At 41.2% G+C, this 61,537-nt stretch overlaps 1 protein-coding gene across 3 annotated transcripts; it reads right to left on the reverse strand.

Moving 5' to 3' along the window:
* Positions 1–852: 852 nt before the first annotated feature.
* TEAD4 (TEA domain transcription factor 4) lies at positions 853–59,750 on the reverse strand. Of its 3 annotated transcripts, XM_068700631.1 has the most exons (14): positions 59,406–59,443; positions 58,938–59,016; positions 50,254–50,308; positions 45,038–45,292; positions 25,262–25,326; positions 24,322–24,384; positions 20,397–20,531; positions 19,431–19,474; positions 18,214–18,269; positions 17,283–17,413; positions 15,840–16,013; positions 4,133–4,273; positions 2,966–3,118; positions 853–1,093 (listed from the first exon to the last, which is right to left on the reverse strand). In XM_068700631.1, exons 4-14 carry the CDS (start codon positions 45,042–45,044, stop codon positions 980–982), a joined length of 1,083 nt encoding a protein of 360 aa, XP_068556732.1. In that variant the 5' UTR covers positions 45,045–45,292; positions 50,254–50,308; positions 58,938–59,016; positions 59,406–59,443; the 3' UTR covers positions 853–979. The 3 variants fall into 3 exon arrangements, with proteins under 3 accessions (XP_068556732.1, XP_068556724.1, XP_068556741.1); XM_068700623.1 differs by lacking the exon at positions 50,254–50,308 and having other exon boundaries at positions 59,406–59,750; XM_068700640.1 differs by lacking the exons at positions 45,038–45,292; positions 50,254–50,308 and having other exon boundaries at positions 59,406–59,750.
* Positions 59,751–61,537: the final 1,787 nt, after the last annotated feature.

The following is a 61,537-nucleotide window of genomic DNA, read 5'->3' on the forward strand; positions in this document are numbered from 1 at the left end:
TTGCCTTTGAAACGTGGAAAGATAACCTCTTTTTACTATTCTCTCTCATATTTTTCCTGTGATTTGCTGGCCAAATGGCATTCTTGGTAATACTTGTGCACCTCACTGTCTGCAACCAACAGGTGTAACAAGTTGATCTTTGTAAACAATTATTTTACTTCTGCACAAGAAAAGAGCAGATTCTAGCTCCCTGAGCAGTGCTAACTGCATGGGGAAAACTGAAGCAAAATTATCAAGAGTTATTTTAGTCAGTCAAGACAGCAGACCTGACACATGGAGGAAATCAGCTGGGCAAGACAACATGGTTTAACACACGAAGTTTTCTAAGCACAACAGCATTTTAAAGGCCAGCTTTAAAGGCAAAAGAATGGTTGGTCTCTCATCATCATGCATAGAAGAGATAGAAACTATGTCTAGCCTCTAACAGAAGGAAGGCTGAATGAGCCTGTAACTGTTCATCTACTGAGGTGGACAGCTATCCAGGCAGATGTGTAGTTTTTATGTGAACTCTCAACACACATGCATGTTCCCATGCATGTCTAAATGAACATACATCTATGCAAATGCATGGTAAGCATGTCTGTGCATGTGTTGACCTACAAATGAATACATGTGTGCACACACTCAGACCCGGTGTAACATGCACACTGCTCTTTCTATGTGCTCAGTCACACCTACTGTGTGCTCTAAGGGCTGGTTCCAGTGTGAGGAATACATTCCAGAGGATGCTGTTTGGGTGAAACACTTAAGCCGTTATTTGTCTGCTTCTTTGACTCCAAGACTTTTCCCTATTTGCACAAACCTGGAGATACAAACTTATTTGACACTGCGAATCATAGAACTGCTCAGAGGTGCTTTTCTGAAAATACACAGTATCTGCAGTTTATTTTTCAGTTTGGTATGAGGGAACAAGGGATTTTCAAGCATGGGCTTTTTCCTCAGGCATGCATCCCATGGATGACTCAGGGCAGATAAGTCTCTAGTCCTTCACCAGCCGGTAGATGTGATGCTGGGCACCATGGTCACTAGCTGACACCTCAAAAACATATGCTATGCACAGCAAGGTCTCCTGTGTGTCCCTGTTTGTCACAACCTAGACAGAAAAGGAAGAAGACAGAAGCTGAGATGGCATCTGCTGTTTCTCTGCTTACATATTCCAACACATAGAGCAAAAAGTCATTAATAAGCAAAGAACAGAACCATAGGAATGATGCACAACTCAGCCACCACATGCCCTAATCTATGTGCACACACCCCCAAGGGAAGCACTTTTGCAGCAGCAGGGCTACAATGCAGTGAAGAGACAGGGAGGTGAGCAGAGTCTACAGAGGAGAATAGAAAGCTGTGACCAAGCAGCAACCACCCAAGTGGAAGCAGGTCCACTCTACTCCCCACCCCTGGTGTTACAGATTTCATCAGAGAAGGGATCTGCAGAAAAGTATTTTTGCTCTGTTTGTTGGGTTTAGAGAGGCCATCTCCTGTTGCACATCCACTCCTGCTCATGTGATGGTATACTACAGCCATGAACAATTCTTTCCCACCGTCTGATCCTGCTTGTCAGTGGTAGGCACAGACCATGAGAATTAGAGAGTATATCTCATTTTACAGGAGATATTAAGAGCAACCATTTTTCAGCTCCCCAGTCAGGGGTAGAAAATTCTCAGCATGCTGTTCAGGAAGCAGGACTGCAGGACTACAAAGGTAATATAAAAAAAGGCTGTGCTCGCACTCACATGAGATATGCCTCTCTGTGACAGGAGGTGAGAAAAGGACATGAGATTACTGAAAACATAAAGCTCCAGATGAAGTATAAATATATGACAATTTTGTTCACTAAATTTATAGCAAGCACTGGCCTAAATGTGGAATGACACATGCAGAAAGCAGTTACAGCATTTCTCAGTATAAATGACAGCATACATGCTTTCAATCTCTCTGTCCCTGCCCACTTCATGCCTTTGCTCATCTAAAAAAACCCTTAGCATTTATACTTATCTTTTCTTCCAGATGCTAAAGAGCTTAGCAGAAACATAAAAGAGTAAAGCCTCCTTTACCTCATACCCTCGGATGTATAACGATATTATTAACTTTGTTTTATAGCCAAGATACATGAGCCACAAATCAGAGCCACAGCACCTCCAGAGAATGGAATAAACACCACTTGATTTCCCTTCTTTGCAGCCTGTAGAATCTCTTCCACTTACCCAACTTCAGGTTTTCTGGGCAAAGATCTGAGACACATCTTGTAGAGGCGAGCACAGAACTCACAGTCCACTAGGATAATCCACCTTCTAGGATGACTTTGCCCTTTTCCCAAATTTAGGCTGCATCCGAGCCAGGAAAGACTCCTGGTATACTACAGGCACTAATGCAATCTAGTTACTGTAGCCTTGTAGTACTACACTACCTAGAGGTTGCAGTGATTCATGAATGTGTCATAGAGCTTCCCCTAACATGTCTCTTCCTTTACTTGCCTTAATATTCTTTCAGGGTTCAGGATGGTACTGAGAAAACAACTTTTTTTGTTTGTTCTTTTTTCCTACCAGGCCTGGGTGAAGAACTCTCCTCATGACAAAATTATATAGTCATTTAACAGTGTTCTTGCTTTATTAACTTGCAAAAAGTACCAGGGCACAGATAGGACCTCAATGTCCACCTAATAGTGGAATGAGTACTTTCTTCACTATGTCTTCGCATCCTTCTCCTTACTGTATGTCTCTGCCTCATCAATTCTCCCTTTATCTGTCTTTTATTTTCCCTGTTATGCAGGCCTCTCAAATTCTACTGCTTCTCTGCATGACCTACGATCTCTAGAGCTCCTGTCTTGAGGTGCAATACACATGAGAAACACTAACTACAATTAGATGCTGAGCTGTAAAAGGAATCTGCTTTGACTCACAACAGTGAACTCTTGCATGGGGCTTACATGTTTCCAAGCTCCAACGAAAACAGTTCAAAGTCCCACCTGTAAGATAGTAAAGTTCTCCAGCACACTGTTCATCATATACTTCTCAGGAAGGTGCTTGAGTTTATGAATGAAGTTTATCATGTATTCACAAAGAGGGGAACGGTGAATGCGATAGGAATAGTGTCCATTTTCATACCGTGCATACTCTGTCTGCAATGTAAAATAGAAAAGGGGCATATGTCACATCAATAACAATCACATAAAAGGACTCAGAACAGAAAAAAAAAAAAAACAATGACTTTTTCAAGGCTCCTCCTTTTGAGAGTTTCTGGACAGCCTTACACAGTGGGATTTTTTTGGTTTACATACACATCTTAGCTCCTGTATATTTCCTCTTCCATTGAACAGAAACTGATGCTTGTTTGTTTCATTTCATAGCAGACTCTTAGATGCCCTTTACATCCTTTCACCTCAAGAGCTTGATTTCCTTTCACATACACCATGAAACCTTTCCCTGACCTAAATAACCTATCATGAAAATCCATAACCAGACTCCAGGCATGTCTATCATATGACTGGAGATGAGTCTTGGGAAAGAACATAGCTTGAACTGACTGCTGACACCAGAACATCTGGTGTTCTGCACACGGCTGCTGCTTTGAGAAAGACAGCAGCAGGAAGCAGGTCAGAGCAGCTCTCTTAGCAGCTGAATGTGGTATCAGAAAACGTCTCTTCAACAGCAGTTATACACATAATTGTGCAGTTTCACTGTTGCTAGAGCTGTAAGTATGCAAGCACTGAGATAAGCCTCCAAAAATTGTAAGACTATAGTCTGCAAATGATTACAGTCTATTCACTAATTACCATAGTCTGTGATCTGTTTTCACCTTTCAGGACTACAAAACAGAAGTCCAGGTTTCCTAGTTTTTTTTGCTCCCCAGAAAATCCAGATAATCACCTGAAAGTCTTACATATTCACAAGTCTTCAGAAACTGAGATTTAAAGAAAAAGCATCAAGCAATATGAGGCCTTCCATAAAGTCCTGAAAATGCCATGGTGAAGGCTGGAACAATTTTGCACATCTCCAAAATAATAATCTATGGCATCCATCTCCCTGGTGGGAAGCATGGGATATATTTCACCTTTAGATATATGCAGCATGCAAATACTTGAAGTGACAGAACAGCAGCCAGAGGACCTTGCACACAAAGGTCTGCTCCCTACCTCCACTTTCTCCACCACCTGCTTTCCAAAGGAACACACTTTAGTGGAACAGGTAATGACCATGTTTTCCGGGCTCTCATATTGGCTGGAAACACCATAGAAAGATCTGGATTCATCTTCAATGTTGGTGTTCAAATCAGCCTGCCAAAAGTAAAAAAATAAAAACAAAGGAAAAATAGATGATTATCAAGTACCTGTTGTGTGTGTGGTTTTTTTTTACCATTACCTGAATGGATTTTGCTTAGCCAGGACTGTCCAAAGCTCCAAAGCAGATCAATGTGCATCAAGCAAGCAGGAGAAATCTGAAGAGTATACACTAAAATCCAGTTGGGAACTTCAAAAACTTCTTCAGAAAAACTTGGTAGGAATTTGTACATATTTGGGGAAAATATGAACATTAAAATTTGAACATCAAAAATGTATGGCATGGCCTCTTGCTTTAGCTGATATTTACCATAACAAGGCAGTGAGAGAACAACATGGAGGTACACAAAGCATCTGGAGAGCAGACAGGAGGGCATTGTAGAGTCAGAGCAATGCAACGGATAGGCTAGACTGGGCTGCTTCACTTAGAAGGAAAAATAAGGGTAGACTAACTGGAATAAAGTTCTTTCACTCTACAAATGCATGGAAAGAGATAGAGCAGGGAGAAGGAGTGTGTGAATACACACACACGCGCGCATGCTGTGCTCAGGTACAGTGATTTGAAGAATGTAATTAAATAGGATGCAACATAAAGAATGTAGGTGGTTCAAGGATCCAGCCCAGTTCCACCTGAATACAAACCCATCTTCATTAGTAGCCACAGTTTGGGAATGTGGGTGCCTAAGTTTGGCCAACTGAAGCCTCATGTTGGGACCTAGCTCATTAAAATCGTGGTTCTCTAAAGAGTCCACTGGGGGTCATTCAAACTACATTTAAGAAAAGAAGTGACATTCACTTACACTTTGAAAACACAAAGGGTGTGTGGGAATATCCAGTTCAGCTTCCTCCGTTTCAATACTAAGAGGGTAGATCTCTGTACTCTATAAGCCCAGGTGCTACCTTACTTCAGCAGAAAAGCAATGATCAGTCCCCATAGGCTGTTTCAGCCTAGTCTATTCTTCCTGCTGAACTGCGGGAAACAGGAAACTGTAGAAATTGTATTCCTGCTACAGTGGATACAGCATGAATAGGATTGTATTTGATGTGATTCTAGTGTGGTTTTCTTAGCTGATGTCAGTGATGATTGTTTTCACCTGAGAACTAGAGTAAGACTTAAGACAAGCAACACTAACATTGGAAATGGAGAATCTCCATTCTCCAGATGGAGAAAAGGACATTCGTAATGAATGTCCTTTTTCTATGCCATATACAATACCTGTCTCTTCTCTATTACGAGATAATACTGTTAACTTATTTCTCTGAAGTAGCAATTTCAAAAAAGATTTAAGTCAATCTACATCTGTGCTGCTGATAGAAAGTGCCAATCCAGCCTTCTCCCCATCTGCAGCAACACAAGCCTACTGCTGCCATTGTGCTACCATTAGCAATTGTACGAGTCTGTGATTAAGTCAAATGAGAAAACTAATCACAGCCAAAACAGTTTTTTTAATTTTGTTGTGGTTTTGGTAGGATAGTTTTCAGTCAGACAAGAAAGCTCATTTGGATCCTCACAAAGCTATACGGGCTGGAAGAGGCATGCATACATGAAAACTAAGGCTGCCTGTTTTGATAGCAACACACATTGGGAATCTGTACCTCAGTACCTCATGCCCTCTCATTCTTCTTGTACTGGCACAAACTTTTGTGTAGTTGTAGTACAAAAGTCATTGAGGAATTACTCAGCTAGCTCTTCATGGGATCGATCACTTCCTTGACTTGTTTCAATACCACTTGTGTATATTCAGACAATGTGTGTTGGGAGGATGGGCAGCAATGGGGAAAGCAGAAGGCACATCTGCTTCTACTAGTAAATGCTGGGTTTGAGCAACTATAGCGGGACCTAGAAACCTGCTAGAAGCCTTTTTGTTGCCACTCCTTTCAAGTTAAGTTTTGGCTCTGCACAATCAGGCTGAAACTTTCCTGTACTTCCACTCACCAGCAGCTCCCACCTCACAGAGGTATTGCCAGTAGTGATGACAAAGGCACTAACAGGAAGAGCAGTCGTAGTAATGTGCAGTATTTCTTTACAGCCCAATTCCCCTAGCTGTTAACTTGCCACCTCAGGCATATGAAGGATGAAGAGATGACAGCAAAAAAAAATAAAAAAAAAAATCTCCTCATTTATTTCAGAAAATCCAGTTCCATTTACCATTTAGCACAACACTGGGACATTGCTGCTACTCTGCATTTGTGCATGCATATTTCCACCTAGAGAAGAACTACCATCTCCGTTTGACAATGATATCACAGAAAATCCAAGCCAACAATCCAATAAAATCCAATTATCATGAATTTTTGTTAAAGTACAAACTCAGAAAGACAGATTTTGGACAGGTTTTTCATAAAGTACATTGAGCAGTGCATCTCCTGGAATATCTCATAGACAAGCAGCTGTAGCATCCAGATAATTCTAGCAGTACAAATATTCAGTCCAGGCAAGATGACAGGACAGGCTAATGTTCTAGAGTCAATGCTGGAAGCATTAGGGATGGATATACAGCTTTCAATCTGCTTGTTTTCTTAATTGAGAGCATAACAGCACAGTATTTAAATACATGATCACAAATCACCCTTCAAAATACAAGGTGTTGCCCACAGTTTCTACAAATATCCTTAATATTTGTGTCATTCACACCACAGACTATGATGAAAGAAAATCCATTTGTCAAAATGGTTTACTTTTTTTTTCTATAATTCCCTCTTCTCTCCAACCCCCTCTTTTAAGTAGAATGTCTCCCTCTGAAATAGTGACAAATCTTCAACCACTGTAAACCTGCTTAGCGCTATTTATAACACATCCACACCAGTTTGCACCAGCTATGCACTCAACCCTTTATGTTTTCCTAAACTCATCATCTCCTACATGCCACTATACCACGAACATCCTCTGGTTTATCAGGTGATAGCTGTACAAAGCCAGCAAATATTTTATGCAGTGTTACACTTCCACAGTCTGTCAAAACTTGAGCAGCATATGTAGACAAATCCAGGCCAACTTTTACCTGGTAGAACCAGTTTTAATAGGAGCAAGGCGCAAGCATTACAGGCTTGATCATAATTCAGGTTGCATAGTGAATTGTTAAGTTCACAAAGCAGTCACTGCCATCTAATTTTCCCCACTGTATTTATGCAGATACCTCATTTGCACTACCAATACACATGTATTAGAGAGAAGCAATGTTACTTTTTTCTGGCTTGGGTTTTTATTGAGTTACCACAATGCTAATTTATTGTAGCATCATAGAATGTACCTTCCCTCCCTCCTTCCTCCTCCCCCCCGCCCCCCCACCCTGTCAAGGCCAGGGATGCCACCTACGAGATCACTAGATCACCTTGTCTTGAACACCTACAGGAATGGAGCCTCCACAACCTCTCTGGAAAACCTGTTCCATTGCCTCACCACCCTCTGAGAGAAGTATTTCCTCCTAACCTCTAATCTAAATCACTCCTCTTTTAGTTTAAAACCACTCCCCCTTGTCCTATCATTATCTAAGCAAAAAGTTGCTCTCTATCTTTTTTATAAGCTTCCTTTGAATATTGAAAAGCTGCAGTAAGGTCATCCCAGAGCCTTCTCTTCTTCAGGCTGAACATCCCCAGCTCTCTTAGCCTTTCTTCATATGAAATGTGCTCCACCCCTCGGATCAACTTTGTGGCCCTTTTCCAGACTCATTCTAACAGGTCCACATCTTTCTTGTGCTGGGGGCCCCAGACCTGGATGCAGCACTTCAGGTAGGGCCTCACAAAGGCAGAGCAGAGGGGGACAATCACCTCCCTCCACCTGCTGGCCACACCTCTATTGATGCAGTCCAGGATGCAGTTGGTCTTCTGGGCTGCAAGTGCACACTGCCAGCTCGTCAGCTTTCCATCCACCAGCACCCCCAAGTCCTTCTCTGCAAGGCTGCTCTAAATGAGTTCTTCTACCAGTCTGTCCTCATGCCTGGGATTTCCCTGACCAAGGTGCAGCAACTTGCACTTAGACTTGTTGAACTTCATTAGATTTACATGGGCCCACTTCTCAAGTTTGTCCAGGTCCCTTTGGATGATATCCCTTCCTTCTGTTGTACTGACTGCACCACTCAGCTTGGTGTCATCTATGAACTTGCTGACGGTGCACTTAATACCACTGTCTATGTCATTGATAAAGATATTAAACAGGACTGGTCCCAGGATGAACCGCTGAGAGACACCACTTTTCACCAGCCTCCAACTGAACATAGAGCCATTGACCACCACTCTCTGGGTTTGGCATTCAGGCCAGATGTCAAGGCAGCTAACTGTATTGCTTATTTGGTTTATTTGACCTATACTCCAGCTGTCTGAATTAAGATTAATTCCTTTTCTTCTCAAAAGAGGAACCAGACTAGGAGTCCTTCACAATAGTGTTCAGCTATATCTCGGGCTGGGGGGGATAAACACAATGAAAAAAAAAACATACGTGAAATCTCATCAACTCTAGGGAACGAGAGCAGCAGCTGGCTGAGGACTTTGATTCATGTTTGTAGCAGAATGGAGCTGCAACACCTCAGACGGATACTGCTGGCAGCTCTGTGGAGGGACCTGGAGGTTAACAACAAGTTAACCATAAGCCAGCAGTGTGCCCTTGTGGCCAAGAAGGCCAATGGGATCCTAGCCTGCATCAAGAGGACTGTGGACAGCAGGTTGAGAAGGGTGACCCTCCCCCTCTGCTCAACACAGGTGAGGCCACACCTGAAGTTCTGCGTCCAGTTCTGGGCTCCCCAGTACAAGACGGACATGGAGCTACTGGAACAAGTCCAGCAGAGGGCTACTATGATCATGAAGGGACTGGAGCAACTCTCTTACAAGGACAGTAAGAGAGCTGTGCCTGTTTAGCCTATAGAAGAGAAGGCTGAGAAGGGATTTCATCAATGTGTATAAATACCTGTAGGGAGGGGTGTCAAGACAGTGGGAACAGACTCCTTTTGGCAGTGCCCAGTGACAGGATGAGAAGCAATAGGCACAAACTGAAACCCAGGAAGTTCTATCTGCATATGAGGAAAAACATCTTTACTGTGAGGGTGAGGGAGCAGTGGAACAAGTTGCCCATGGACGCTGTGGAGTCTCCTTCTCTGGAGATATTCAAAACTCACCTGGATGCAATCCTGTGCAATGTGTTCTAAGTGACCCTCCTTGGCAGGGATGTTGGACTAGATGATCTCCAGAGGACCCTTCCAACCTCAATTATTCTGTGATTCTATATGTAAATATAAGGCCAAAGAATCACAGCAGCTCAGGAGTCGAATCCCAATACACTAGTTTTCCCTCCTACAGGGATTATTACTTCCAAAGGGAGATGACAATTGAGGGGAAAAAAAAACAATGACATGTGCCATAGCCAATCTAACCTCAAGTATCAAGTGGACAGTCAGGTTGATATCCCTAATCCCTAATGAATCCCTAATGGATGCAGTTACACTTCCCATGATTGCACAAGGGCAAAATCTTGCTTCATATAATAGAATCTCTAATGACCAAAAAAAATATTGCTTTTAACTTATCATCTGAAAATGATACAGACTCCATGCCTAGATTCTTATGAGCTCCTCATCAACATGAATCAAAACCATATTGTCACTTTGGGGAAAGGATTCTTCCTTTCTCTTCACTTCCAGTGTTTCTTCCTCTAAACAAAAGTTAGTGCCAAATCACACCTCTTCCTGTGCCTGCTCACATTTCTCTCTGCCCAGAATGTACCAAGTATGAAACCAAGCAGAGGAAGGTCTGTCCAGTACATTCCATGCCTCAAAGATACAAGGCAATAATATTAATTATAACTTAGAGTGAATTAATTTCCCCATCAATTCATCAAGTGGGGAGGCCAGTCCTCACTTTATAGTCTGGGAATGCATGGACTTCTTGAAGACATAACACTAAATGTGATTCAGACTTGGAGGCTAGAACCTAGGTCTCCGAGCTCCTTAGTGGCAAATACACTAGCATATCCAACAAATCATGAGATAACTCTTGAATACATTCCTTACTCCATCCTAGGCAGCCAAAGGAAAGACAGTCGGGATTTAAGAAAGACCCCACCCAATGGGATGAGTTGCCTTGTCCCCCAGGCTCCTAGCAGCCACTGCTAGCAACATGGTGTCATTGCAGCAGGAGCAGAAGCAACATTTAAGCTGGTTGGGTGCTGTCAGCATTCAAACAGCTGTTCACATTTCTTCAAGGGCAAAGAAGAATAAATACAAGAGACATATTACAAGCTATATGTGATTGATGAGCCACTGACTGGACCGTACTACTTTATCTGAAAAAGTCAGGGCTCTTGCCTTCTGTCCAAGAAATTCCAGATGCAAAAAGGTGTGCACACTTTAGCCAGCTCATAGCAACAATCTGATGTGTCTGGAATGCATTCAGCTTACTGTGCAAGCTCAGCAGAGATGACATACTCGTCTTCAGCTTGCCTGTTGAATTCCAAATATGCTGAAATTACAGTCACTGAGGTGTCTGTGGAAATAGGTCTCAGAGATCTACAGATTGTGTTCAAGAGAGTTGATCTGCCTGTTTTGGTGCTAACATCTGAGATTTCCTCCTTTATGGAGAAGAAAGCAATTTTTTAAATGCAAAAAAAAAAATCTAGACAGAAGAAAATGGATTTATTTGGGGAAAGGCATAATAATCCTGAACAAGGCTAGTACTACTTTTTTTTTTTCTTTTAAAAAATCGTCTTGGTGGTCTGAGTTCTTAGCAGCTCTGCCGCAAACAGTTTAGATGAGCCTGTGTTTATTACTCAATAACTACAACCCCAGGAAAGAAACACTTACAGAAAAGTTGGCATTGTACAGTGTCCTAACAACACTAAGTTTTTTGTCTGATCTTTGGTGGGAGTGAGTTTCGTAACTGATTACTGAGAAAGGCCTCATTCCTGCTAGGATAAGGCTATGAATCAAAATTTCTCAGAAACTTTTCACAAAGGGAAATGTGACCTTTGAGAATCAGTCTTCAGCTTATCTGAGGTTTTGAAAAGCAGTAACTGGACAAGAGTCCAAGTTGTAGTAAATGTTGTGAGAAACCATAGCTTGACAATACCTTGCACACATGTCCCACGGTCAATGGAAAGGCATATGGTAAGCAATTCTTTAAGAATGTTTCAAAATGTGTGCCACTACCTCCAAGAAGGGTGCAAGATGGCAGTTCCAGAGATAGACAAAAATTGCAGAAGGTCTTGCCAACAATTAGGTTAGCTATGACTTAGCTAGCCACCAAGGATTGTGTAATTTTAACACCCAGCGGACAGATTGCCTCAGCAATTCAATGTGCTTTTTGCTGCCAACAATATCTGTTCTGTTGAACACTCTGGGGAATAACATTGGTGAAAAAAGTGTCATTGATTGACATAGAGACCCCTTACATAAGCTAGCAGATGTTAGGAGGTGTTGCTGTTGGCTGCAGGTGAAATTAATGCACTGTCAGATCAGATCCATTCTCAAAAAAAAAAAAAAAAAAAAATCTTAAAAATCAGGATGGAAGGCATAAAGCATACAGGACAAGGTGACAAAGGGAATTTGCACTGCTGCTGTGCTGACTGGATTTGCCTGGGAGAGGAGAGAAGCCAAGTGCAGGACATGCACTCTAGCCCACCCCTCCAGTCCCTTCCACTAAAGTATAATTCATTTAATGGAAAGAAACCACACAGTGATTTGACTGATTCGAGTTGCCTATCACTGATGAGAAATTATTACATGTTTTCACCATTGACAGGAAAGGTCTCCTAAGCAATTCCCTTGATAATACCCCAATGCAGATGTCTGCTCTGGACAAAGTACTGCCTATCCCGAATTTCTTTCTTTCTTTGTTTCTTTCTTTTTTTTTTTCCTCATTTTCCTTCAATCTTTTAGTCATTTGCACAACTTCTGAAAGCTTTAAGATGCAAGTGCACCATTCTACTAATGTGCAAAGCCCTGAAAACTCCTCTTCCCCAAACTATTAATAACGATGAATTTAGGAGGAGTTCATGGGGAGAAACAAGTAACAGGTGGTAGAGATAATATTACACTGGAAAAGAGCAGAGCTGCCACTGCCTATGTGTTGGAAGGCAAATGTCTCACATTCATTGTTGTGTGCTAGAATGCACTTGGAGCACGGAGAAATGTCACTGAGATATCATACACAACCTGCCAATCCAAGTCAAAGAGTTAGTTCATTGTACCAGGCTTTCAAAGCCAAAATCAAGGAAGAATTGCGAACACTGCTTATCTTTCAAATTAGTAAACTTTTAACACTTAGCTATTATATAAATAATTTAAAGCACCACTGAATAAATGTGAACTCTATATCTCAGTTCTACTATCTCCTGTGAAATGTCAAGAAATCTCAGACCTAGTGTTCGGAGTTAGGCTTCCAGTGCACAACAGATCATTGAATATATTCACTTCATAGTGCAGTACTGGCAGTTTCCTGACTCAGGTTCTTCAGGTGTAAAACTGCATAAATACAAAAACAATTTATTCAGTGTCTTGATTTTTTTTTGTAAATCTTTGCCACCTGCAACCACCATTTCAGTTCAGAACCTCTGAAAAATACATACATTATCTGCATGTCTCAAAACATACCTTAATAAGTATTTAATTACCCATCCAATTTTAGATTATCAGTAAGTTGCTTTTGGATAAGACTTTTAACTTAACAAAACAAACAAATGAACAGAACTATGAATTCAATAGTATAGCAATTGCTTTATCCAGCACCTTTGGACATCAGTGTACTCATACAGCTTTTCAGAGCAATCAGAGAATAAAATCCAAAAAATACTCTATCATATACTGTTTACAGAGATATAAAGATGCAAAGATATATAAAAATCTCAGCTGAAATCTCATTTTTTTCTGAAAAACTTTTTTTTTAATTACATTGTCTTATCTATGAAAAGCGTTTGTTTAGGGAGGGTGAGGTGTGGCAAAAATGAACTTTTGAAAACAAGAACACTTTTTGCTCTTGCCCAGAGCCTGTAAAACCTTTGGTCAAGCCCACACTTCCATATTTGGAAATACGAACATAATGTCACAGCTGGTCTCTGTTGTGGGCTGAGTTGCACCATCTATTGCAATACATAAAACTCACAAATTCCCATTATAAATGTGGCACAGTGCATTACAGTCATGGCTCATGTGCTTTGATTAAGTATAAGACTGAACTACCACAACATATGAAGCACATCGGAAGACTGAATTCAAAGTTTTCCAGTAAAAAGCTTTGGATTAAAAAAAAAAAAAAAGATTAAAAAAAATAATAATTTCTTCTGTTATGCTACCTTAGAGATCCTAGCTGAAATCTTACAACAGGATTAACGTAAGTAAGCATACCTGTAAAGCACAATACAAATCATAAAAGTGCCCCAACCCTCTTTCATCCAGAATAATGGCAGCAGGAGTCATGCTTTCATCCCCTTACTACTCTGAGAAACAAATACAAGACAGAATTATTTACTCCTTAAAAACCCTATTTGATTTTATTCAATCAATGACTTTACTTGTAAGCTTACTTGTAAGCAACATCCTTCAGTGTTTCCACCAATAAAACCTGATATCAACTCCAGACAGGACTCAACAATGCAAAGGTACCAAAAAACAAGTGAGAAAGCCAAAATATTAAATCAGAAATATCACTGCTGTGAAGAGTACAAATGTAGACCCCCAGGGCATCATGTATAGTACCACGGACAGTAGAGGAAAGATTCTTCAAATCCTATGTCATATCTCTTTATGCAAACCAAGTTTCGATGAGTTGATACTCTCTGAACACCAGACACCCCATGTGGGCCCAGTGAGGGCCAACTCAATGACATTGCAACATGTAAGTCCTTAAAAGCCTGATTCAAATTGGTCTGACATGGTATGTATGCCACATTTACCCTTGTTATTAAAAAGAAGCAAAATTTCCAAAGCAAACCCCACAAGCACAAAAGTATGCTAACTGTTTAGATAAATAAAATCACAGTTGCACTAGATCACAAGTTCATTGTGATTTTTCTCCCCTTAAGTCAAGGAATTCAGAGTGTTTTATTCTGTCTAGTTAACATCTCCCTCTAAGCTCCTATTCTATGAGTCTATGATTCCCTGTTTTGTTTTGTTTTGTTCTTGGAAAACTTCCAAAGCACTTCCAAGTGATACCACAGAAGAGCCAATCCTCTTCACCTTGACACAAGCGCTAATATGTGATCCCTACAGAACAAAGCACCTAAGCTTTGTTGCTGCTCCTACTTCTGCAAGGACCTCTTCTTAGAAGCTATTCCCTCTTAGCTTTTCCTTTCTTTTGTCACATCAGACTTCTGTTTCCTTTCTCAGACAGTTCTTAGTAGGGCATTTACTACCCAGACATCTGTCAAAGGAGACCCTTTCCAGCAAGATGCTGCTGTCTCTCCCAAGTATCTGCCATCCACAGGGAAATAGGGCTGGTATTTTACATTTTATTTCAACTTTCTCAAGCAGGCTTTGTTGTATATTGACTGAGGCTAATCCCATTACCAATACAGCTCAGTAGTACACAATCTAGGGCAATAAAAATGATGTGTCTCCAAGGAAAAATACCAGACACTTGAACAGCAGACTCCTAGCCAGCATTCTCCAATTCAGTTCTGGAAAGGCCAGGCTTGGGACAGCTGGGAAGACACATCAAGGCACTTAAATTAACTCCTCTTTCTCCTGAAAGCAATAGTTAAGAGGCTTTGTAATTCCAGTTCGTTTGAAGAGTATGAGATATGGAAGATCATTTCTCATCATCTCACTTCTGACCTGGGGTTGAATCATAAGTGGTAAGTTCAAGGTGAAAAACTTCAAATCTCATTACACATTCCCTCAGCCATCTAGCTTGCAACTGCCCCAAGCTCATATTATTTTTAATTGTGTAATATCTGTAATAATATTGATCATCAAAACTATTTTATTTGTATCCTGAAGCACAATGGCACAGATTTTTGCAAATTTAAGCTAACTCATGAAAATTCTATCCATGCCAAATTGAGTACATAGTTTTTTGCCAGGCTGATTTCTGCCAGCTTACCATAAGTAAACTCAGTAGTATATTAACAACATAATCCAATTTCATAATATGTCCCTCTTGTCTTTTGTCTATCCTTGTGCCTGCAGTCAATACATATCTGTAAATCATTGGTACTTGGATAACACAAAATCCAGCTAATTAGATAGGAGAAGAGAAGGAAAAATGTTGCCTCTGACTGAGAATTTACTCAGCACTGAAAGAAGTGAATGCATATGCATACACAAAGAAGAATTTTCTCCGAATTCTTCTCTTATACATAAATAAAAAATTCAAAATAAATAAATAAATAAATTCTAATTACCAAACTCCACAGACACTAGTCAAGAAGAACTCTACAAATGACACTCTGAAAGATATGTCTTGCTCCAGGCTGGAATGAGGGCCTTGTGCAATCGAGGAAAGATCCCCAAAGACAGATGTGACTCTATTAAGTCTTCTGCACAGTGTAAATTTGTTGGAGCTACTAGTCTTCTAACAGCTATGAGCTTTAAAGTGAGAATTTCATAGCAAATGGGTACCCTACAAAGGGCCCTTCCCTTACCCAGAACTTGACAAGGAAGAAGGCATTAGCTGGCCCCCTTTCAAACAGCTCCTTCAGGCCCCCTTTTTTCTCAGGGAACTTGTCATAGATCTGTCGGATATCCACTGCCTCGAGATAGGGATCATTGTAGCTAGGACTTGATTGCCCAATGTGCACGAACAGGTGTTTGTTATACTGCAAGAAGAAGAAAAACACAGAATTAGGAAATTGTTCAGTACATTCTGAGCGTACATTTCTTCATGGGAGAAAAGCTGACACTTTAGCAAACTGGTAGAGTCCATCCCACCACAGAAAACCAAAAAGCTCACAAGATCATTTTAAAATATCCTCATGCTCAGAAAGCACGCAGTTCACTTATCAATCTATTCAGAGTGTATGAACAGTATACAGAAGGGGATGCTGCCTAAAACTGTATGAGTGATTACACAGAAAGCTCTGTACCCCCACATTACGCACTAAACCATCGCTCCAGAACTATGACAATAATTGTTCTGTCATCTTTATCCAGAAGTAACAGGCAAACACAGCCTGACTACTGGAATCACTGAAAATTTGACAGCACTTTCTAAAAAAGCAGAAAAATTAGCAGAAAGATATCAGCTAATATTAGCTCATGTTGTTATTTCTTTCTTATCAATGCATTCATGCTTCTTGCTTCTTCTGAAACATTGTGTATTGTTTTTTTTCCTATATTTTGTCCTAAACCATTACCTCATGCCACTGTTATATAGTATGAAATGACTTGAGATGCAGAATGCTACCTGTCACAAATCACTCAGTCAATAAACATCAAAGCTCCTTATCCTGTGAAGAACTGCCTAAATTCCTACAGCAAGATACCAGCCAAATACTACTATCTTTTCTGAACTGCAGTTATCCTGTCTCAGGGGCAGGAAGTGTTAACTGGTCCATCACCAACGTGTCTCAATACGCAATATCACAAGACTTCAGAGAGACAAGCAAGTCTTATTATTCCCATTTTACAGGTGGCAACACAGAAACACTCTGATTCACATTCATCCCAGTTGCCCCCAGATTTAAGTTCTCAGCACACCAGGGAGACTATGTAGCTCCATGTTATCTTAGCATCATCTGGTGTTGGATCTGTACTGCAAGTCTGAAAAAGATAGCTAGAATAGCCCTGCAGGGCCTGTTCCACCAGCTTATGATGTCAGTGCCTCGATATCTGGTATGTGAACAACCATGACCCTGTAAAGGGAGTCCAGAAGCACACGGCACAGAGCTGGCTATATTGCTATAAGCAATTCTGTCCTCTCAGAGAAAGATTTATTTTAACTGGGTTGTTTCCCGAAGACGTATCCTCAGTAGAGCAATGAAGCAACTATTTCCATGTACATACAGTAGTATAACACATCCACAATGAGCAGAAGCTGCCTGAATATCAAAAATAAATGAGGGGTGGAAGTCAGGTGTTTATCTTACTGTATCTTGATCTTGTTGCTGTTCCAAGAATGCAGAGAATTCTAACATCCAAAGTTTGGAGCTAGCAACCCTTCGTCCTTGCCAAGCTGGTACTGATGGTGAAGGGGAAAGACCAGCAGGAGACTCAAACCCTAAATACACAAGATTTATGTATCAAAATTTGGAAATAGACAAGTTGGTAATAACTTTCCAGAAAAGCACCTGTTGTCAAAGCTGATTAATTACATTTTCATCTAACTTCATCATGCAGAAATATCATTCACAATTCGCATGTTGTTTCTCAATCCACATGTACTCTAAATGGCTTTTCAGTCACCCTCTGCTAAGACAGTAATGTCAGGGTTGTCATGACTGTAAAAGACAATCTACCTGGTTTTGACACCAGAGAAAACATGTTCAGCAACTTTAACAGGACCTGGACTGGGCCCTAAATGAGCAGAGGAATAGGCTGTTTTAGTATCAGAGAATGAAGCAATACCATTAACATGATCATTAACTTCTCAAACTGAGGATGTTGAGAAGAAAAAGACATTTATTGTTCCATCTAATAAGTAATTGTAAAGGCAATCATGTTATGACAAAAAATATTGTTGTAGTATATGCATCATGGTGGAAGAGCAATAGAGATACATAAGCTTTCATTTTATGTTTAGCTATGAGGAAAAGAAACACCCAAACAACTAACCAAAATAGGATAAAATGCGTGTGTGTGTGTTTATTTAAATAAACCAAAATTAAAGTGCTTCAGCTCTCTCAATAAAAGGATGGAAAATGGTGATAAGGGGAAATCATATAAGATTAATTTTGGACTCACTAAAATTTTTCAGTAGGTAAAAAGACTTTAAAAAAATAACTGCATCATTTTTTTAAGTGTTAGCTATTTTTGAAGTTAGCAGAATTTCAAAGCAAGGAACTGCATTTTCTTACCTACCTGGTAGTGGCAGCGGAGGCTGTACAGCATATGGTTGTTGAGAAAAAGGTTTCACACTACAGATATACACAGAGAGATGGTTAAAAATAACAAGAAAATAACCCAAAAATAAATAAATAAAAAGGAAAAAAAAAAGGAAAAGACACTTGATCAACTGTTTACACAGATTAGATGATTAAATCAAACCCTTTTCATTTCTCCCAGAATGGCTTCTATTCTTCTACAAACCACTTTTTCCCATATTAATAGCCTATTGGTGTCTGTTACCAATAGCCTATTAGTATCTAATACTAGTAGTCTATCTATTCCTATCTGTTCCCTGTGCCTGTATGTTCCCTGATCTGCTCCACAAACAACAACAGCACCAGAAGAGAGCAAGAACACATAGCCAGGGTGAAGAACATAGACCATATCCCTTCCAGCCACTTGTCCTTTCTGTGGCTTAAATTGCTCACAGAAACATATCCTGTTAAGTTACGTGATAAAAAGTTTGTCTCCACACACTCAAAAGTAGCACAGAACAACGGCAGGCAGAACAACCTGAATTATGAATGATGGAACCTGGATGGTGACTGTAAGTCCAGTTCATGTGTGTGTGTTTATTTTTGTGGGAGGCAAACTAGGGAGATTGAAGACCCAGACCCAGCTACTGGATGGACTGTGCATCTAAACCCACCTACCAAAGCGATTCACTGTGTGTGTTTTTGCACATACATGTGTGTTTGTGTGTGTGAGTGAGGGGCCTGCAACAGCAAACGGAGTGGAGTTGCAGCCTCTGGGGTTCACATGCTTGGGTGCCAGCAAAAAGGGAGACAATGGATCCATGGATAGCTTCTGGATAGAGTGCACACACCCAACTACTGGATGGATCCATGTCATTTGTTTATTTCATACAAACACCTTTACCTTGATCAGCCAGAGATGGGTAAAGGATGAGGCTGTTGGTGCCGTTTGTATTTCTACAAATGCTCAGAGTCTGTCTGTGTTTTTTGTTTATGAAGACATAGGGTTTTATCTGTTTAAGACTCTCTTGTGACCCTCAGTTTGCCTTCAACTATGGACCTTAATTTAAGTCTCAGATCCACTGTTACGGAATCTGTCTGAGAACAAAGACCGCATTATCTTAGCATTTCATAAATCTTGAAATAGCTAATGGTGTTCCTCAAGGAGGATAAAGGAAGCACCTGCTTTAGACACTCAGATGAAGGAATACTCACTCTTGAGAAGATCCAGCTTGGCCTGGCAAAGGTCCTTGCCAAAACTGCAAAACAACAACATACAGACAATGGTCATCACTCTCAGGACAGAGTTAAAAAGCCAGACTTGCCACTGTCTAAAGAAAGAAACTGCAGGCTCACAGACTTAAAGATGTGACTTTGCTACATTCATTCACTTCTTGATTTACTCATTCTACTTTCTTGATTTAATACTTGTGGAGGTGCTCACTGGTCTTGGTTTTCTTTTTACATGTTCTGGTAGTGACATGCAAGAAACTGACCCAACAGTGTTTTTTAATGTGAAATGCTATGTACACATTCTTGTACTTCCATCTTCAGAGGGATTCCCCCTCTTGGATGGACCATTTTCTCCAGGAAAACTGCAGAAATATTTTGGCAGAAATCACTGCTCAGCAAATCTTACTAGGTCCAACACAAAGAATGTAGGATGCTGAGAGGCCTCCTCTCTTAAAGGTGTTATGTAAGGGCCATCAATTTGTGATCTAAACACTCAGAATGAGGTTGGGAATGATGGGCTTGAGAAAGGGTTAGGGTGGCCCAAATCGTTTTATCCAAGATCCTGGACTAAGAAAGGGGTACAGACACCTAAAAATATTTCAGGAAGGTGAATACCCAGAGGATCTCTGATTATTCTTTCACTTGTGTCATAAAATAAAATAAAATAAAATAAAATAAAATAAAATAAAATAAAATAAAATAAAATAAAATAAAATAAAATAAAATAAAATAAAATAAAATAAAATAAAAACACTGTTATTTTGCATCAGTGTGAGCAAAGAATCAGACTCAAACTTTTGAAGTCATATGACAGATTTACTCTACAAAGAAAATGCCTTTTGGCCCATTCTTTCCAGTGTTCTCAGAATATTCCTGAGCAGGTCCCAACACCCTTTTAAGTATTCAAGTGTCTTCAGTCCAACTCCTCCAAGACAATGATTCACTCACCCCAGAAACAGCAGGGTAGGCTGGTCGTGGGAGACCAGGCAAAGCCATTTTACTATGGAAGGCAGTTGCAGAGATAATCTGGGCAGATGACATTGTAGCCATACTCTGCATGGCTTTATCTTTAGCTGCCTGATCCTAAGGACAAGAGTAGAAAGAGAAAACAGAATGATTATAATGATAAACCTGTTGCCTGGCCTAATGCTGCATACACAGGATTATCACCAGCTTCTTTATAGGGAATAAGTATCCCTAAGAAACTGGGCATCAGATTTGCCAATAACTATCCTAAGAACTCTTCAAAGCTTGAGTCCCTTATCCATTACTGTATTTTCAATGTGACTAATCTTCCTTTCTGAAATATTGGGATCACTGTTTTAGACACTATTAAGCAATTGTACTTTCTGTCTGAAGGTTTTTAAGCCCCACAGTTGAAATGCTTTGTTACAGTAAATACAACCCTAATTTAAAAAAATAAAAATAATAATAAAAAAAAAGCAGCTAATTAGCTACTTGTTAACATGCTAACACAAAAGGAGTTTGTCTTCATCATTGCAAAAAGACTATCTCAGTTCAGGACTGCATTACTCCCAGGTAGAACTGAATGTTTTATTACCATTCTTGGGGAAACAGGAAATCTTAATAACCTCCCAGGGCACATACACAAGAACATTCTGTTTTGTATTTTAGCAGCATTGTGGAATTGTACACATCTTTACAGGCAATAACAGTACAACAAACAGGGGGTCTAATGTATGGTTAAAACTAAGGACATTCTTCATTTCTTCTACCAAGAAATAACTGGACAAGCAAAAGTACTTTGCCACATTCTTCCTACATCCCTCCAACAAGTAATCTTTGTTGTTTAGACACGCCACATTTATCTGTGGCATTATAATTATAATGGGAATGCCACAGATGAATTGATGGCTTGGAGAAGTTGCTGAAAGAGGTAAGCTCTTGTCCTCCTCAGGAATTCTCAAAACTACGAGATTTGTTAATTTTAGTAACTGCAGTAAGTTCTCACCCTTGGGTCTCCATTTTCTCTCCCCCTTCCTAGGGTTTTCTGAAGGTCATATCCCAGGGATACTGATGTGTGTAATGCAAAAACATTTGGAGGAAGTGTAACAAAAGCTCAAGAATAAATGATAACTTTTAAGTGAAATAATCTGAATGGGCACAACATTTTTTATGGTATCTATGACTCTTGTTAGTACCATTAAAATGTATGGAAGCATTTTAATTACTAAGAAAGTTCCTGAGTATCTCCAAAGTGAAGATTACATTTTTCAGAATGCAGTTTAAATGATGCCTTGGGTATTTTTTTAAGGATTACATGCAACATTATAAAGGTAAGAATTCCTTTTACTTTTATTGTTCCCATGACATTTTAAGTTGTCAGTGCAGAAAAGTGGCTTTTCTCTTCCTTTATTTTCTCTCTAGAAAAATCATATTTGTCAACCTGAGTTTTTTCAACTTGAGTTTATCCATGAGTTTATGGGGAGAAAGAATTAAAATTACTTATGGGTGTATTAAAATAAATAAATATTTTTTAAAGGAAAAAAAAAAAAGGAAAATTAAGAAGGGAAAAGATTTTCTCTCTCATAATCTCTTTTGTTTTCCTCTTTTGTTTAAATGCCTGTCTGACTACCGGAAAAATAGCATGTTTTTGCTAGAGACATCTCCTTTCTCTTTTGCTCTTTCAGCTAACAATTCTCTAATTATTTATATTTCTGTTTCCAGTTTAATAAAATAAAAAAAAAAAAAAGCATCAAAAACTTTTCCCAGACATTAGCAATTTTTGTCTTTTGTTTTTATATTTTCAAAACACACTGGAATAAATAATAATAAAAACAAAATGTCCCTCTTTTTTCCTTAGTATAGTATCAATTTGCCACCCAAGACAGAAAACTACTGCCTTCTGGTGACAGATTTTTCTTCAAGCTTTACCCTACTGCCCGCACCTCTATCTACTATAGGAACAGTGCACACTTAAGGAAGAGACCCCAGTTTGTGTGGGAGAAAGTAGTATTAGACTACATGCTCTGAAAAGTCGACACATAGCTGCTTGGATCTCTACTATATAAATATGAATACATATACATAGTGTGGAAAATGAACATTGATAGAAGAACATGCAGCTACCAGCAAGAACTTAGAGGAAGGGCAGTAACTTATGTGATTTCATTTCCTTGCTCTGTGAAAATGACTAGGGAAAGCAAAGAAGTAAATGAATTGATTCAGTGCTACTGACTCGCCTCTGCAGGCAGAAAGGAACAGTCTGGTAGTGGGGAATGGTTCACTGCAGGCAGCAGGGAGAGCTCACAGCATGGCCAGAAGTAGTGTAAAAGGAGAACAACCAATGGCTTCATGGAGCTCCCCAAGACACCTCCATTCCCTGAGAACAAAAACGGCCAGCTCTTGTGTACTAAGTAGAAACAAGCTCGGCTGACGGACTTTTCAATCATGCCAAATCCCAGAGCTGTGACAAGCAAGGAACAAAATCAAGGTCACAGATACAAGCAGCAGTATATCTTTTAACACCCCAGGCAGTTGTTGTTTCCTACTCGTTCTAACTTGCCTCTCAGGCCTCCACCTGAATTGACTGCTTAACAGCACCACAGGCTTCAAACTTTGGCAGCCCTACCTAGAAGCACTGAATTAGATAGTCGCAATTTACGGCTCCTTCTCTTTATCAGAGCAGCTGGAAACACAACAGGCAAATTACAGACACAACAGGAGTTTCTAAAATGGACCTGGGAATGGGGTGAGAGAGGTGCACAGTCACGACCATTAGAGGCAATCACTGCTCACACTGGAGATACATGCACTTCAGCACTGGTCAAGACTAGGTGCTAACATTTCATTCACAGAAAATCTACACCTTGTGTGGATCAGGAAGGAGCTACATAGCCAGCCAAGAGAAATAGCGTGACAGCTTTCCACCTAAGAGTCTGGGCTGGACTGAGATATCGAGACCCTCATCATCACCTCAAGCATGCCATAACAAGTCAGGAAGGCCTTCCTTCCCTCACCATCTGAATGATTTATAATAAGGACTGGACCTCACATCCTGCTCAGCAGGCCCTTTCTGGATGGGCTAGAATGGCCAGGCCCCATTCTAATGGGAGCACCCTCTTGTGCAATTGTCACCCATAAACATGACCTTCTTGATATTTCTGGCAATTCAGTCTGAGCCATTTCCCTGCTTCAGATGTGAGTGGAAATAAGCATCAAGAGGTATCAGTTCATTAACTTGATCTCAGAGCTCTTCCTACAGAAAGGAAAACACAGATTTACTCAGGCAAGTAGACAGAAGTCAACCATTTTCCTTATCAGCCCAGGCCTCTTCAAATTGGGTCTGAATTAATCAAAGGGCAAAGTCTCTTCAGCTAGTACCATTTTACATTTTCCCAGGTGGCTTTGTAACTTCCTTCCAAGTTCTGCTGACTCAGAATACTTTCCCAGGGACAACTCCATGTCAATACTGCTAGTAAAGATAGAACTAGTACAGCCCTAACTGTAAGGCTACCCATTCCCAAGGCCCACAAAACACTATGGAGTGATTACTGGTCAACATTTGTGACCATAACCCCCTCCTTCTCAGGTAAACACTCTTCCCATGCTCCCAAGTCCAAAGGACATTCAGACTTGAAGGACAGCAGCGTAAACCGGAGGTAGAAATCAGACACATCAAAATTAAAGTTATTGTTTCTTTATTCTTTAAATAGAATTGCCTCAGACGTCACAGAGCTCCAACAATACAAGTGTTTGCACAACATTTCCTGGGAAGTACCTTTTCCTCTCCAGCTTACCACAATCCAGTGCCTAATCTCAGCCTCTTCTGAGGCTATTCAAAGAGGGAACGGATGAGGGAATGGCTGACTCAGGGGGCTTGTATGATATGTTAAAAGGATACCCATAATACCTTGAGCTTGGCTTGGATCTCTCTGGCTTTCCTCCTTGCCAGGACCTGGATGTGACTAGATACCTGCATCGAAAGACAAAATCCATCTTCATTGAAGAAGAGTATTTGGTAGCTGCTTGCAGAAGTAAACAGTTTACTTTATGCACCATATGCAATAGGGAGTTATTTAGGTTTGTGGAGGAAGGGAGGGTTGAGGTAGTAATGAGATGCTTTTCTGAGCATAACTGTCATGAAGTAAGATGGGTTATCAACAAAGACAAGCCATATAAAGCCTTTTCCAATTCAAATGTCTTTATTAAACCAGAGACATCTTCTAAAACTGAACAACCCATCCATAAATCTGGGGATTAAGAGTTCTAATCTCTTTACTCCCAATCTTGGCCTCCTCTTGGAAGAAGGGAAACCCATGTTACATACCCTTGGCTACTATATAATGACTCTCAGAATCTGGGCTGAAACACATCATAGAATAGTTTAGGTTAGAAGGAACTTCTGGAGATCAACTATCAACCCTCTACCCAAAGGAGGTAGATGCTGCTCAGTGCTTTGTCCAGCATAGCCTGTACAATCATTCCTAAAACACAGAGGTGCCTTTTTCATCACATGTACCATGTGTTTTCAAAATCACCATTGCTGTCTATTTGTCTGACCTGAACAAAGAATCCTCCAATGATGTTCACTGAAATGAATGAATAAAATCCCACACTGTTTAACAGCAGGAAGAATTGTGGGTCACAATATGGATGGGAGGTGGGAGTGCTACAGTCCTATTATCAAATGCCTGAGCTGACTCTTCCCACCATTGTTACTAACTAGCTCAGCACAACCGTCTATTTCCACAAAAGCTAGAAACTAATAGCAAGCGCGTAGCAAGGAATTTGTTCTCATAAGCCTACAGTATGTGTAGCGGTCCAAAATAACCCCAAAACTTTACACCTACCTGTTTCCTTGTGCGTGTTTTCCCTGTTCTCAGCTTAATATAGCGGGCAATCAGCTCATTTCGGCCTGAAACAGAGAAATAATGCAAATAAAAGTTTAGAGAAACTGTTGTTTCGTTTTTTTCCCCCCTTTTTTTCTTTTTCTTTCTATAGAGATTGCCAGTGCAGTGATTTTAGAAAGGCAATGATTAGTTCACATAGTAGGAGTCTAAGCAGAACTTTGGGCTACTAATGCTATTTCTCAGCTTGCATCTGTATAGCTTCCCAATAAAAATACAGTTTATCGATAAAAAATAGAATCAAACACTTTGCTTAATAGTTTTCCTACCACAGTGTGTAAACTCCGTAGGCATGGATCAAGATAACCACTATGAACAGAAAACAAACAAACAAACAAAACCAACCAACTAACCAATCAAAAAAAAAAAATCCATTCACTCTCCATCATTCAGAAAGGCAAGAAGGAAGAACCAGGAAATACCTCAATACCTGGAAGTGATGGAGCACCTCATACTTCATTTCCAGACACACGAAGTAGTACACATTGATTTACAAACGGGAAATCATTCTTACCCAACACAGCTTCTGCAATGAGATGACTAACTTGGAGACTGCTACACATTGAGTACCTCAACTTTAGTATGGCATTTGAAACTGTCTCCCATAAACCCACATTGACAAGCTGAAGAAGCATGAGTTGTGTAAGCAGACAACAAGGTGGACTGAAAACTGGCTGAACAGCCAGACCCAGAGGATTTTGACCAATTGCACAAAGTTCAGTTAGAGGCAAGTCTGTAGTGGTGTACTAGGCCAATACAGTTCAGCACCTTTATTAATGACCTAGACAATGGGACGTAATGCACCACAGAAAGTTCACACAAAGATGGGAGGAGTTGCTGATAGACCAGATTGTCTGTACTGCTATTCAGAATGCGTTTGACAGGAGAAGGACCTTGACTGGAGAAATGGTCAAACAGTAATCTCATGGAGTCCAACAAAGGGAAATGCAGAGTTCTGCATAACTCTAAGCATCAGCATATGCTGGAAACTGACAATTTGGAAAGCTGCTTTGAAGGAAAGGACCTGGGCTGAAAACAAACTGAATGTGAAGCAGGAATGTGCCCCTACAGCTAAGAAGGGCAACAGCATCCCAGGCTGCATTAGGAAGAGCACTGCCAGCAGGTCAAGGGAGGTGATCCTTCCCCTCTTTTCAGTGCTGCTAAGGAGATATCTGGAGTACTGAGTCCAGTTTGAGGCTCTTCAGCACAAGAAAGATATGGACATACTGGATTAAGTCCTGCAAAGGTCCATCGATAAATAAATAAATAAATGAATAAATAAATAGAAGATTAATGGACTAAAACATCTTTCACACAAGACTGAGAGTGATGGACTTGTTCTCTGCCTAGAGAAGTCTCTTGGACAGTTTTACCAATGAATATAAACGCCTGATGTGAGTGAATGAAGAAGGGCCCACTCTCTTCTCAGTAGTGCACAGGACAAGAGACAACAATCACAAAATGAAACTCATGAAATTCCACCTGAACACAAGAAAAAAAAAAAGAAAAGAAAAAAAACACCAACAAAAAACACTTATTTACTGTGAGGGTGGTCAAATACTGGAACAGGTTGCCTGGAGAGGTTGTGTAGTATCCATCCTTGGAGATACTCAAAACCCAACTGGACACAGTCTTGGGCAATTTGCTGTAGCAAAAGAGGAATCTCTCAAGAGAACCCTTCCAACCTAAATGATTCTGTCATTCTGTGAAACTAAGACTAAGAAAATAAGCAACAATAGGTAAATATATGAAAATCCCATGGTTACATGGGATTTTGGAGTGTGAAATGATACAGTGAATTCTTTAGAGAAGACAGAGACAAGAAAGCTTAGTTTTGTGGAAGATTATGGGGAGCTCCGATAAACAGGAATGTGGGGCACTGTCTGAAAGAGGTGAAGAAATCCTTGTCTGAATATAGAACAAACAGTCATTGCAGGCTCAGACAGGCAGAATAGGTCCTTCAGGGCCAAGGGAATGAGCAGTGTAGGAAAATGAGAGGCCAGTACAGGGATACAAAGAAAAGACAGTCACAGTGATAAATGAGGAAAATGGTGTTTATTATCAGCAACATGAATTGCAAAACACAATGAAACATGAAGCTACAGAGTTACAAGTACAGAATTTGAAATTGCTTGGAATGACAGCATGAAACTGCACCAGAATGAGATCCAGGATTTAAAAATCAGGAAGAGAAACAGAAGCGATGAACTACTGACAACTTCAGGAGTGAACAGCAGAACAAGGTTTAGACTTGATTCACAGCTATCACCACAGCTGGACAGTGGACACCAAGATACAAGGCAGACTATGCAGTTCCATAAACAGGCTCACATGTATCAGCTCTTAACAAATATCCTTATTTTATTGTCTTTTTATTGTCTTTTTTTTTTTTTTTTTTTTTTTTTTTGGAGCAGGAGTGTGACGGAGGAATAAAAAGCAGAAACAGAAAAGCAGTAGCTACACATCTGAACTCTAGGCTGATTCAAGGCAGGAAACATGACAAAAAGAGCAGGCTTTGCAAAATAACACAGCTGTGGTGACCACACTAGTCATGATAGAATACCTCAATTAAAATTTGGAGTGGGAAGTATACAGCTGCAATGTCTTATATGGCTGCAACTGTTTGAGGAATGGAACAAGAACAAACTGGGATGCAAAGCCACAGCTCTTGTGAAGCTTATTTGTAACTGTTAAAAAGGCTTTATTTTCTATGGAAAATGTATGGGAAAAACTTGTACATTAGGACATCATAGACATCAAGAAAGCAAGCAGTGGTAAGAAATGTGATTTTTATTCAGAGAGTTTACTCTTCCTTGAAAACATTGGTTTTATTCTAAATCCTTTTTTAACTCAAGACAGAAAAAAAAATGAATGTAAGGACAGATTCTGTGCTACAGATTCACCAGCCAAACCTTTAGGGAAGGGCTGACAATGTTACTAATTCCATCTATTTCACAGAAAGAATGTAAATTTCCATGATTGTATTTAGGCCATGTTCACCAAAGCACAGGTAGGGATGGGAAAGTGTTTTACCTTTAGAAATGTTAATCTTTTTTTCTAATGGTATCATTACCAAAGCGCTCCTTATTCTCCTTGTGGAAGGATCAGGTCTGTAGCTGAGACAAGAAAACAGCTCCAGCTCCTCTATACACAAATTAAGAACTGCTTTTGTGCCAGACACACAATGCACAGCATATAATAACTGACCTCTTCAGTTCCCAGTTTCAGCATAGCATAGTGACATGCCCAAGAGATTTTTATGGGAAGAGCCGCTATTGTTGCTACATTCCACCTGGCTGTTTTTTCAACCAATGTAACCATTTTTACAAAGCTAACACCCATTACTAGTGACAAATATCCAGACCACCTTTCTCTAGTGCCAGAAATAATATACATAGTTCTTCAAAGTCTCCATGTGATCCAAAGATCTCCATGGATCCAAGTTGCAAGGTAAGCAACTACTGAAGTGATGTTAAGAGGTGCTGCTCCCACATATATTGTAATATCTAGAATTTCAGGATGGTTTGGCACAATTCAAATGTGGGAAATAGGCAGAACAAGACAAGGTGCTCAAAACACATTATCTGCACAGAAACATGAAGGAAAATGTATATACACCAAGATGGCCTGTTGTGGGACACTGGAAAATGATTTAATGGAAGAGAGAGGAAAAATTACCCTTGAAAAGAAGTGGATGTGAAGAATTTCATGCAGACAAACTTTAAAAGGATGCACATTGGGTTATACTACAATTTGAACACATAGAAGCACTATGGACACTACTGACGTATGGGTAATCCTTGCATAACTAAATTTCAATGGATTATCAGACAGGTATAATAGATGGTATAGAATAAGATTAGATTCGTTGTGATTCCATGGAAGTCAATAAATTATACAAACTGACCAGTCAGACAGAGCACTACTCTACTTCAATAGTAGAGAGCTGCAAGGCTATATTTGTGTGAGAAGATGCCATGAACTGCCCTGTGCCAGTCACAGTTGATTCTAACCATCTCCAAAATGGATGAAAACATCCCTTTATGTGCCAAAACCTTAACCAGTCAGAGAACCACATGCCACCTTTGCTCAAACATTTCAGAAAGGGCAATAGCCACTAGAGGCAGGAGACACATGAGGAGACAGACAAAAGGAATCACCAAAAGATGTGAGGATGTGCAAAAGGAGACATGCAAGATGTGTGAAAAGATATATTTGGAGAAAAAAGAAAGAAAAAAAAAAAGGAAAAAAGGATGAGACGTGGAAGGAGATATTCTTGAGGATAAGGCTGGCAAAGTAATTTTGGAAAGAGGTGCTCCATGGCAGAGAGACTACAGAGGCAACTGCAGCCTGTAGAGGACCCATGCCAGAGCAGGGACAACTCTGAAACAACTGCAGCCCAAGGAGAACCCATGTGAATAAAGTGAATAAAACTAGGGGAGCTGAGACTGGAAAATGGGTTGGAGAGGCAATAAACTGAAGTTGAGCCTTTGGAAGTGGAAATTGTTTCCTAAAGTGTATGTTTAACTCTTTGTCTTTGACAAAATCAGCAAATATTGCGAAGCAGGCAATGCATTACACTGAAGAACACTGAGAGGAAGGGAAACTATTGTAAAAATTATACATATTAGAAGCTGGTGTAGAAATTCTGTAGAGAGAGAGCATTTAAATATGCATCCCCCAAATTTCCAGATTTAGAATTCACTTTCCTGCTTGCCACCTTTCATATAAATGTACAAGACTTCCTCTTCCAGAATTGTGTCCTCACAAAAACAGGAAAAAAAGAAAGGTGGCAGAGTATGTTAAGCAAATAAAGATACTGGTAGCAAAAAACCAGACCCCCCCACAAAGACATTAGCAACACAGGGATTATTAAAGATGGAACTATGCAAATTGCCAAGCTCAGTAATCTCTGCAGCAAGAATGTATTAAATTACCATGAACCAAAACTGCAAGAGAAACAAGTCCTAAGTGTCTTTTGTTTATCAGAAGTTAGATGTAAGCAGGTGTTACTCTACTGAAAGTCTGAAGGCTCATAGCCTATGGCAAGCATTTTATTTGTTTCACAGCTCTGGCTGTTGGGTAAGCAAAGGCTAGCACTCCTCAGTTGGCCACAACAGGCAGAGCTGTCATAAAACATTGGATGGTTCATTTTTTAGAGCCGTGTAAAGTGTCCCTCAGTAATCTGATCATATGTTGTGTTCTTAGAATAACTCTTGCTGAGGCCTGCCATGGTCACCAGAACCTGCCAACAGTTGTGCCTCCTCTGTCGAAACCACGCATTGGGTTTCATGAAGCTCTAGCCAACATACCAACTGCAGCCCAGGACCCAAAAGCTCTTTATCCTCCCCTGAAGCTTTCCCCTTGGAAGCATGACATGAAAAAGAGAGAGAGAGAGAGAGAAGTAAAGAGATACTCTCTCATGTTCTTTACTTCTCACTCCTCACAAATGAATTTCTGATGACATCAATTTAACTCACACTCGCTCTCACACTGAATTGCAAAACTGTGCATTTCAGCAGCTACCAGGAAGACACTGCTAACAGAAGTGAGTAAAGTGACTTTTTGATTCTCCGTTCTTTCTACAGTTGTGAGCCTTTCAGTGTCAGAGGAGAGAAGCGTCTACATCCAAGGGAGAGGGGGAAAAAATGACGGAAATTCCACATATAGAAAGCATTTCCAAGCCCACCTCAAAGCTTCATGCTAGCTTTCTGCTAGTACTAGTATATTACTGCTTGTACAAGAGGCGGAAAAGGTTTCTCTTTAAGCCTTGATATTTCTTGCACACCTATTTTCAAAGACAGGTAGGAGAACTAAAAACACTCTTCTGTGATGGATGAGAGCAAAGAACTCATTGTGATTTCTGCAAAATCCTTCCAGAAGGAAACTACATGAGAGTATCTGCTTCTTGATAGTGATACCTGTTCTGTTCTGTTCCAAAAGCTACTGTGTGCACCTACCTACCTGTGAAGTGCAGCAAAGACAAGAGATCTAAAAAAGCAACTATCCAGGTGTATCCAGTGAAAGGTTAATCAAAGCAAGGTCAAGAAAGCCATCTCAACTATCATTTCAGAATTCACAAGAAGGATGTGAATCTGTTAGAACAGGCCCAGAGTAAGGCCACAAAGATGATCAAGGGGCTGGAGCACCTCTCCTATGAAGAAAGAATGAGAGCTGGGGATATTCAGCCTGAAGAAGAGAAGGCTCTGGGTAAACTTATTGCAGCTTTTCAATACTTAAAGGAGGCTTATAAAAAAGATGGAGAGCAACATTTTGTTCAGGCAGACAATGACAGGACAAGGAGGAATGACTTCAAACTAAAAGAGGGGATATTTAGATTAGAGGTTAGGAGAAAATTCTTCTCTCGGGGTGGTGAGGCACTGGAACAGGTTGCCAAGAGAAGCTGTGGATGCCCCACCCCTGGAAGTGTTCAAGATAAGGTTGGATAAGGCCCTGGGCAACATGATCTAGTGGGTAGCATCTCTGCCCATGATGGGGGCAGGGGGGGAGGCTGAAACTAGATGAACGTTAAGGTTCCTTCCAACCTAACCTATTCAATGATTTTGTGATTCTGTGAATATGACACAAAACTAAACATCCAGCAAGTTACTACAGAATGACACTTAATACAAAACCATATTATGTTCATGACAGCATGTACCATATGGGATTAACTGACACTGGCCTCTGCCCTGGTCCCTACTTCCTTGCACAGCCTTATTTTCTGCCACTCAATGCATTGCTTCCTCCTCCCACCTACACTAAATGCCTTCCTGGGCATCACCTTTTCCACAAACAGGGCTGCATATTTCAAAACCACATTTTTATCTTTCTGTTGGCTAATCCCATCTTCTCAGCAAGATGCACACTCAACTCTTACTGATATCATCCTTAACATTAGTTTTTATGCTGATTTTATTAGATCCCTCTGACACAAATAATTTTTTCCTACCCAAGACTTGGTGAGAATCTTCTGCTAGCTTCCCAGTTTCCCAGCCTAACTTGTCCAAAGCTAGATAAAATGCAGCATGTGACCTTTCCCTTTCTGGCCTGGGTTCCCTTCACCCCTTCCTATCGTCCTTGACTGCTGGCAATCATTAATGTCACATCTTTCTTGATTCCTTAGCTTGCTTGTTTTCAACCTTAAAATCTCCTAATTAGTGAACTTGTCTATGAAATTTTAGACTTTGAACTCTATCTTTTCTACAGTTCCTTCTCACCCTCTTTCTGAATTTTGTCTTTGTATATCACATATATAATACAGCGATGATGTTCAGCACCCAGGCTCTTTGAAAGGATCAATTTCCCCCCCCCTTTGCTTCCACTCTTGCTTCTACTCATAATTCCAATACCAGAATTGAGGCTATCCCCAAAGTCAAGAAAAAAAGAAAAATGTGGTAACAATCTTTCTATTCATCCCTCCCTGAGACCCTCCATATCTCCACTTCCCAACCATTAATCTCTAAACTCTGATGTCTGCTCTTCATTGTTCTGTAGCCTTCAACAGTAACTTTAAATTAAATATACTGAGCAAATAATGCAGCATGGTGTCTTGTTCTTCCCATTAATCTGGATTGCAGCTGTGGCAAATCCATGTGGCAAGTGGCCCCAACAACAGTGTACAATCTCAACAGTGGCATGTTCATTTTGAGACAAGAGTTGCAGACAACTCTTTAAATGATATATTAACAAACTTAACTCTGATCAAATTTCTTTCACAATTCTTAACAGCCTGTATTTTTCTTCCTAACTTCTATACTGAATCCAGACATACTCAGGAAGCAATAAAAAAACTTAATACATAGTTATGATCATCATACTGAGATCCTTTGCATGAAACAGACCATAGAAAAACATAGTAGTTTACTGCAGTGCACTGGTCTATACTATGAAGACATCTCTCCCCTGCCACTGCAGAATTACAGTGCTTAGCAGTCAAGTTTGAGTTCCTGTAGCACAGTTACACATACCAGAGAGCTTTATATCCAGCTGTGAGATGAGTTTCATCACTCCTATCATTCTTTAATTTTCTGTTTTAGCCTTCCATGAGAAAAATCTCTGAGATCATTGCAGTTCCTGCAATAAAATTTTGAGATGAAAACTCAAGAAAAAAAGCTGAGCTAGACCTTCTGAAAAAAAAATCAAAAAAATCATATCAATGCGAGCATTTTTATGAAGTGCTTAGTACCACATCATCTTAAGCTCTGTCTTGACATATCTGTTTTCATTATTTGACTGTGCAAATTGCTCAGCTCCTTCATCCTCTGAAAGCAAAATCACAGAATCTTTGAATGGTTTGGGCTGGAAGGGACCTTAAAACCATCCAGTTCCAACCCCCCCTGACATGGGCAGGGACACCTCCCACTAGACTAGGTTGCTCAAAACCCCATCCAACCTGGTCTTAAACACTTCCGGGGATGGGGCATCCACAACTTCTCTGGGCAACCTGTTCCAGTGCCTCACCACCCTCACAGTAAAGAATTTGTTCCTTAGATCTAGACTAGATCTACCCACTTTTAGTTCAAAGCCATTACTCCTTGTCCTATCAAAACACTCCCTGATAAAGTCCTTCTCCTGCCTTCTTGTAGGCCTTCTTTAGGTACTGGAAGGTCACTACAACGTCTTCCCAGAATCTTCTCCAGGCTGAACAACCCCAGCTCCCTCAGCCTGTCTCAATAAGGAGAGGTATTCCAGTCCTTTGATCATTCTCATGTCCCTCGTCTGGACTCGTTCTAATAGGCCCATATCCTTCTTTTGTTGGGGTCCCCAGAGCTGAATGCATTCCTCCAGGTAGGGTCTCCTGAGAGCAGAGTAGAAGGGAAAATTCACCTTCCTCAGCCTTCTGGCCATGCTCCTTTTGATGCAGCCCAGGATACGGCTGGCTTTCTGGGCTGCAAGCGCATGTTGCTGGCTCATGTTGAGCTTGCTGTCAACCAACACCTGCCAGTCCTTCTTACCAGTGCTGCTTACAATGCATTCTTCTCCCTGCTTGTGTTTTGGATTGCCCTGGCCTCAGTGCAAGACCTCGCAGTTGGTCTTGTTGAACCTCATGAGATTGTCACAGGCCCACCCCTCAAGCCTGTCCAGGTCCCTCTGGATGGCATCCATTCTTTCCAGTATGTCAACCACACCACACAGCATGGTGACATTGGCAAACTTTTTGAGGGTACACTCAATCTCACTCGTCCTTATCACTGACAAAGATGTTAAATAGTGTCATTCCCAATACTGTCTCCTGAGGTTTGCCACTTGTTGTTGACTCTTTGAGTGCAACAACCCGCTTAAAGAAGTTTTAAAGCTGTTAAGAAGACTTTTAAAGAAGTTAAAGCTTTATTTGCTGGGGCAGAACATGTTAGTTAAGCTAGACCAGCATCTCTTCATTAGACATACACTCTTTTGGAAAGAAGATGCTGCACTTTTCAACTCTGAATCTAAATGTACTTTGCAAAGATGACAAAATATTATTTCTTCCCCTCATATAAGGAAAAATTTGCTTATGGTCATAAAACTCAAGTGTTTCATTTAATAACCGATCTAAAAAATGAAACTGTCTCACATAAAAAGTCTTCTTCCTGAGAAGAGCAATTCTCTTTTTCACTGTATAAATTAAACCCACACCTAGAAACACAAAAAGGGCTAACTGCATTCAAAAACTGCTCTTCCTTGATGGCCAGTTTAAGATGTTTCATGCAAGGTACATGAATGAGGGTTAATAATTACAGAGTCTGCAGGGTTTGGGTAGCTTCTTATTGGTTCCAAATAATGAGTGGAGATAGGTGAAAAGTCAGTCACCTTGTGAGTAGTTACAGCAACAAATTCTTCATTCACCTTGAAGAGCTTCCCTTTTCCTCAGCTGGTCATTTCTGTCCATAAAGTATTTCATTATCTCCTGTGTGCAGTGATTCCAACTAAATTTCTGGAATAAGGAGGATGGAAGGGGGAGCAGACATACACTACTCTAATTGCCAAAATTAAAAAATAAGCACCCCCCTTGGATTTTGTTGGTTTTGTTTATTTGCTGTATGGGATTTGGTTTTGTTTGTTTGTTTGGGTTCGGTTGTTTTTTTGGGGCAGTAGGGTGGGGATGGGGATTGTTGGTTGGTTGGTTGGTTCTGGGTTTCTGTTTTTCTGTTTTGTTTTCCTTTCAGTCAGTCCCTTCTGTGGCCCTGTGGACCACAGTGCTGGCACAGCAGATAGAATAGAGTAAGAATCAGAGTAGAACTTCTTAAAACAATTTTGCCAGCAGGGAAACTGCAGCTTGGAATTGTATTCCACCTAACTGTAGAACATGGACTGGTAAGAGTATGGGCAATGCTCTTCCTGTCCTTTATTCATTTGTTTGAAGACAGAATTAAAGTACCTCCTAATTACTGCCCCAAAGGTACAGGAGGTTATTCCTTGGAAAGGAGTGCAGCAATGCATGTATGTAGCAATCCTTCACCATTACCCTAATGAGAAGCTCCAGGCTAAGCAGTTCTGCACCAACCCTCAGCCTTGAGTACAGTGTTTTTCAGTGCATCAGTTGAACAGCCTCATCAGCTTTGTTTTCCCACATTATCACATCAGGACATAGAAATGTAAGCTGATCCAGTAAGTAGGCAGGAACCAAGACTGATGAGAATCTTAAATAAATTGTTTAGACTGACTTTGTCTGGGAAATCCCAAAATCACACCAAAGCAGCTACATGGAATAATGAGTCTTGAATATGCCACAAAGCGTGGCATCAGGTAACACACAAAAGAGCCAGTAAGAATCACACATGGAAAGGCATGTCAAACGTTCATTTTCATAGGCCACCTGAGAATGACAATGTTGTACAGGCACAAGAATATTTTCCTCACTAAGGCCCATGTTGTTAGAAAAGCATGACCATTGAGGGTAGCACTGAAACCTATGCTTAACTATAACAACATCCTCTAGTTCCCATGAATCCAAGTTCTACATTACACAATCAGACATCTGCTAAGCTCTCTTTTAGATCAATTAATGTTTTGCCTGCCTGTTTCAGTAACTTCCAACAGCTGAAGGGCATCTGAAAGCAACTCTCAATAGTCCTCAGTGATACTGCCTCAAAAGATACCAAAACTTTAGCACATCTCGTCCTCCTGCTTTTTCACTCAACTGCCTCTGTTGGCACCAACAGTACACTGTTTCTTGAAGATTTCTGCCCAAGTGCTATTCCTGAGCATGTGCCCAGATGGCACGCTAACCAAATATTCAAAGTTCCAGCCATGACAGAAATCAGAGCTAAAAGGAATCTGTGAGATCCATTCAGCCAGTTGCTGCATGACCAACACAGGACTATTCAGTTTTCTAGGCATTTGGTCTGGTGTAGCTTAGCTCTTGTGTTCTGACTGCTTCACTAACCTGAACACCAGGACCCAGTCCTTCTTTGTATGTGGAAGATTACTTTAAGACATCAGGTTATAGCTTTATGGGAAGCTGAGCCTAACTGAATGGCTGACTCCTGCTGAAAATGCATTTGCCTTTTTCCTTAACTCCCTCTCACCAGATTATTCCATAGATCAGGTCAACACATTCTCTAAGAGGTGAAAATTAAGTACTGATCATTGCTGGTTATAAGAGAACGTGGACAGAAAAGCTTCACAGAAATGGAGGCTTTGTTCTGTGAACTTTGTTCTGGGTAGCTACCCAGAATCTGGTCTGGATAATAGCTAAATTGTGCCAAGTTCATAACATTTCTTTACAGTGGCTTGTGATTTTTTCCCCCCTTTCTTTTTGCACCTAACACTGGAGCAGTTCTGTTCTACATTATTTAAACACATGTTCCCTTACAGTTTATAATGTAACCTGATAGCTGGCAACCAGGATTCAGGCACTGGCACAAAAGCAGGAACAGGAGGCTGACAAAGCTATTTAAGCTGCAAGGAATACTTAAAAATGCACGTGGATCTAGAAGGAAATTCACAAATATTTATGTGCTTCATTTATTTTGTAGACAAAGGTTGCCATATCTAGAATCACTTTCCTCCAGTTTTAGCCATAAAAATATCAGGCTAGTCATAAACAGCTTAATTAGAGTTGGCTCTTTCTCCATGCCCAGAAAGAGAGGAGATAAGCTTTGAAGGTTTTTTGTTTGTTTGTTTTTGTTTGTGTTTTTTTTTTTTATAGTTATACAAGTAAAGATGATGACACACTGCTCATATTGAAGAAAAGCTTAGAAACTCCAGTGAAGGTTCCAGATACCATTGTGCTAAATAACACACTCACACGTGTGTTTCCCTGTAACACCACTGTGATTAGAAGTAGGCCTATGCCCCATGCACTTCTAGTCAACAGTTTGGGTTATTCCTATTGTGTTATTTCATCAAGAGCTGGTTACACGACTGGCATTCCAGTCTGTAGACACCAAGTTCCTGAAAAGGGATTTGTGATTACTGTGCAAATCATGCTCTGGGAAAGAGAGTGATTCTTAAAGACATTTTCGGTGGAAGGTTTTCAATGAAAACAGTGACATTTCCTGTTCAAAAAGCTAGGGATAGAGCAAGACTGTGTCTGTATGCGTGCATGCAATAAGCTCCAGAGAATTTGAAGGAGTACCCAGAGGATGGGTCAGAAGTTCAAGGTGACAAAAATGAGGAACAGCTGCTATGTACCCTTCAGCAGCAGGTGCACCCAGGCCAGAGGTTTAAGTCTGCTCTGCCAGTGACCAATAGACTTGTGAGACCATCTGTTTGGGTACAAATTACACACAGCCTTCACAGTTTTGCTGCCCAGATCTTTGCTGTACACAGACAATACAGGGTTTGTTATGGATTAGCTAATGAGCAACTGTTAAAACCAACACACAGTCCTAGTTCTCCTGTGTTCATTAGCTGGATCCTGTACAAATCAGAATGCTTCCTCATCTTATAGCTGTAATAGTATTTTTCTGATCAAGCATCTTTCCTTCCTTTTGGGGCCACCCCTTAAGGCGCTGGAACCTCGAAAGGCTATGTTGACTTGTCTTCATTTTGCTTAACAAATGCACAGGGATGTTTTGATATGCAATTACATAAAGCTTTGCTAAGTTTTACATCACCCTTGCCCTCCAGCTCTAAGACACACCTTTAAGGGAGACTTCATTCATGTGACAGATTTTATTTACTTGCACTGTAGAAGAAAAAAGGCTAATTTTCTCCTGTGCAATCTGTGCATTGATGCTCATCAGCTCTTTGTAGATGCAAACCCTTGCTTGAGAAATGCTATCATCCCCCTCAATAATCAACAGAATTAAGACATTCTGTGAAAGCATTCCTTGTATTTATCTTGAAGTTTGCTTTTCCTGTTGCAGGTTTGAGAAGTCTGTGCCTTCATTGGTCTAATTAATTTTTTTGGTTCAAATGAACCCACAAACAGTATGTAACATGTTACTAACAATGTTGAAAAAAATCCACAGATATTCAAAGTGGAAAGCAATATTTAATCACCAACTAATGGCCACTGTTTTCTATTTCCTGTATTACAATGCTGTATAAAATTATATCCAATCTGTAGTCAGTCTCATTTATACAAAACACTGCTACACCAGGGTATACTTTAGCACTAGTTTTACAAATACATTCCTTAATAGTTTTATCTGATACAATTTTAAAAATCTCAAATAACAGCTTTTCTATTCTATCTCCTTATGTAAGAGATCTCTCAGAACTGAACACTGTGCTATCATGAAACTTCTTCTGATATCCATCCTATATTCCTTCTTTCTCTACCATTAATCCTAGTCATGCTCACATGTTCCACATAAAATCCCTCTCTCTCCCCTAAATGTTAACACCCTTCAAATATTTTTAGACTGTTATTATGTGTCCACCCCACCCCCCACCATTCAGTCATCACTTAGCCAAGCTATGTATATTTAGCTACTTTAATCTTTCCTCCTAAATCAGTCCCTTCAACTCCCAGAGTTCAATGTTAAGTCTGGTATGCTCATTGCTCTTCTTAGAACTCAATCCATGTTTTTGAGATCCTTCTGGTAATGTGTTTGCAAAAGCCTGGCCAGAAGAGATTTACATGTTCTTGTTTTCAGGCAAAAAGAAATCCAAGCCACTGGACTTGATTAATTTTCATTTTCCACATCTGATTTTGTTCCCAGGTTTTGGATTGAACCCGAAGTTATAAACAAATGTTTTTTTTTATTTAAGAGCAGATTTATCTAAGAGCATACTAGCAAATATTTGGATTCAATTGTGAAGGAATAGTGTTTTTTAAAATGGAAAGAAACACTAGGGCTTTCTACTAAACTTTTCAGAAAACAACTGGAAACACATAGTTACCCAGAAGCAGAGCAGAAAATAAAGCAGTGACTTGAAACAAAGGAAAAGGCTGACAAATTCAATTGAAACCATCTCTCAGGTAACAAGACAGAAGGAGTGGACGCAACTGCAAAGCACATGACTGGCTTACTAAACCAGGAATGATTTAAACTCTGTGCAATTTATAACAAAGAATTACACTGCTGACAGAAAACTGCTACAGATTAGCTCTATCTTGGAGAATTACTAAACATTTGAAATTTAGAAATGAAAAAGCCAAAGGAAGAGCCAAAAAAAGCAGTGCACTGTTGCTAATGAAGGAAGTTACATCAACATGAGAAAAGCTCTGTGGCTGCAGACAAATACAGTGGGAAAATCTCGATTCCACACAACATACTTGGTTTTAGGCCTGACGTATAAAAACGGGACTACAAAACTGCTAAAATCACAAAGGGACATGAAAAGGAAATGCCCATTGTTTAAACAGCAGAATGAAGAAAAAGAAAGTACTCACAGTCATTTAGATAACATGTAGGGCACAATAAAACTGCTAATTTATTAACCAAGCATGTTAAGGAAAAATGCCACAGCCAGTGTTATCAGTTATATTAATTGCAATTGCAATCAGTTTCCTAGTTGGTAGACATTTCAAAAGTGGTAAATACCTCAATACTCAGGAAATGCTTGTAATACATAGAAAAAAAAAAAGTTGTTTTTATGTTCACATAGAAAAATGAGCAGTTAAACTGATATATAATTTAATATTAAGAAAACTGAATTCTGCTTAGAAAGGAGACGGAAGGAGAAACTTGACAAACTCCAGCAGAAGTTTTGTTTGTTGCAAAAGTCTCCAGAAACCTAGTTCCACCTAGTTAACAACAAAGAACTAGAACTACACATAAGCAAAGTGGAAAACTGACTCAGTGAAACTAAGCCTTGTTATTAAGCAACTCCAAAAACATCATACATATCCCCAGAAAAAGAACAGAAGATGGAAAAGTCTGCATCCTGACAGAATCTACGTTTTGTCCACCTTCTAGTATCTAAAATGGAAGATTCCATTCTGTTACCAAAACTGTGTGATAAAGGGACATTCTATGGTTCATTAGGTCAAGATAATGGAAGGAATAGGAACTGCAGAAGTTTTTTTTCCCTGACAGATATCACAGCTCAAATCCAAGTTTTGCGGTTACCTGGGCCAGGCAGTTCAGTGGCAACTGAGTGTATCCTCAGCATATTCCAATTGCTTTGACTGAAACAATATCAGGCAAGACTCTGAACTAGCTAGAGAAGAAAGTATTAAGACCTTGAAAGCATGAAAGGTCTTGAAGGTTTCTACAATTGTAATAGCTGTAATATTCCTCCTTCCACTCATGGAGGAAAAGTGTTTATGAACTGGGACAGGCAGTATATGTTTTGTTTCTTTGGGTTTGTTTGCTTTTCAGATTAACTAGATTAATTTCTGACGTTGGGGAAAAAATATTAACTGGTAACATATCCCTTTGAAATGTAGAATATATTCTACAATTTACCTAGACACTTCAGAACAGGGGTAAGAAGAACTACCTGACATGTGGAGGTTTTCAGCATCAGAATGACGTTTTATAGCAGCTTATTTCATATTGCAAGTTCAAATCTTTGCAGTTCACTGCCTCTTCTAGGTTTTTAACTATTAACATCGTTAATTATGTTTCTCCTGTCACTCAGACTGAGTTTTGAACATCTTTTGATATTTGCTCTTTGCCATATCAGGACTTTAAGAAACAAACAGATGGCACCAGACTGAGAGATGAGCGCCCTCAGCTATCTGCTCCACCCTGCTCAGCACAGAAGTTACTGAGCCATTTGAAAGCTATCTGCTGAACTACTGCCTCCTTCAGAACAGTGGCCGATTCCAGCTCATGTTACAAAAAGGTGCTCCAAGCCAGATGTTTGTTCAGTGTTCAGAAGTTTGTTTGGCTAAGCCCGCTCAGCAGTGTTTCGTTAAACTAAATCTCACTTTGCTAGTTACTTTTTATTTCTCCATGCTCATTAGTTTTGGGAGACTCTCACCCTTAAGGATCCTCATTCAAATCACACAAAGATACTAATGTTTTTCTCTCCTCTTTCTCCAGACCAATACTGAAGATACCAGGAAATAATGACTGTAACACTGAACTATGTGATTGTTTATTTGCGACAAATGATATAGGTATTATTTCTCCCACATAAAAACAGATGGACAATGTAAAAGCCAGATTTGTAATACTGTACTCCCGTGTTATTCTAGTAGGAAGCACTATTATGAGAGTTATCCTTGCAAGACCTTGGTGGTACCAGAAGGCACCAGATCAGCCAGTTAATGGTGTCCTGGACTCACTGATACTAAAGTGCATAGAAAGATCAACATATCAGGATCCCATATATGACAACACAGCTTTTCATGCCTCGAGCAAGTGGTAAGCAGAGACTACTGGTAGGGAGAGTGAGGGCTTGCATTGTAAGCAGTGTTGTGGTATAAGCTTATCCAATCAGGATGCTGCCTATGGCAGTACATGTCTAGGAGGTAAAAAGATAATGAAAGAAAAGAAAATGGCAAAGGCATCAAGAACTTGACTGGCTTGCAGGTGAAGCAGGAATCATGTCCACATGATACATTCCATACAGCAACAATAAGTGGAATGTCACCTGAAGAGCTACAAAAAGCATGTGAGTTCTGAAGAGGGTAGGGAACATGACCATGAGGCCAGTGTATAAGCTGAACCGCACATTTTGGTGCAATTTTAAATGTTTTCAAACAAAACAGCACAAGTTCTTCATAATGGCCTGGTGCACTTCAGCTTGTTCAACGTGTTCACTGGTAATAGCTACGAATTTAAAACTGATAACAAATTGCCTCCCACCAGGTGAAAACTATATAAATCACACACAGAAGAGATCCTTGGAAATGAAACATCATGCAGAATAGTACCACAACAGTACACCATCCAGAATAGTACCAACCCAGTTCTTACTGGGAAACAATGAAAATGTTTGTGTGGAGCCAGAAGTTGGACTTTATGATCCTTGTGGGTCCCTTCCAACTTGGGATATTCTATCATTCTCTGTTTCACATTTTTCAAGAAAAAGGTGCATATGCACTTCTCTGTAACTTACTGAATGAGACTTGAGAAGTGTTATGTGCAAACCAGTCATAGGACAGCTAAACAACCTTCCCTTGGAGGCAGGTCCTGCTCCACCTACAGCTTGTCCTGTTCTGGGACCTGGCTCATAAGCATTGAGAAGATGAAATCAGGGACTATATTTGTTCTCCCTGCCCGGTCATATCTTTCTATAGATCCCAGGCTGCGCCCTGCTTCTTTGGCATGGATCCTAGAGACTAGTAAGCAAAGGAGGGCATAAATCTGAGCCTAGGCGTCTGTCAGGAGTTCATTGAACTAACTATCCATGCTGGGAACAGGTGCACTGAAGGCAAGCAGGGACACTGTCCTATTTGGAGTAATGAGCGAGGGGTTGAAGAAAATTTGTTCATTTCATCTCCCAGAGCTGAGCCTAAACTTTTTACCCTGCAAGTAGGTTATTTACCTTCTCCAACTCACCAGTGCAGTTAGGGACTTTCCACAAAATTCCAGCTAATTCTCATTTGCTTCTGTAGTTCATTCTACTTCACTTTTACTTTTGCTCTCTCATTTCTTTTCCAGTCCATTTCACTCCCTGCTCTGACATATTAACCCCAAAGCTGAAGTAGTTCAAAGGCTATGCACAGAATGATTAGTGAATGAAGACAGTCTTTAAACACAACTCTTTCACCAGTAATTTTAAAAGTCAGCTGTCATGAAAAGTAGCACAGACTTACAGCAGCAAGGAACATGTCTCTAACCTATGTTTCATTACCATAAAGCACCATGGGATAGATTTTCAAGTAAGACTTTAGTTTAAAATTACATTTTAAGGAGGCATTGCTTCTGAAAGAAGCAGTCCTATGCTCACCTTAGTTATAGATCCTCATTCCCATTCCCATCATCCCTTCTCTAAATATCAGCACAAGCAATTGTGTGGCTGGGCAATGAAACATACCATCAGCCCTATGCAAACTGAAGTTCACTTTTTCACCCTTTTTCTTTGTGTTAGTACTATGGATCAGTTCCTTGGGCAGTTCCATGGCATAACCATAACAGTATTAGTGCCAACAAAGGGCAAGAATGGATGTCTACATCTGAATATTGACACTTACTGCAATTTAGGGTGATCAGTCTTATTCAACATACATTGCTCTGTTACAGATATACTGATGCATGTAACCATTAAAAACACGAATTGCAGATAAAGCTGTGTAAACAAAATCCCACCCCTGCCCCCTTAATGAGGGTAATCTAATCCCTAGTTCAAAGAACAATGGCCCAATGGGTGGACAGAAATCTACAGAATGACTTGTGAAGTGTTCCATATGAAACTTCAGGGCAGGGCATTCCCATGTGTGCAAAGAGAAACAGATTCAATTGTAAAGGGAAAAAAAAACACTGACTGGGCAGTGAGAGGTCTGCCTTACATAAGATCCTTGCTAGCGCACAGTTTTAACCTTGGACTTTTAACTAAAAACAACCATGCACTCTCAACCTGAGCATTGCTTTTTAGTCATAGAAGTACCAGGTGACTCCTTCCAAAACTCTGAGGTAGAGAATGCAGGTTGGACTTGTTTTTTGTTTTGTTTTTTTTTGTGGACAAAAAACAAGAAATATTGCCTAACTGTGGAATGGATCAAAAGATTAATTCAAAATCATGTCTACTACCTAAGAAGTTGACTTCTGCTGCAACTGCAAGCCAGCAATTCTGTGTTCAGGACTGTGTAACTAGCTAGCTAGCTGAGAAAACTCACAGGTGAAAGGCATTCATGCCAGAACTGAAAGACGGCTAGCTACAATGAAAGGGCGCATCCAAAAGAGTCTGTTTTCTGTCCTTCTGAAGATCACAAAAGTGTAACTAGAAAACTAACTGTAGCTGCTTGCACACCACAAGCAGGATCAGTGGGAGGTTCAGGAGCTGAATTTCTGTCTCGTAGCAACAGACACACAAGCCTTTACCTGTTAGAATAACAAGAATGTTGGGGACAGCAGTGAGAGATACCTTAAAAGATAGACTTAGTCACTTCATGGAGCCATATCTTCCCAAAATTTAATTCAACAGCATGACCAACTCTGGGAGCTACCTTACTGATTTTCCCCTGAATCAGTAAGGCATCCAATTGGATTCCCCTGGCATCCAATCTCTAATTCTTTCTGATTTTCACATATGCGTATACAGATGTTAAAATCTTATGCTAACTAAAATCTTTGTGAATTTTCCTAAATACAACTCGAAGTGACCAACTGCATCAATTTGGGGTAGCTTGAGAAGAAAGAATTCATTCAGAACATGAGTGGTAGAACTGACTTGCACAGGGTAGGCTGCCTGAAATTTGTTGACGTGTCCTTTCTTTCTCCTTACCATACATCTTGCCTTCGTCTGACAAGATAATCTTCCGCCGTCCACATGGTGGGTAGATGGCTAGCGCTTCCTGGAAGCTCTGCTCAATGTCCGGACTCCATACACCCTCAGCATCATTGTCAATTGGTTTGTCCAAGGCCTCGCTGCCCCCTGAGTCGTTGCTCCCCTCAGGGGAGGTGGGAGAGCTCCACTCGTTGGAGGTAATGGTGCCAGCTAGAAGCTCCAAAGTGCCACGTGGAGAAGCAGACTCAGAACCTGTGTTGACAAACATATCCCATCCATGAGTTAGAAATCCTCCTCTCTAGAAAAACAAAGCTATACTAAAGCAACAGCAACAAAAAAATACTCAGTGAGGAGGAGTTTTACTTCAAGTTTATCTTAAAAGGTGAATTGATCGTGTGCTTGATTTCTACTAATGTTGAGATAGAAACCTTTTCTACAAACGCTTCTGAAACAGCCCGCTCCAGTTTCTGTTTGGTTCATTAACTCTCTATCACTTTCCAGTTCTCCTCAGAAACTGTCCTCTTGCCTGTGTCTTCATCTCCTAATTTCCTTCTCCTGCTGATGTCATTAATTTTGAAAGCGTTATTTAACTTCCTGAAGCATGCATACAGTGATTCAGTCTGTATGAAAGACTACACAAAGCAAAGCAGTGATGCATTATCTACTCATTACTGAGCATTGGAGCTGAAATTTTCTCAGATGCTGTTTCATTGCTTTGGAGTTTGCAGTCGGTGCCACTTTTAACACTGACATTTCTTCTCAAGGATCAACTGCACTTCTAAAGAGCAGTTCCTGGAGCCAGGCAGTTTAATGCAATGTCTCCCAAATCTCAGCAATTATATCCTGGCAGGAGCCAAAGGCACCATGAGTAAAAGGATAAAGTAAAAGGATAAAGTCACTAGGTTGCGGGTTATGAATCCCAGTTGCTTGGACAGTTTCTACTCCTTATCATCAGGACAACCTCTGCCAATTGCCTTCAGTTCTCTGTGCCTCTCTGTCCCCTTCATCCTTAACCATTCTTGGGCTATTAAACTGCCACTAGGTAGGAGCAGAAACTTTTTCAATTGAACCTAAGCAAGCAGCTGCTAGCTCTTGAAAACTACAATAAATTGCAGTCTACTTATAAACCCCTATGGTGGAGACTGAAGTAATTAAATGGAGCTGTAAAAGCTTTCATTCAGAAAGCAAATTCAAACCGTACAACCACTTCCAGTCAGCCATATAGAAGACAAATGTCTTCTAAGGATGCAAGATCACTCCCCTGCCTTAATTCCAAAACTGTTTACCTTTTTAATAGCTTCATTATCTGAGCCACAAAGAATGTTCACAAGCTACCATCCGAGATTCCCTAGTTAAATGACAGTGTTCAAAATTTTTGTGTACCATCATGTTCAGCTGGGTAGCAAGAAAATAACAGTAAGGGTTTGGTTTTTTTTTTTTTTTTTTTTTTTTATTAATCAAAAGCAACAGAATCATCAAAGCCTCAATAAACGAGAGAATGAGGAGAACGCTCGGACACACCAAGTCAGACAAGCTCAGAAATACCACAGTAAAGGAGGACTGAAGATGAATTTGAGCATGGTCTATGTTGTCTATGTCAAAAACTATCTAGAAAAAAAAAAAAAAAAGTGGATATGCCATGCCCTAGTTGGCTAAATACTTACGATGTATACAGTACATAAACAAACAAAAAACCCCAAACACAAAGCAGACCCATTCATTCAACTTCAGAAGTTCAAAAAGTAAGGGTTGAAGTCTCCAGAAATTTTCCTGACATCAGCTTACCAAAACATTACATGATACACTCCTTTTTAGCCTTTTTTTGTTGTTTTCTTTGGATTTCATGATCCAAGTGAAAAGATGCACTTAATTGCTCAGCTGTATGGCTTCCAAAGCCAGTCACTTTGCTCAAGACAAATCTCCTCCCTAGCAATGCATACAAGTAGACAACACCATCTCCTGAAGGATGTATGTCCAACATAAACATAAAAAGCATTTTGAATACAGTTCAAGGCTTCATATCTACGCCAAGCACTTTCAGTGACAGCGGAAGCTCTGAGTCCATTCTGATCCAAGCTCCACAATTTAGTGGAAGAGAAAAAAATACACACTGTTCAGTTGTGTGCCAACTCCCAAGACTCTCTTCTTTCAGCACGAAAGAGTTGCACTAACTTCATCAGATGTCACCTGTGTATTCAGGGAAGTCCACAAAACCAGAGACAGAATCTGTCAGCTTTATCTCACATTGGTGAGAGACAAAGCATGCTCAACTGGTTCCTTCCCCTTTTGAATCCCCTGGATGGGCATATGTATTTTGGACATCCTCTGACTTCCTTTCTCATTAGAGCAAGTTTTGCCAGAGGTGCCAGGCTTGGCATTTGTTCTCTTCAGTTTCCACCAATTTGAACCTTATACTCCTCCACTCTCACATTTCTGGTCTTGTACCTTACAGTTGTTCTTATTCTGAACCCATTCTTTTACTGAGAGATTAACTATGTTCCAGTGATGCATTCTCCACCAGGATAAAAGACACAGGCTCCTCACAGCACCTCCGCCTCCTCACCACAGTATCTCTGTTTCCTTGTTACATTTCCCTCTGTTCAAATGCTGTTTCTTATTCGCTCTTGGTCTCTCTGTTCTGATTTCTGTCGTGGCCCATCTCTTAACACAAATCACAGAGACAGGCTTTGGGGTCAGTGGAAAGCCAAGCCATGAAAAAAGCACAAATATTTTACCTCCAGCAGATTCAGTTTAATTGTTCTGATGCTGGCAATTTCAATGCTAACTCTCTCCTTTCACACATAGCATCTCATTGAGATTCAGAGATCCTGCACGGCCAGAGAGCTGCCAAGAGACCTTCAGTGAGGTCTCATTGACAAGGAGCACATCTTTTACCAACTCCACAGTCTGACACATATACTTTCTAATATCAGTCCCACAGTCGTTGCTGTCAGTAACAGTTCCCTCTCAAGTGTTTGTGGCAGCTGTTCAACACAAAACACTGAGGATAACTATAAGTACATCTGTGATAAAATGAAAACTAGAGAAACTGTGGGCCCTCTCCAGAAGGAAATGGGAAATCTAGATATGGAGAAGACAATTACTTTTTTTTGCCTCAGTCTATACCAGCAAGAGCTACAGCCACACAGACCAAGCCCCAGAGGCAAAGGCAGGGACTGTGACAATGAAGAACCACACACTATAGGAGAAGAGCAGGTTCAAGACCATCTACGGAAGCTAAAGGTATAGAAGTCCATGGGAATTGATGAGATGCATCTGTGGATCCTGAGGGAACTGGCAGATGTAGTTGCTAAGTCACTGTTCATCATATTTGAGAAGTCTGCAGATGACACCAAGCTGCATGGTGTGGTCTACATGCTGGAGAGAATGAATGCCATCCAGAGGGACCTGGACAGGCTTGAGGGGTGGGCCTGTGAGAACCTCATGAGGTTCAACAAGACCAACTGCAAGGTCCTGCTCCGAGGTCAGGGCAATCCAAAGCACAAATGGTCTGGGTGGAGAATGGATTGAAAGCAGCACTGATAAGGACTGGGGAGTGTAGGCTGACAACAAGCTCAACATGAGCCAGCAACGTGTGCTTGCAGCCCAGAAAGCCAACTGTTTCCTGGGCTGCATCAACACAAGAAGTACATGGATCTATTAGAGTGAGTCCAGAGGAGGGACATGAGGATGATAAAAGGACTGGAACACCTCTCCTGTGAAAAAAGGCTGAGGGAGCTGGGGTTGTTCAGCCTGGAGAAGATTCTTGGGAGACCTTACAGTGACCTTCCAGTACCTAAAGGGGCCTACAAGAAGGCAGAAGAGGGATTATGTTGATAGGACAAGGAGTAATGGCTTTGAACTAAAAGTGGGTAGATTTAGCCTAGATATAAGAAACAAATTCTTTACTGTGAGGGTGGTGAGGCACTGAAACAGCTTGCCCAGAGAAGCTGTGGATGTCCCATCCCCGGAAGTGTTTAAGACCAGGTTGGATGGGGCTTTGAGCAACCTAGTCTAGTGGGAGATGTCCCTGTCCATGGCAGGGGGGTTGGAACTAGAGGATCTTTAAGGTCCCTTCTAGCCCAGACCATTCTATGATTCTATATGAAAAATTGCTGCCAGCTGTCTCCAGTTATTGAGTTTTCTTAGAGCTGTTCTTTCCGTAAGACTTCCCCTATTATATATCTGCCCCCCTTTCCCTGCTGAAATCAGTATCAGGCACAACACACTAACCAGAGAGATGTCCCTATTCACTCCTCCCAGGCAGCAGTGCTTGCCAGCACAGCTTTGTGAAATCTGACAGTGTGGTTCCAGTCTTACTTCTGAGCTGGCTGCACTCTGAGCAATTCACTTTACCATGGACGTCTCTTCAACCTTTGTCTTGCTCAATGGCTCAATGAATTTTTTTTTTATTGAAAAAAAAAAAAAAAAAAAAAAAAAAAAAAAAAAAAAAGAGCAACTCTAGCATTCATTTCTAAGTTACAGGAGTCAAATACTGCTACTATCAAGGATGTGAACCTTACAATGGCTCGAGTTGGAAGGGACCTTAAAGATCATCTAATTCCAAAGCCCCTGCCATGAGCACGGACACCACCCACTAGATTAGGTTGCCCAGGGCCTCATCCAACCTGATCTAACACCTCCAGGGATGAGGCATCCACAGCCTCACTAAGCAACTTGTTCCAGTGCCTCACCACCCTCTGAGTGAAGAATTTCTTCCTGACATTTAATTTAAATCTCCCCTCTTTTAGTTTAAAACCATTCCCCCTTGTTCTGTCATTGTCTGCCTGAGAAAAAAGTTCCTCTCCATCTTCTTAATAAGCCCATTTTTAAGTATTGAAAAGCTGCAGTAAAGTCCCCCAGAGCCTTCTCTTCTTCAGGCTCAACATCCACAGGTCTCTCAGCTTTTCTTCATAGGAAAGGCTTACTTTCTTCATTTTCATGTCTCATCCGCAGAAACAGTAAAATAAAGGACTTCAAACAAGAATGAGTTCAGCCAGAAGGGAGTATGTCCTGCTACTCAAGCAATAACTTCATAGGAGTAGCGTATAATAAGAAGACTTGGAAACAGCAACAACCAATTACTTCCACCCAGAACATGTTAAGAGATGAACTTAGCCAATGCAGTCATACAAGATGTGGGTTTAGAAAATTAACAGTTTGGAATAATGTGAAATGTATAGGGTATAACAGAGCATAGTATTGAAACTTACCAGAGGAAAATGGTGGGGAAATTTTATAGCATACTATAACAATAGCTCAGATCCTCTGAAAGAGAAGAATGAGTGCAATCAGTGGATGACTAGCTCCAAGTGAGTTCAACTTAGAGACTGCAGGGGGAAAAACAAAAGTACTAGAAGGGGAAAAGGTGCACAAACAGTTACACAACAATAACTGAATGATATCTGAAGTTTACAGGCAAAAGAGGACAAAAATCATTAACATGTTTTTACAGGGACTCTAAGAAACAAAAAAAAAAAAAAAAAAAAAAAGATGATGCAACTGTAGCATGACCAACTAGCTCTAAACTAACTAGCAGGGTATAACTCTTCCACAGCACCCTAGCCACCAGTTATTCAGGCTCCCTAAGGTGTTACAATCTAGTCATTAAATTGGCCTGGAGCCAGTGCTCCTTTAAGTTCCATCAGAAGGTCCAGCAATGGTGGAAGCAAGTGGGAACAGTCCACTGAGCCTTTGAAGGGTCTCCACTCACTCACATCCAACTGTTGAGATGGGCTACAACTACAGCTGTTGCCCTTGGACTTCTGCAATCCTGGGGCAATGCTGGCTATTCCCTCTGAATGCCTCTATTCACCCAGGACATCAGAGTATTGCTGACTAATCCTGAGAGTAAAACCAGTTAAAATACGTGTTACAGGCAGTAGGTGAAGCAAAAGCTCTTAATATGCAACAGCACCAGGCAAGGAAGAAAAGAGAATCGAGATTTCCCTCTGTGTGTTGTGTAAGGTAATATAATTATTACACCTACAGACTGCACTGTAAGACTTTTGTCTCCATCCAACCACTGAGCAAGACTGGTTTACAAAGGAACAAGCACTTCTGGCCTTGGATCATATTCAACATATAAGACTGAACTCCATCTGTATGCTTATGATTTTGTGCTAGGTGCAAAATCAAGCTTGGTTTGCTTGCTACACTGAAATTGTCCGCAGCAGCTACTGTACAAAAGGCACCTGACTTCATGACCAAAGCAAAACAATGCTTTTAAATTATTGCAGTAGCTGAGCTCTGGCTGAAACAGAGAGAGGATGTAGTGTCCAATGCAGTGATATAAATCAAAACAACAAGAAAGGAGAACTTCTATCAGTGCAGCACTGGATAATGCAGTCAGATAGGGTGTGATGACAAAAGACTTTGTGTGGCCTTGCACGCTATCCAGTCAGGTACATTTGTGATAAAGAAAACAGAACAGTCTTGCTGCCCTAAGAGGAGGAAGAAGAAAACAAAACAATCCATATCAAACAAAAACAAACAACAGCAACAAAACCCCAAATCTAACAACAAAACATATGCAGGCTCAAAGGTTTGGTGCGCTCCCACTGTTCCAGGGGTGGCCAACTTGTGGCTTGATCCCTAGCCACGGGCAACCCATACACAGCTCCAACACTGGCTACACGACAACACAGGCTGCGCTTTGGGCTGAGAAAATGACAACTATACCATTTACATGGCAGCTGGGAGAGAAAATGAGCCAGCAATGGTAGCTGAGATTGACACTGCCAGGTTGCCCTGGGATTGAGCCATACACAGGGTTGGCTCCAGCCTTCAGCGGAACTATATAATTCCTGGGGAGTCAGAAAAAAAAAAAAAAAGGTTGTGGTAGGGTGAAGGTGGTTAGCCACTCTTATACTAGCAGCAGTGGTCACCAATAGCCCTTCTTTCAACAGTCACCAAGGTAATTAGAGAAGAATTAACCAGGAAGAGCTCCAATAATTGTGTTCCCCTTCTATCATAGGATTTTTAGTAGTGTTATTTAACATGTTATTTAACACAACTGCCTCTGGGTTTACTGATTAAAATGACTTAGATCTTACCAAATCAAATCTGAAAAAGCAAGTCTTGTTTATCATTTTCCCAAAGAGTATTCTTCACTTAATTATTAAATGAAATGGAACCTTTAGTAGGAACCTAAAAAATATTTACTCGTAAACCCCCTGTTCTGAAATCTCACCATCAGGCTAAAAAAGCCCCTATTTTACCTATGGAAAAGAAATATAGCATAAAGATCTACCTGAATGAATTGCCCAATGATGAAAATCAGACTGAGGGCAAAATCCAGCCAAGAATGTCAACACAAGGAAAGATGGAACTTTAAAAGTGATTTGTGAATGCAGCTGCTTTAACTTCAGAGGGGCTCATTTTTCTCAGGACTGATGTTTAACACTTTCCAGAAATTGAGCATCTTTTGAGTCTCCAGTCAAGTAGCATAAAATTGATGGACTCATAATGTTCTGTCATTTTATGATATCCACATTAAATTCTTATTTCTCAATCCTGCCTCCTATTGAGGATGTCTCTCAGCCTCTGCTCTTTCAACTGGTGATAGGATATGAGGGAATTGCTTAAAGCTCTGACAATATAAACTCAGATTGGATGTTAGGAAAAAGTTCTTCACTGAAAGGCTGGCCAGGGAACTGATCATGGCCCCAAGCCTATCAGTGTTCAAGAGATGTTTGGACAACACTCTTAAAAATGTGGTTTAACTCTTCAGTTGCCTCATTTCGAGTCAGGAGCTGGACTTGATGATCCTCATGGATCCCTTTCACCTCAAGGTATTTTATGATTCTATGATTCTTTTCTAGGACTCAGGGGTACATGTCCCAAAACAGCACAACTGTTACATACTTCAGTTCCCATAAAACCAGTGGCAGAATTTCACATGAAACAAATGTTTGCAAATCTCATCTAAAGCTCTGAAAGTATTTAGCTCCAAAACTAGGGCCAGTCTTCAACAAAAGCAATAGCTGAACCAGCACTAGGAGTCTTACAACAGGATAGACACATGCACTAACCACAATGCTCAAGCAGTCAGATTTCCACATTTTCCTTGCTTTCAGGTGGCCTGTGTTGCAAGCATAATCTGTGTGCCTCCCTGTCCAGTCAGGGCTAAAGAAGGCCTTTACTAAAGCCTTAAGACAGAAGCAAACCACAAACAGGCAGAACAGGTATATTAAATGGGACCTCGGTTCAGTCAACATTCATTAATTATTTAAGCATGTGCCCTGATTTTAGTAGGAGTTAGACAGGAGCGTAAAGGTGTTTTGATGCACCAATGCCTAAGTAAAGATCAACCATGAAATATCTGCATCATCTGTGAGAGAAGGTCCAAAGGATATTCAGAGGGCTAGAGCACCTGTCCTATGAAAATAGGCTAAATTGGGGTTATTTAGCCTGGAGAAAAGAAGGCTCTGGGGAAACCTTATAGCAACATTCCAGAGCTTAAAGGGAGCCTGCTAGAGAGACCAGGGAAGGACTCTTTATCAGTGAGTGTGTTGACAGTACAAGGGATAGTGGTCTTAAACTAAAAGAGAGTAGATTTAGATTGGATATATTAGGAAGAAATTCTTTACTCAGGGGGTAGTGAGGCACTGGAATAAGTTGCCCAGAAGTTGTGGATGACCCATCCCTGAAAGTGTTCAAGGCCAGGTTAGATGGGGCTTTTGAGCAATCTAATCTAATAGGTGGCATTTCTGCCCATGGCAAGAGGGTTGGGATTAGGTGATCTTTAAGATACCTGCCAACACAAACCATTCTGATTCATAGGCATAAGCCCTGCTCACAACTGCGAACCAAAACCACATTCTCCCCATGAAATCAGAAACCATCACAGCTCAGTTTTGTAGTACACAGCCCACCTGAAACATGAAGCAGGAGAATATTGCCTACTTACAGATAAGATGATTGTTTATTGGCTAACACTCAGGAAGGTCTGCCAGATTTGTTCTTTTGTAAAAAAAAAAAAAAAAAAAAAGTCTGAAAATTCCCAACAGACAAGGAGATTCCAGCCATTTTGGACTGATTCCAGTTCTCCCACTGGCTTGATACAAAATGTAGTAAAGCTGTCCACAACTCAGACTAGTCAGAACTCTTCCCTCTCAGCTGTGACATTACACAGTCATTTCCACGCTGTTGAAAATACAGTGATTTCATAGAAAGCAAGTGAAAACCATGAGAACCTGTAAGTACAAGTCCAATGCTCAAACTGGAATCCCTAAGCATAGAAAGAGGAAACAGAAAGAGCAAAACTGAAAAACACAGGTTAAGCTTGCTTCAGGATATTACAGGAAAGCACAAACCTTTTGATTGATCTCTTTGCCCTTCCAGACCTTTCTTCCCAGGAAGGTCAACAGGTTATATACCTTCTGTTGGATTAATCTACAGGAGGAACAGGGGCAGCCAGCCAAGCAAAACTAGACTCTTAAAGGGACACAGACAACCACGGACAACTCCAGTTTTTAAAGCTCATTCTTACAAATTAAACTTGTGACCAAAAACTGTGGAAAACCATGCTTCTTCTCTCTTTCTCGGTTATTTTACCATGTGGAAAAAAAAATACTTTGTTTCCCCTGTACAGTAATTTTCTTGTTTGTGTAGATCTTTCACAAAGAAATGAGAAGGGGAAATAAATACTATTATTATGTAGTTTAAAAAAAAAAAAAAAAAAAACAAACAAACAAACAAACTAAAGCAGTAAGTGTCCTTGGAGAAAATCATCTTATGCAACCCTCTCTTCAATTATCTCTCTCTTTTTTTCCCCTAGCTGACAAGATTTTCACCCAAAGAGAACCTGACTAAAACCTGCTAGTTCAGTATCAGTGAGCTGGATTCAAGGACCTGCTATACTGATGTGTGATCTGGTAAGAACACCAGCACATCTTTTCTCCCTTTCCATTCCAGCATACACATGCTCGGTGCTCTTTTGACGTTTCTCCCTTTAGTTGAAGCACAGCAGTCGTGGTTACAAGAGATTAGATTTTGACTGGACATCTATCATTAATGCTTACCACTGTACCAAGGAAGGCACAGTGAGGACCTTGCTAATTTATTTTGTCACTGGCAATAGCAAAGCAGATGTTTCAAAGCCTTGTATTCAGCCACTGGCACTCATGTCTTAGTACAGCAGAATAAAACACCTCCCTTTTAGCAAACATACTCTAATGAAAGTAGGACTCCGTAATTATGAGCCTACAATGGAACAGAAAAACAGAGCCAGTGACTCAGTCAGTGGCACAGGGAACTGGAAAACCTGCCCCTCCCTAGCAGGAAAACGTCTAATTCATACGGTGTTAAAAACAAAGGGGAGTGACTGCATCATCTCCAGAAAAAGGAGGACCTAACGGGCAGGGAAAAAGAGCAAAACAAAAAAACTCACCACCAACAAAAAACAAAGAACTCCAGTCATCTAATCTCAGACCTTGTAATGAGCTCCAAACATGCAAATTCCAAACTTTTTACAAGGCTCTTCGCTAGATCACAGCTCCACAAAGTAATATGTTGGGCATTTAACACGGTGATGGGCATAACGCATAACGGATAAGTTGGGGCAGAGAAAGAAGCATACCATAATCAATAAAGACCATGGCTTCATAAACACTACTATAAATCTTGATAAACTTGATTGTTCTTCAAAGGAGGACAGAATTACCATGAAGCTAGAGAATGAAAAGAAGAAAAGTGCACAATGTGATAGGTTAAGATTTAGAAAAACATTTGCTACTCTCTTCAGGAAATAAAGACTGGAAAAAATCAAATTGGCTTGGATAGCTCTGCTCATATTATTAGAAAATTAACTAGCATTTCAAAATTAAGTGTAATGGTATATACTAATGGAACAAACAGGTACAGGGGGCACCTGCTGTTTTGCTGCAGGGATCTTTGGTAGTCCAGTTTTCTTTGACATCTTAATGAATGATATAAAATGGAATAAAGGGAATGTTAATGAAACTTGCAGATGATACAGAATAAAGTTTACAAACACCAGTGGATATAGGCAACTCAAAAGGATGGCTGATAAATAAACAAGAGAAGGGGATAAAAGGGACACAAATTAGAATATCTGGAAAAGTAATGCCAAGAAACTGAAGAAACCTCAAAGAACAAAAAAGCAAATACTTCTACAATTTTGTAAGACCATGGTAACTTTTGTCTGCCTATGCTCAGTTATTACTTCAGGCAACAGAGCGAGATGAATTACCTCCAACATCTTGCAGAAACAAACTAAAAAAATATTCTCATTGCTAGTCTATAAGAACTTAGGTGTAAATGCAATAGAGAGAGAAAACCAATAATTTCACTGAAACATGCCAAGGCAAAGCCTGGTGCAGTAGACTAAGAAAAATCAGTCTAAATTTCTGGAAATCCTTACTGATGTTAAAAAAACACTGGGCTATGGAAAAGCTGCCCAAGAGCATTGCTAGGAGATTTGTTGCATGGCACTTAGGAAAAAGAAATAAATCAATGAAGGACAAATATGAGGTATATGGACGGTGTTTCCTTTTCTTTTTAATATTAAAAAAAATAAATGTAACACTGATTTTTGCTTCCTTAAGATACAGTTTTGTGGCCAGATAAGACACATCATTTTGACTACCACAGTAGCAACTGTAAACATGGTCCAAAGAACTACCTAAGACAGGAAAAGATGGCAATGCTGCTAAGGTGGCAATGTTGCTTCTTCCCCTACTCCCCATTCATTGCACCCCCTTCTCCAAACACAGCTCTATTTGTATCAATACATAATTAACTGGACTTGGGAACAGATCTGGCTGAAAACTAAGTTGATAGAACAGTGTTACTTTTCATTTTGGTTAGCCTCCCCTGGCCCAAGTCACTAAATGGCTTCACAAATACCCATGGAATCGACAAAGGAAAGAGGTAAGACAAGTACAGGAAGGGACAGTCTGTGCAGATAAGTTGTGTCTTCAGCAGTGCCAGCCTAAAGTATTTGTTGGTCTTCACCATGAATTCTATTGTGATGAAACCAAGAGTTAAAAGATACATTCAGAGGAGGAACAAAACAAAACAAAACAAAACAAAAAAAAACACAGTACTAAGGAAAGCTGTGATTGAGTATAATGCCACTCCAGAGATAATCTCAAGCAGCAGGTATCAGAAATTGTGCTTTTCAGCAACCTTCTCAAAACTCTACTTACTGATTTTAAGTTCTGTGAAAAAAATATCAGAGTAAAACAACCACCAGCAACTCTTATTTTATTTTAAACCACGGGAAGATTCTGTGCCATGGAGCCCTTCTCTTCAGAGCCTGGCAGTGCTGTTCTCCTACATTTTTCCCACAAAAAGTTACGTAGTATAGGAATGTTAAAAAACACTTAACATGGTAATAACCTAAAATACTTGAAAGCTGTCAATAACATTAATAAATCTAAAAGATGCAGCAGGAACCAAGAGAGTGGAGAAGATATTAACCCCCATTCGCAATAGTAATCCCCATGCACACTAGATCATTACAAGATCGCCTCTAAGGGGAAAGAGCAACGAGCTGATGCTCCAGTTTAGAGATGATAAATTTGCCACATGCTTAAGTTTGAGAAATCCAGACCAGGTTTTAGGAAAACCCTGTGAGGTGACCGCACTGACTGGCTGCCTTTTGGTCTGTGAATTAAAGTGCCAAAGAGCCTCCCGCATCCCACAGCCTTGATAAAGAAGCCCCTCTATGTTCATTACAGCACAGTTCAACCTCCTTGCTCTAGTGAGAAAAATCTACTGAGAACAAAAGTTTTCAATTGTACCGGTAGCATAGCAGCTGCAACAGGGCCCTAGCCTGGAAAAACCCTGTCTGTTTTCCCCCTTGTTCTGTTCATCTTACTCCTCCCTCCCCATTACTTTATTCCCTATTGTACTGCCCACCTCCTTCTGTAAAAGGAAAAATAAGATCTTCTCCATCTACACAGGCAGATGGACAGACAGGTGAATGAGTGCTCCACTCAGTTTGCACGCAGACAGTGAAATCAAGTCTAAGGGAAAACAAACTGTTCCAAGTAAAGAGAAACAAGAAAAAAAAGCTGCCTTGCTACCTATCTCTCCTGTCTTTAAAAAGTATTTTGTGTTGTTTATTTATAGCAGATCTGCAGAGCACTGCTCTTAAAGTTAGAAAGTAACATGTGTGTAACTTCAGGTTAAATAAAAGCAAAACAACTTGGTGGAATTAGCCCTTAAGATATATTAAGGAGTCGCATGTTTTCCCCCTTTCCACAAAAACAAAAAACAAAACAAAAAAAAACTTTAGCATCCCACACAAGGAGTTGTTTAGAAGGATTTATATAAGTAAGATAAGAAATTACTTAGGGATGATCATTTGCCTTTTTTTTTTTAATCATTTCCAGAGACATGCCACCCAAACTCAACTCTTCCAACTTCAGAGAAACTCATCTCGGAAAACAACGTTCCCTCATCTTTTGTTAAATGCCCTATAACAACCCAAATGCTTTCTCACGGTTGTTTTTGCTTATTACATATTTTGCATTTGTTGTTATTGTTGTTGTTTCCCAAAAAAAAGCACTTTCTGTAGTTTACACCAGGATTTATATCCTTATAACAGAAAGCACTGATCCTCCTCTCCACCCCCCATACCCTGCACATCTTTACTAAAGTTACAGAAACCTATTTTTTTCAACGAAAAGCGCTGGCAGTTTCCTGCCGATGCACCACACCACCGAGACCCCGAAGCCTCGGCGCAGGCAGGGAGCGGGGGCAGCCGCCAGCAGCCTCCATTGAGAATTTTCCGATCGCTTCCTTTGTACGGCCGTGTCTCCTCCGTCGCACATGACTGGCTTCAAATCCCTCCTTTCACCCTCCGGCAGGCACCCGGTCCCCTTTACCCCGCGGGAAAGCGACCGTGAAAAGAGCGTGTCCTGACCTGAGCGAGGCAAGAGCAGCTGCCGTTCCGCAAAGGCAGAGAGGACCGGCTTCAAATCCTCCTTCTGCTCCAGGACTTTCTGCCAAGAGAGCAGATGAGAGTTATTCGGGATGCGCCCGTCCCTCTCCCCCGCCCGATCCCCACCCCCGAGCCCGCGGGGGTCAGGGCAGGGGTTTGGGAAGGCGGAGCGGGAGGAGCCGCTTCGCGCTCGGTGTCGCCGCCGCCAAAAAAACAGCGGAAAAAGTTGCCGGGAGCCGCGGCTGCCCTCGGGGCGGCTCCGGGATGGGCTCCCGGCCCCCCCCACCTTTCCCCAGCCCGACGGCGGGGCCGGAGCGAACAAAGCCGGGCTGGGCGCCGCCGCCGCCGGCCGGGCTGCCGGGGGGCGACCGGGGGTGGGCAGGGGGCGAGCGGGGGGCGAGGGGGAAGCGGCCCCAGGCGCAGCCCGGGCCGGCGCTGCCAACAACTCACCTCGAGAGCTTGGAGCGGCTGGCGGGACGGCAAGCCCGTGCGGCGGCCGGGCAGGAGTTTGGGAGGAAAAGGGAGGGTTTTTATTTCCCCTGGAGTTTGAAACGAGGAAGTGAGGAATGCGAGGAATGAGAGCTGGTATGAAATGAACGCGGCCGAGGGAGGGGACTCCCGTCTAACGTAGAGGCTGGAGCAGGGATAGGGATAGGGAGGGGGCTGGCCGGGGTGGGGGGGGAGGAAGGAGAGGAAGGCGAGAGAAAGGCCGAGGCGGAGTTGGGAACAAAACACAGCAGGGATCGGCCGCCTCTGGCTCCGGGCCGTGCGTGCCCAGGGAGGAGGGAGCGCGGGGCAATGGCCGGAAGAAAAGCCCTGCGGAGGCGGGGGCGGGCTGCCCCCTGAACAGAGGAGCGGAGGAAGGAAACTCCAGGCGGCCGCCAGGGAAAAGCGGAGGCGGGGGGAGGCGGAGGGACGGCGAGGGGCCGGCTGCGGGAGCGGCCGCCAGCAATCAGTGCGGCGGCGAGGGCGGGCTGGGAACTTGCGGACACCGTCCGGGACGGGACGGGACGGGCTCGTCCCCTGGAAGCAGCCAGCCTCGTCCCCGGGACCGCAGCCGCTTTCCCGGCGCCCTCCTAGCGCCAGGGGTGCGGAGCCCCGAGGAGCGGCCGCCCGCCCGCCCGCGCCGTGGCCGCCGTCGGAGCTGCCCTGCAGCGCCGCAGCCCGGGGGAGAGGCGCTGCTCCCGCCGCCAGCCCCTCGCAGCCAGGCGTGACCCGCAGGAAACGCCGCTTCGGAGCCCCCCGGGGACGTGACTTCCAGCCCCTGCAGCTGAGCCGCTGCAGAACAAGCCGGCCTCGGCACGGCAGGAGTGCTTACAGCAGTTTAGCTGTCCAGAGAGCATCCCAGAAAGGAAATTACTCACTTAACAGCAATGGGATGTCCTCTGCAGCCTTTTCGCAATCGCTCTCGCAGGTAGTTGACTTTAAAATGGCTTCCAGTTCTCTGTGGGGCTCCGTGCGTCCCTTCTCTGCCTTCCCTTCACAGTCCTCCCCCATCTGCAAAGCACACGCCGTGACCCATCACTACATGGCCAACACACTGTGGCCCCATGCATGCTCTGGCGTGCCACCAAAGTAGGCAGTCCCATCTTGGTAGCAGGCCTTTATTTGCTTAAGCCTGCCAGACTTGCCTTGGGGCAGGTTAGTTGGAACCATGTCCTTTGGCTAGTCTGGTTCACTACATAGCTGCTCTTTTCCATGCATCTCCATGCATGTTGGCACTGCCTGGCTCTTCCTCATAGCAACAAATAACAGAACATCTTCACCATTAAGTCCTAAGGGTCCTTCGGGGTCTTTTAACATGTTTCTTTCTCGGTGGTCTCTTCTGATCAGTGATCACTCTCCCACTGTGCTCCTGTCCCACGGTGGTCCTGTTTGATTTCCATTTCCCTTCTTTCTCCTTTGCTGTTGTTACATTTGGAAATCGACCACCTGAGAAAGCAGGACCATGGTCAAAAACATGCCAAGGGAATTCAGCTATTTCTGTTTGGAGCACTGTAAGCCTGAGAACACTTCTCTCTGCCCGTGTACCTTTAATCCTCTTTTAGTTCTAATTATTTGGATGAAACATTTATTTCTTTTTAATGAAAATTATTTATTTGCACAAAAATCTCCCCAGCTTTAAAATCTGTTTTGCATATCATGAGACCCAGAGAAAGCTTTATCTTTAGGCTATTGTGCTAAAATGCAGAGTATCATAATAATCAGCATTGCCCCACTCTTTCCTGATAACGTCCCTGCTTGTTTGCCTCTGCTATCTGTTGTCCTAAACCTATTTAGAAAATTTTGAGTGAGGATTCAGCATTTTGTGCCACATAGCACAAGGGGTCCGGGCCAAAGAAATACCAGGCAAGTAACAATAATGACTTAAAAAAGAGGCAAATTGATATAAGCCTATTGCATTGTTTAAGTGTGCGCATACTGCATAGTTTAACCACTGCAGAAACATCTAAAGTAGCAAAAATCATCCCTTTTCAAAGGTATACATATACTAGAAAATTTTGACCAACACTAGAAGATGATGATACAAGGAGGCTGATTGCTGCACTTGGGTTGGAAAGGCACATTTCCAAAACAAGCAG

This window comes from Anas acuta, chromosome 1, assembly GCF_963932015.1.
Source record: "Anas acuta chromosome 1, bAnaAcu1.1, whole genome shotgun sequence".
Taxonomy (NCBI): Eukaryota; Metazoa; Chordata; class Aves; order Anseriformes; family Anatidae; genus Anas; species Anas acuta.

What these genes read in the sequence shown, in the direction of transcription:
- TEAD4 (XM_068700623.1), bottom strand. An exon ending in AGATCCAAGCCAAGCTCAAG is followed by an intron (nt 20,532 to 24,321) that starts GTATTATGGGTA and finishes TCTTGTCCTTAG; the next exon opens with GATCAGGCAGCTAAAGATAA. An exon ending in AGCAACAAGATCAAGATACA is followed by an intron (nt 16,014 to 17,282) that starts GTAAGATAAACA and finishes TTCTTCTTGCAG; the next exon opens with TATAACAAACACCTGTTCGT.